Source organism: Lissotriton helveticus, chromosome 6, assembly GCF_964261635.1.
Source record: "Lissotriton helveticus chromosome 6, aLisHel1.1, whole genome shotgun sequence".
In the NCBI taxonomy this organism is placed as follows: Eukaryota; Metazoa; Chordata; class Amphibia; order Caudata; family Salamandridae; genus Lissotriton; species Lissotriton helveticus.
The window spans coordinates 1,541,362,746-1,541,434,834 of NC_136067.1; positions in this window are offsets into that span (position 1 = coordinate 1,541,362,746).

Genomic DNA, 72,089 nt, shown 5'->3' on the forward strand with positions numbered 1-72,089 from the left:
ATTTCATATCCGTATTCAAAGTGCAGGCCCTTTATCGAGCCTTTTTGTTGTAGCTACTACCCCAGCCGAAGGCAGTGGGAAATGTGCACACTTGCTGCCTTTCTTGGCTGGGGTTATCAATTATTCTTCAAGTAATTCAAATTCAAAGTGCAGGCCCTTTAATGAGCCTTCTTGGTAACTACTCACCATGAATAGCAGTGGGTAATTTGCACACTTGCGTCCTTTCTTGCGTCCTTTCTACAGCACAGTGTGTGTACTTTGTGCACTTGCATTGCTTGCTTAGATGTGGTACCCATTTCTCAGGCTCCCACCATGGAATCCGACGCACAGTCTGTGTAATGGACTGGAAATCCAAACATCCACTTCCCTGACAAGGCAGTAGGTACTTTACACATCTGCAGCCTTTCTTATTTTTCACCTTTTTTATCTTCCACTCAATCAACACATCATCTACAAATACACACATCTACTTGCTACCTTTGTGCTGGGGTTATCAATTATTGTAATATTTCATATTGTAATTCAAAGTGCAGTCCCTTTACACACACCTACCCCAGCCATGCTCTCCCTCCCAGCATCTGCCGGTAGACACTGCAGCAGGGGAGAGCAGGGGCGTAACACAGGCCCCTCACCGAGTACTGCCTGGATTGCCTGGTGCGTGTCACTCAAGCCTGAAATTGGTACACCGAGTGCTGCCTGGGTTGCGGGGTGCATCATTCACTCCTAAAGTTAGTGCATGGTGTGCCGCCTGAGTTGACGAATGCGTGCAGTGTGTCAGTCACTCCTAGAGTTAGTGCACCGTCTGCCACCTGGGTTGCTGGGTGCGTGTCAGCCACTCCTAGAGTAAGAGCTCTTTGTACAGTCTTGGTTGCCGGATCTGTGTCAGTCACTCAAGAGTTAGTGCGGTTGCCAAGTAATTTTGGAATTCTAATGACAGACCCCGGAAAGGGGCCAATCTTGTTATTTTTCAACCCTACCACCCAGTGTCGGGAGTGTGTACTTTATGCACTTGCTTACTTACTTAAATGTGGTAGCTGTTTCTCAAGATTCTGACTGCGGAATCCAACTTCCACTCTGTGTAATGGACTGGAAATCCAATCATCCACTTCCCTGACAAGGCAGTGGCTAGTGTGCACATCTGCTGCCTTTGTTATTTTTCACCGTATTCATCTTCCACTCAATCACCACACCATCCACACATACACATACACACACCTACTTTCTGCCTTTTTTGACAGGGGTTATCAATTATTGTTCAATTTCATATTCCTATTCAAAGTGCAGACCCTTTATCAAGCCTTTTTGTTGCAGCTACTACCCGGGCCGAAGGCAGTGGGTAATTTTCACACTTGCTACCTTTCTTGGCTGGGGTTATCAAATATTCTTGAATTTCATATTCTGATTCAAACTCATGGCCCTTTATCGAGCCTTTTTGTTTTAACTACTTCCCCGGCTAAAGGCAATGGGTAATTTGCACACTTGCATCCTCTCTTATTTTTTACATTATTCATCTTCCACTCAATCAACACATCATCTACACATACACACACCTACATTCTGCCTTTCTTGGCTATGGTTATCAACTATTCTTCTATTTCATAATCGTATTCAAAGTGCAGACCCTTTATCGAGCCTTTTTGTTGTAGCAAGTACCCCGGCCGAAGGCAGTAAGAAATTTGCACACTTGCTGCCTTTCTTGGCTGGGGTTATCAATTATTCTTCTTGTAATACAAATTCAAAGTGCAGGCTCTTTATTGAGCCTTCTTGGTAACTATTACTCATGAATGGCAGTGGGTAATTTACGCACTTCCTGCCGTTCATGTATAATAAAGAGCTTAACAAAACTCTACCAATATTAAAAAAGAGCCAGTATGGTCTATGGTTATCAAATCATCTGTTTGTTATTCTAATTCAAATTACAGGCCCTATATTGAGCCTTCTTGGTAACTACTACCTGTGAATGGCAGTGGGTAATTTGCACACTTGCAGCCTTTCTTATTTTTTACATTATTCATCTTCCACTCAATCAACACATGATCTACACGTACACACACCTACTTGCTGCCATCTTGGCTATGGTTAGCAACTATTCTTCTATTTCATATCTGTATTCAAAGTGCAGGCCCTTTATCGAGTCTTTTTGTTGTAGCTACTACCCTGTCCGAAGGCAGTGGGAAATGTGCACACTTGCTGCCTTTCTGGTCTAGGGTTACCAATTATTCTTCAAGTAATTCAAATTCAAAATGCAGGCCCTTTATTCAGCCTTCTTGGTAACTACTTCCCGTGAATGGCAGTGGGTAATTTCCACATTTGCATCCTTTCTTGCGACGCACAGTCTGTGTAATGAGCTGGGTATCCAAAGATCTACTTCCCTGATAAGGCAGTGGTTACTTTGCGCGTCTCCAGCCTTTCTAACTTTTTACCTTATTCATCTTCCATTCAAAGAACACATCATCTACACATAGACACACCTACTTGCTGCCTTTCTTGGCTATGGTTATGAACTATTCTATTTCATATTCATATTTAAAGAGCAGGCCCTTTATCAAGCCTTTTTGTTGTAACAACTACCCCAGCTGAAGGCAGTCAAAAATTGCACACTTGCTGCCTTTCTTGGCTGGGGTTATCAATTATTCTTGAATTTCATATTCTGATTCAAAGTCGAGGCCCTTTATCGAGCCTTTTTGTTGTACCTACTACCTCAGTCGAAGGCAGTGGGAAATTTGCACACTTGCTGCCTTTCTTGGCTGGGGTTATCAATTCTTCTTGTAATACAAATTCAAAGTGCAGGCCCTTTATTGAGCCTTCTTGGTAACTATTACTCGTGAATGGCAGTGGGTAATTTGCGCACTTCCTGCCGTTCATGTATAGTAAAAAGCTTGATAAAAGTCTAGCAATATTAAAAAAGAGCCAGTATGGTCTATGGTTATCAAATCTTCTGTTTGTTATTCTAATTCAAAGTACAGGCCTTTTATTGAGCCTTCTTGGTAACTACTACCCGTGAATGGCAGTAGGTAATTTGCACACTTGCAGCCTTTCTTATTTTTTCTTATTTTTTACATTATTCCACTCAATCAACACATCATCTACACGTACACATACCTACTTGCTGCCTTTCTTGGCTATGGTTATCAACTATTCTTCTATTTCATATCCGTATTCAAAGTGCAGGCCCTTTATCGAGCCTTTTTGCTGTAGCTACTACCCCGGCCAAAGGCAGTAGGAAATTTGCACACTTGCTGCCTTTCTTGGCTGGGGTTATCAATTATTCTTCAAGTAATTCAAATTCAAAATGCAGGCTCTTTATTCAGCCTTCTTGGTAACTACTTCCCGTGAATGGCAGTGGGTAATTTCCACACTCGCATCCTTACTTGTGACACACAGTCTGTGTAATGAGCTGGGTATCCAAAGATCTACTTCCCTGATAAGGCAGTGGGTACTTTGCGCATCTGCAGCCTTCCTTACTTTTTACCTTATTCATCTTCCATTCAATGAAAATATCATCCACACATACACACACTTACTTGCTGGCTTTTTTGGCTGGGGTTATCAATTATTGTTCAATTTCATATTCCTATTCAAAGTGCAGACCCTTTATCGAGCCTTTTTGTTGCAGCTACTACCCGGGCCAAAGGCAGTGGGTAATTTTCACACTTCCTACCTTTCTTGGCTGGGGTTATCAAATATTCTTGAATTTCATATTCTGATTCAAACTCATGGCCCTTTATCGAGCCTTTTTGTTTTAACTACTTCCCCGGCTAAAGGCAATGGGTAATTTGCACACTTGCATCCTCTCTTATTTTTTACATTATTCATCTTCCACTCAATCAACACATCATCTACACATACACACAACTACATTCTGCCTTTCTTGGCTTTGGTTATCAACTATTCTTCTATTTCATATTCGTATTCAAAGTGCAGACCCTTTATCGAGCCTTTTTGTTGTAGCAAGTACCCCGGCCGAAGGCAGTAAGAAATTTGCACACTTGCTGCCTTTCTTGGCTGGGGTTATCAATTATTCTTCTTGTAATACAAATTCAAAGTGCAGGCCCTTTATTGAGCCTTCTTGGTAACTATTACTCATGAATGGCAGTGGGTAATTTACGCACTTCCTGCCGTTCATGTATAATAAAGAGCTTAACAAAACTCTACCAATATTAAAAAAGAGCCAGTATGGTCTATGGTTATCAAATCATCTGTTTGTTAATCTAATTCAAATTACAGGCACTATATTGAGCCTTCTTGGTAACTACCACCTGTGAATGGCAGTGGGTAATTTGCACACTTGCAGCCTTTCTTATTTTTTACATTATTCATCTTCCACTCAATCAACACATGATCTACACGTACACACACCTACTTGCTGCCATCTTGGCTATGGTTAGCAACTATTCTTCTATTTCATATCTGTATTCAAAGTGCAGGCCCTTTATCAAGCCTTTTTGTTGTAGCTACTACCCTGTCCGAAGGCAGTGGGAAATGTGCACACTTGCTGCCTTTCTGGTCTAGGGTTATCAATTATTCTTCAAGTAATTCAAATTCAAAATGCAGGCCCTTTATTCAGCCTTCTTGGTAACTACTTCCCGTGAATGGCAGTGGGTAATTTCCACATTTGCATCCTTTCTTGCGACACACAGTCTGTGTAATGAGCTGGGTATCCAAAGATCTACTTCCCTGATAAGGCAGTGGTTACTTTGCGCGTCTGCAGCCTTTCTAACTTTTTACCTTATTCATCTTCCATTCAATGAACATATCATCTACACATAGACACACCTACTTGCTGCCTTTCTTGGCTATGGTTATGAACTATTCTATTTCATATTCATATTTAAAGAGCAGGCCCTTTATCAAGCCTTTTTGTTGTAACAACTACCTCAGCTGAAGGCAGTCAAAAATTGCACACTTGCTGCCTTTCTTGGCTGGGGTTATCAATTATTCTTGAATTTCATATTCTGATTCAAAGTCGAGGCCCTTTATCGAGCCTTTTTGTTGTACCTACTACCTCATCCGAAGGCAGTGGGAAATTTGCACACTTGCTGCCTTTCTTGGCTGGGGTTATCAATTCTTCTTGTAATACAAATTCAAAGTGCAGGCCCTTTATTGAGCCTTCTTGGTAACTATTACTCGTGAATGGCAGTGGGTAATTTGTGCACTTCCTGCCGTTCACATATATTAAAAAGCTTGATAAAAGTCTACCAATATTAAAAAAGAGCCAGTATGGTCTATGGTTATCAAATCTTCTGTTTGTTATTCTAATTCAAAGTACAGGCCTTTTATTGAGCCTTCTTGGTAACTACTACCCGAGAATGGCAGTGGGTAATTTGCACACTTGCAGCCTTTCTTATTTTTTCTTATTTTTTACATTATTCATCTTCCACTCAATCAACATATCATCTACACGTACACATACCTACTTGCTGCCTTTCTTGACTATGGTTATCAACTATTCTTCTATTTCATATCCGTATTCAAAGTGCAGGCCCTTTATCGAGCCTTTTTGCTGTAGCTACTACCCCGGCCGAAGGCAGTAGGAAATTTGCACACTTGCTGCCTTTCTTGGCTGGGGTTATCAATTATTCTTCAAGTAATTCAAATTCAAAATGCAGGCTCTTTATTCAGCCTTCTTGGTAACTACTTCCCGTGAATGGCAGTGGGTAATTTCCACACTCGCATCCTTACTTGTGACACACAGTCTGTGTAATGAGCTGGGTATCCAAAGATCTACTTCCCTGATAAGGCAGTGGATACTTTGCGCATCTACAGCCTTCCTTACATTTTACCTTATTCATCTTCCATTCAATGAACACATACACACACTTACTTGCTGGCTTTTTTGCTGGGGTTATCAATTATTCTTCAATTTCATATTCTGATTCAAAGTCAAGGCCCTTTATCAAACCTTTTTCATGTAGATACTACCCTGGCAGTATGCAGTGGGAAATTTGCACACTTGCTGCCTTTCTTCGCAGGGGTTATCAACTATTGTTCAATTTCATATTCTGATTCAAAGTCAAGGCCCTTTATTGAGCTTTTTTGTTGTAACTACTTCCCCGGCTAAAGGCAGTGGGTAATTTGCACACTTGCAGCCTTTCTTATTTTTTACATTATTCATCTTCCGCTCAATCAACACCTCAGACACATACACACAATGACTTGCTGCCTTTCTTGGCTATGGTTATCAATTATTCTTGAATTTTATATTCTGATTCAAAATCAAGGCCCTTTATCGAGCCTTTTTGTTGTAGCTACTACCCCGTCCGTAGGCAGTGGGATATTTGCACACTTGCTGCCTTTTTTGGCTGGGGTTATCAATTATTCTTCAAGTAATTCAAATTCAAAATGCAGGCCCTTTATTCAGCCTTCTTGGTAACTACTTCCGGTGAATGGCAGTGGGTAATTTCCACACTTGCATCCTTTCTTGCGACACACAGTCTGTGAAATGAGCTGGGTATCCAAAGATCTACTTCCCTGATAAGGCAGTGGTTACTTTGCGCGTCTGCAGCCTTTCTTACTTTTTACCTTATTCATCTTCCACTCAATCAACACATCATCTACACGTACGCACACTTACTTCCTGCCTTTCTTGGCTATGGTTATCAACTATTCTTCAATTTCATATCTATATTCAAAGTGCAAGCCCTTTATCGAGCCTTTTTGTTGTAGCTACTACCCCGGCCGAAGGCAGTGGGAAATGTGCACACTTGCTACCTTTCTTAACTGGGGTTATCGATTATTCTTCAATTTGATATTCTGATTCAAACTCATGGCCCTTTATCGAGCCATTTTGTTGTAACTACTTACCAGGCTAAAGGCAGTGGGTAATTTGCACGCTTGCAGCCTTTCTGATTTTTGATATTATTCATCTTCCACTCAATCAACACATCATCTACACGTACACACACCTACTTGCTGCCTTTCTTGGCTACGGTTATCAACTATTTTTCTATTTCATATCCGTATTCAAAGTGCAGGCCCTTTATCGAGCCTTTTTTATTGTAACAACTACCCCGGCCGAAGGCAGTAAGAAATTTGTACACTTGCTGCCATTCTTGGCTGGGGTTATCAATTATTCTTGAATTTTATAATAGAGTTGTGACGAATTTAATTAAGAAAGTAACGATTTTTTTTTAAAAAAACAGCATTTTATGAGAAAAAGAAAACTATAGACAATCTAGTTGAGAAGGCTTTCAAATTGAATTTTTGGGGGGGGTTTAGTAATCAATAGAATTCCATCACTAGATTAAAGGGAAGAGTTGTATATTTACCTCTAGATTAAAAAAAAAATATTGAAACAATTGGTGTAGAAAATGTAGAAGATGAACCTTTAGTTATTCTTGTTAATGGCGTTCCTATTAGGAGTAAGAAAATCTGGCAAGAATTAGTGAATGTTAGGAAAGTGAAAAAGGCAACGTTGTATCTGGTAAAAAATAATCAATATGGTAAAAATGTGTATGTGAGACAAGAAGAAATAACTGTAGAAAAAGATAGTGACTCGCCAGCTGGACAAATTGAAAAGTGGATGTGGTCAGAACTGAAGAAATCTACGAACATTACAGTGTTCATCCACTTCATTCTAAAGAAGTGAAGGGGTATACTATAGAGTTATTCCAAATGAAATAAGCAAAGGGAAGTCCCATTAGTGTATGGGAAAAAAAGCTTTAAAGCTCGTTGTTTCCCTCAGCTGTTTCCCATAGGAAAAGGAGGAGGATATGATGACCGACCTGTGCAGTTTCCCACATCTGAATACCGGACATCAAGATTATATGCAGAACATCCAAGATTTCGACAATGTATTCCATATTTGTTTCATATTTTGTTTGAGAGTGATTTGTCTGGTCTTTCTTATGCAGTAAACCATATATTGAAAACAGGTGTACATCTGCAAAATGTTTTGGCAAAGGAATTTATGGATAAAGTACAGCATAAAGATAATGTTTTGGAATCTCAGCTGATTAATCTCATGGCATGTCAGCGTGGTACTAATGAGTACTGGTACCGTCGTCATGGAAAACTGAAATGTATGCTAAGGAACTTAGGAACTCCTACATGGTTCATTACGCTAAGCTGTGCTGAATATACTTGGGATGATTTACTTAAATTTCTTCGAGAGGCAAATCCAAATATAGTAAATATGAATGTTCAGATCGCTTATCATCTGCAAGTCTTCACTCCAAATCTAGAAGAATCATTTGGGTGATTCTAGGTCTTCATGCAACATGAAATCAAGTACTTAAATCTGAACAAGAAATTGAATATTTAACTGAAAAAGAGCCAGAAAGTATATGTATTATAGTTTATTGGTTCATAACACTTCCTATTCCAACTGTTGAAAGATCCCTCCCTTTTTACTCATTCAACGTTGACTTCCTAAGAAGAACCATCTCTTCTGAGAATCCTGTCAAATAAAAGGAAGATCACCATAATAACAGCAATGGATTCATCTTCCAGCTATTCTTCAGAAGGAGATTTCATTCCTGAAGAGCCTCCAAAGAAGAAGAAAAAAGCTCTAATTTGGAAGTTATTTACTTTCCCTGAAGGGCAAAAAAAGGTTAATGCTCTGTTACTAACCTGTAAAATTTGCCAAACAACTCTTTAAAGGAGTGATCCATCCAAAATATACTCCTTTGGCACACCAAGTATGATGCGACATGTCAAGAACTTGCACCCCAACAACTTTGCTTGAGCTGCAACACAAAAATTGCAGGGCAACCCACTTGCTGCTGCACCAAGCACATCAACTGCTGCAACAGCATCTTCGGCAAGCAGTCCATGCTCACATATTAATCTTGATTTTAGTAAACTTAAATTTCTATGTATTTATTGCGATGAACTTTTCTGTTACGTGAAACAGTCTATCAACTTCATAAAAAACAAGAAACAAGAACATCGCTGTCCTCAACATTAGTCATTAGACAATTATCAAACATTTTTGTTGTAACTACCCCGGCCGAAGGCAGTGGGAAATTTGCACACTTGCTGCCTTTCTTGGCTGGGGTTATCAATTATTGTTCAATTTCATATTCTGATACAAAGTCAAGACCCTTTATCGAGCCTTTTTGTTGTAGCTACTACCCTGGCCAAAGGCAGTACGAAATTTGCACACCTGCTACTTTTATTGGCTCGGGTTATCAATTATTCTTCTTGTAATACAAATTCAAAGTGCACACCCTTTATTCAGCCTTCTTGGTAACTACTTCCCGTAAATTGCAGTGGGTAATTTCCACACTTGCATCCTTTCTTGCAACGCACAGTCTGTGTAATGAGCTGGGTATCCAAAGATCTAATTCCCTGATGAGGCAATGGTTACTTTGCGCATCTTCAGCCTTTCTAACTTTTTACCTTATCCATCTTCCATTCAATGAACACATCGTCCACATATACACACACTTACTTGCTGCCTTTCTTGGCTTCGGTTATCAATTACTCTACAATTTCATATTCTGATTCAAACTAAAGGCCCTTTATCGAGCCTTTTTCATGGAGATACTGCCCCGGCAGAAGGCAGTGGGAAATTTGCGCACTTGCTGCCTTTCTTCGCAGGGGTTATCAATTATTGTTCAATCTCATATTCTGATTCAAAGTCATGACCTTTTATCGAGCCTTTTTGTTGTAGCTGCTACCCCGGCCAAAGGAAGTGGGAAATTTGCGCACTTGCTGCCTTTCTTGGCTGGGGTTATCAATTATTGTTCAATTTCATATTCTGATTCAAGCTCATAGCCCTTTATCGAGCCTTTCTGTTGAAACTACTTTCCCAGCTAAAGGCAGTGGGTAATTTACACACTTGTAGCCTTTCATATTTTTTACATTATTCATCTTCCACTCAATCAACACATCATCTACACATACACACACCTACTTGCTGCTTTTTTTAACTGGGGTTATCAATTATTTTTGAATTTCACATTCTGATTCAAAGTAAAGGCCCTTTATTGAGCCTTTTTGTTATAGCTACTACCTCAGCCAAACACAACACGACATGGCAGGACTATGAAAAGCATATAAATCTACAGCGCTACATGCCAAAAAGAAATTCTTACTGTGTACGTGACATTTTCCATCAGTAAGATATAAAATATGTCAATAGAAAAGAAACATGTTCTCAGTGAAGTCAAATTACTTTTTGTGATATATTGAAATTATTTTCACAACTTCTTTACTGTTGTTTGTTGTTACAGTGTTTTTTGCTCCTCGTGTTCAATATTTTAAGCTACACTGCAACTATTTTCACAATTCATTACTGTACTATCGATGTTTGTACTGCTCACATAAAACATTTTGGGATACCTTGAAACTATTTTTAAAACTTGTTTACTATAATATCAGTCTTTCAACTGCTTTCATAAAACATTTTTGGATACATTGCAACTATTCTAAAAAATTCTTTACTGTAATATCAGTGTTTGAGGTGGTAACAGAAAATAAATGTGATAAATTGTGCTGTGTAGCTCAAAACATTGTTATTATATAATATTAATAAATATTAAATGTATTCTTGTAACATTTCATAATTTAATACAGCTTCTAAAATTTCATCATGTATTTCATTTTCCTGATTATCAATTTCAAAAGTCATATAATCATACTCTATGTCATCTAATGCTTCCACAAAATCAACATCCAAGATTTCGTCTAGGAAATCACAACTGATATCTGCAGCATTTCTTCTTCTTCATTCTAGCTACTTACAAAAAAGTATGTTCAGCTCTTCTATGACACTGCTATTAATTTTGAAACCGTCTTTCAACTTGTTTTGTTGATTTTCCATACTGTATTTCTTATGTTGTAGGTCCTTGTACAAAAACATAAACACTTCATTTTATCGTTACTGTAATATCAGCAGATGTGGGGATTCATATAAAATATATTAAATATTTATCTTGGAAATGAAGCAACAATATTTTGTGCTTGAGTGTATATTATTTTGAAAACATTTGAATAAATACAGTGTCACTATGCATTGTGTCAAGTCCTTTATTTAGCATATACAGGAATATGTTACCTTTGATTGTAATGACATACAAACCAAAACAAGATAGAACATTGCACGTAAAGCACATTATATAATGGCACAAAGCATCTTATTGGAATGTTGTATATTAGGATAACATAACACAAGTCATATATAAAAGGAATTCAGAAACTTGTTACTTTTTCGATTATATGGATTAGTAATGTCTTTCCGAGAACATTTGAATATTTAATAGGGTAAAGTAAGAGGTGAAGAACACAGGTAAGAAGTTACATCGCAGGATGCAAGAATGGATGAAAAGGGTGGTCCAAGATCTCCATGTACCATGCCCAGTGGAGACATTTTAAAAACGGGTGCACTCAAGGAATTCTATAATGTGCAATAAGTGCTGACGATAACACCACACAGAATGGGCAAGAACAGATAAAATAATGGATTGTATGTGCTTGGACTATGATGAGAATACACTGTAGGAGGACCACGGTCAAGTGCAAAGATTAAATACTTAAGACATAGCAAACGAGGTGGCAGCAAAGGCCAGGAGGGTCCAAGAGTGGTAGAGGCTGGGGTTCTTAACCCGTGTCCTACCTACTGTGTTACAAACTTAAAATAGTGACAACAGGAGTGCCTTACTTTGACTCCCCCATTACGTTCTCAAGTAGGGTGGAGGGATGGAAAGGAAAGGAGTAAACTACATGTCTACAGATGTTCTGCTATGTTCAGAACACTGGATCAAGCACTGAATAAACAAAGTCAGATACAAAAGAAGATACACCAAACAAGGCTACACAAAAGATACACAAAGGAAAGCTACACAAATAAGACGGCGAATCTTCAACACAAACTGGTAAGTCAGCAAAAGAACAAAAAGGCTAAGAACACTGCAACGGACGCTATGCTGTGGAACTCATTGTCAGATCCACGAAACTGTGCGGGCAGCTGGTAGGAGCCTACACAGGAAGATGGCATGATGAGGCCCCTAGAGAAGCTTGGGGGAGTAGCGGTCCCCGGGGCTACGAGGTGGGGCCGTGAGCCCCCCGCATACTTCAAAATAAAACCCCGGGGGTGGTGTTCCCCGAGGCTCGGAGGGCCTTACAAGCCCCCCAGTATGGAAAATAATAGCCCCCGGGATTTGGCCCCCCGGAGGCTAATTAAGAATAAAAAGGACCTCTCGTTTTTTTTCCTTTTCCACCGCGTATGCGTATGATACACGTACCCCGCGATTTCTTATTTAAAAAATAAATAAATACATTGGGGCCTAAACATCCATTTAGGACCCCCAGAGCAGGCCTAGAGGGTCAGGATGTTTCTACCCTGCTCCCTTTCCTTATTTTTCAACTTTGTTTTACTGTTTTTTTGTGACTCGGTTCTACCGAGGCACAAGATGGCTGCCAACACTTCCTGGTTTGGAGTGTTGACAAACAGCTGACATCCAATCAACATGCAGCTTGTGCTCATAATTTTACGGTTTTCGGTACACTTACTGTACGCATGGGGGGGCTCAAACCATACTTAAAAAAAAAAAAGCCCCGAGGAGGTAGCAGTCCCCGGGGCTGCGGGGAGAGCAACCATAAGCCCCCCCGCATACTTCAAAATAAAACCCCAGAGAGTGCCGTTCCCGGGACTCAGGAGACCTTACAAGCCCCCCATTATGGAAAAAAAATTGCCCCCGGGATTTGGCCCCCCCGGGAGCTAATTAAGAATAAAACGGACTTCTAGTTTCTTTTTTCCTTTCCATAGCGTATGCGTACAATACACGTACCCCGCAATTTCTTATTTTGAAAAATATATATATTTTGGGCCTAAAGATCCATGTGGGACCCCCTGAGCAGGCCTAGAGGGTCAGGAAGTTTCTACCCTGCCCCATTTCCTTATTTTTCAACTTTGTTTTACTGTTTTCTTGTGACTCGGTTCTACCGAGGCACAAGATGGCTGCTAACACTTCCTGGTTTCGAGTGTTGACAGACAGTTGACATCCGATCAGCATGTAGCTTGTGCTCGTAATTGAAAGGATTTCCGTACGCGAACAGTACTTCGTCTATAGATATCACTATGATTTTACTTTTCATTTTCTCAGGAACTACTGAACGAATTTACACCATTTAACAACAAGCATAATCTGCGAACCGAACTCTACCTCTCTGCCAAATTTGGTGTAATTCTGTTCAGCCGTTCGGGCTGTAGCCCTGGATAAGGGTCCCTATGGAAAATTGCATGGGGAAAACACGTTTTGGGACCCCCTTATTTCTCAGCCCCCACTTGACGAATCACCCCCAAACTTTCAGGGAAGGAGCGGAGCCGAGCAGGCCATTTTCTTGGAGAACTTCACGAAGATTCATCCACCGGCGCCAAAGTCATTCCAAATAGAATGTTGTGGATTTCCTATGGAAAGTAGGTCCTAACCATAACTACCTACTGGCGACCGCCAGTAGGTTATATATATATATATATATATATATATATATATATATATATATATAAAGTAACTCGCCACCAAAGACAGGGCTCCTGCCTTAGTAGAAATGACGAAAAGCAGACCCACATTTCATGCTTCAGATTGCTTTATTTCTCAGCCAGCCAGCCGCCATAAATATATATACATATATGTGTGTATATATATATATATATATATATATATTCACTGAAAAAAACATAGGTTTCAGGCCTGATATAGTTAGGAATTAGCATTTAAAAAACCTTAGAAATTCACTGAAAAATTGCTATATATATAATACGTATTTAAATAACGAAGCAAACCACATTCACTGGATGATGTCATCGGTGATGTCATCAGTGATGTCATTTGAGATGTCATCAGTGATGTCACTGACCATGTCATGAATGATGTAATATGTGACATCATCAGCAGTGGATTGCGGGCGCGCGAGAAATAGTTAGTACAACTAACTATATCGGAGGAATTTCAATGGTTTTATACGAGTGAAATGTCCAGCTAACTATAACACCCCTAAAACCTACGTTTTTTTTAGTAAATTTCTAAGGTTTTTTAAATGCTAATTCCTAATTATATCAGGCCTGAAACCTATGGTTTTTTCAGTGAATTTCAAAGGTTTTTTAAATGCTAATTCCTAACTATATCAGGCCTGAAACCTATGGTTTTTTCAGTGAATTTCAAGGTTTTTTAAATGCTATTTCCTAACTATATCAGGCCTGAAACCTTTGGTTTTTCCAGTGAATTTCAAAGGTTTTGTAAATGAAAATTTTTAAATGTATTAATTGTTATATTTTTTTATACTGATTTACTACATTTTTTAAACTACTTATTTTTAGATATTTTATTTTTTAAATTACATTGTAATTACAATGTACATTACATTACAAAATATACTTTCTCAGAATGAATTACTTTAGTTTAAATACTTTGCAAATAGGCAATAGACTTTTAAGTACAGTAGTTACAGTTGTTGCAATGGGCAACACAATTTCAAACACAATGCAACATTGACCTCAATGTGTTTTTTCTAGTTAAATGTAATTAGTTACTTTATGGATTACTTTTCTAACCACAGGACTGGATCCTAGATTCAGTCCTTGGACATCTCCTGTAAACGTTTGAGTAAAAGTGTTTTAGTTACAGTAGTGATTTTTAAGGAATATTATTGTATTTTAAAAGTTGACACTTTCTCGGTGGTGGATTCCGGTTCCAGCACTGGTGCATCTCCTGTAAACAGTTGAAAGAATGCGTTTAAGTCATAAAGGCGATTTTTAAGGAATATTTTTAGTTTGTGAAAATAGACAGAAACTTTTCTGGTGAAAACCAGACAATGGATTCCTATGGAAGGAAAAACAAGTTACTGTAAGTACGGTTAGAATTACTTTTCAGGATCAGTACTGGGCTGAAAGATGCAGCACTGAGGTCTCTCCTGATAACAGGTGAGTAAATCAGAATTCGTAGTTCTGCTGATTTTAGAGGGATTTTTTAAAGTTCCAAAACTCCACACGTAGAAGAATTTCCTAGTGAAACCAGTCAATGTTAGCCTATTGAAGGAAATTCAAGTTACTGGTAAGTATGGTTAGAATTACTTTTCAAGATCAGTACTGGGCTCAAAGATGCAGCACCGAGGTCTCTCCTGATAACAGGTGAGTAAATCGGAATTCGTAGTTCGCCTGATTTTAGAGGAATATTTTGCTCACTAGTGAAGGAAGGGGGCGGGGCCTGAGGTGACATGTGTGCAAACACGCCCTGTGGGGCGTTTTAAGTTGGGGAATTCATTCCTCTTCAATCCTGAGGTCCCCTGTGGGCCAACTAGCCCACCAGGTACCTCCAGTATGCGCCAGGGAGCTGCGTTGCAGAGAAGTGTTCAGAGGCAACACCCCCTTTTTACAACACTCTGTAACGCAGCTCCGTGGTGCTACTGGAGGTACCTGATGGGCTAGTTAGCACTTAGGGGACCTCTGGATTGAAGAGGAATCAATTCCCCAACTTAAAACGTGCCACAGGGCATGTTTGCACACATATCACCTCAAGCCCCGCCCCTACCTTCGCCACTGTGCAAAAACGCCCTGTAGCACGTTCTTAGTTGGGGGATTAAGTCCCCTTGCATAATGGGGGTCCCTGGCGGCCAACTAGACCACCAGGAACCTCCAGTGTGTGCCAGGGGACTGCTTTGCAGAGTGGTGTAAAAAGGGGCGTGGCCTCATTACACCTCTCTGTAACGCAGACCCCTGGCATGTTTGCAGAGGGGGAACTAATTCCCCTTGAATACTGGGGGTCCCTGGGGGCCACCTAGCCCACCAGGAACCTCCAGTATGCGCCAGGGGGCTGCATCGCAGAGAGGTGTAAAAAGGGGCATGGGCTCTTTACACGTCTCTGCAAGGCAGCCACCTGGCGCGTTTGCAGAGGGGGAACTAATTCCCCTTGAATACTGGGGGTCCCTGGGGGCCAACTAGCCCACCAGGAACCTCCAGTTTGCACCAGGGGCTGCGTTGCAGAGAGGTGTAAAAAGGATGTGGCCTCTTTACACGTCTCTTCAAGGCAGCCTTCTGGGGCATACTGGAAGTTTCGGGTGGGCTACTTGGCCCCCAGGGACCCCCAGTATTCAAGGGGAATTATTTCTCCCTCTGCAAATGCGCCAGGGGGGCGTGTTTGCTCATAGAAAACACAGTGCTCTGTTTTACTTTGCTTTCCTTTCTATAATGTAGAGGGTCCTGGGTAATATAACGGTTTCTGTACAGTCACTACCTTTGAACCCTACCCCCAAACGGCTTTCTGCCTGTTACCATAGTAACAGTTCATGGAACACTTAAATGAGCACAGAGGTTAGAAGTTCACCACACTATGTTGCTAATGGACACAGTTACTATGCTGGAGTTTTAAAACTGTTCCATAGGAACCGTTAGTCATAGCTAAAGGCTCTGGTAAAGAGTTAGCCTCAGTATTATACTTCAAATTATAAATATCATTTCTATTTTTAAATGTTTTCTAACTTTATCAATATCACACTAAATAATAGTGAAATGTTGTCAGAAAAAGAAGACGTATATACTTTTTTAAAATTCACTTTTATTAAAATATTAATAAATAACTGGAAACGTAACTTAAAGATAACAATGTAATAAATAACTAGAAACATAACTTTAAAAAAACAAATAAACAAAATGTGATATGGACTCCAATAGAAGTAGGGTAGGTAATCTGCAAAACAAAAATGAAAATAAGTGTTCAAAATTAGATCGATGTTGAATTGTGCAGGCGGAGGCAGCCGTTCCGGTGGCGAATGTCCCCGTGGCATCTCCAGCAAGCTGACTATGTCCATCATATGAGGGGGGCGATAGCCCACTATTGGCAGGAGAACCTGGGCGAGGACACAGAGGTGTCATTAGCCTGGGAAGCTATGAAGCCCACGCTTCATGGGGTGGACATAGCGTGTTGCGCTGCGGCTCGCCGCCGTCGCAGGGAGGCCATAGTTGCGGCGGTGGCGCGTGTAGGGGTCCTCGAGCGGCGGTGCCAAGGGGAGGAAGGTGGCGAGGCTGTGCGGTTACTCCTGCAGGCGCAACAGGCCTATGCATATGTATTGCTTGATGAAGCTCGGCAAGCATGGCTCGCCACACGCAGTAGGATTTATCAATGGGGGGACAAGTCGTGCACTATGCTCCATAGACTGTGTCAGAATACCATGCAGCTGATTACGCTGCCTGGACTCATGGATGATGCTGGAGTTACTGTGACGGATCCAGTAGAACTGGCGGCTAGCTTCGCGCAATACTACGCGGACCTTTATGCGCCGCGGGATTGCCTCCCAGCCGAAGCAGTGGACAAGTTTATTGCTGACCTGCCCCCGAGGGCTGTCTCGGACGAGACGCGGGCGATCTTGGACCTCCCTATTACGGGGAGGAGTTGGGAGACGCTCTGGCGCAGCTCAACACGGGAAAGGCGCCCGGGCCGAGTGGCTTCCCATGCAAATTCTACAAGAAATTCCAGCTCCAATTGGGGACTCACTACAAGGCGGTCCTGGAGGCTGCACCTGAGTCGGGTCGGTTGCCTGCTGACTGGCGACATGCTGAGGTGGTGGTGTTCCAGAAACCGGGTAGGCCGCCTGCTAAGCACGACTCGTATCGCCCCATATCGCTGCTTAACATAGAGGCTAAACTACTGGCAAAAGCTCTGGCGAACAGGCTTCTCCCTTATGTGGCGGATCTTGTTCATCCGGACCAGGCAGGCTTTATGCCGCACAGGGCGACACGACACAACATTCGACGGGCACAGACGGCCATAGATGCGATGGGGGCCACGGGTGAGCGGGCAGCCCTGCTCCTAGCCGATATAGAAAGGGCATTCGACTCTGTACGTTGGGCCTACTTATTTGCGCTCCTGCCTCGCCTTAATCTGGGCCCGGTTTTTATCTCATACGTTCGGCTGCTCTACACTGACATCACAGCGGCAGTGTGGGTCTCGGGTGCGGTTTCGGCGCGGTTCCCAATCGGTCGGGGGACCCGTCAGGGCTGCCCGCTGTCCCCATACCTATTTGCGCTAGCTATGGAACCCCTAGCTTCCTGGGTGCGCATTGATGCGCAGTTGCAGGGTTTCAGATGGGACGGGGGACGCACTGATAGGATTGCGCTGTATGCGAACGACGTCCTATTCTTCCTTACAGACCTGGATAGGTCGGGCCCGCGAGTGTTAGAAATTATCCGCATCTTCGGAGAGGTCTCGGGTCTGTACCTTAACCCGCGTAAGTCCACCCTGTGGGTACTGAGCGATGGAGCGCGTGCGGGCCACTGGGCGTCGGCCCCGAAGGTGGCGGTTGGAGGCCTGTTATACCTGGGTGTGTTCTTGTCTGAATCTGCGTCGATCTCTTGGGAGCGAAATGTGGTACCAGTCTGGGATAAAGTTCAGTCGGACCTTAAAACGTGGGCCCGGATGCCCCTTACTATCTTTGGTAGGTCTGCGATATTCAAGATGGTTGCACTTCCACGCCTTTTATATCAGCTGCAGAATCACCCACATCCGATTGCACCCCGGTGGTTTCGGCAGGTTAACTCGGCATTGGGACGCTTCCTATGGGCTGGGGGCGCCGCCAGAGTGGCACTGCGTACGTGTTTTCTGTCCACTTACTGTGGTGGGCTTGCGACATTGGACGTGCTGTCCTACTACCAGGCCTCCCACTTGTTAGTCCTAAACGAATAGTGGTACGGAGATAGAGGGGACCCAGCATACACCTTGGAGCGCTCGCTGATGGGGGACCACACTTTGCATACGATTCTATACTCGGCCAGACTGCGGCGGCGGCTGCCCCGTGCCACACAGGTGGTATTTACGATATGGCGACAAGCGCTGCGCCACATGGGCTGGTGGGGCAGACTGACGGCTGAGAACCCTCTGTGGCATAATGGGCAACTCCCCGCATTAGCCTCGCTGTCAGGGTTTGGCGGATGGGATTCAATTGGGATCTCATCACTAGGACATGTCGTATCCGGCACGATGCTCAAGTTGTTTCAATAGCTCAGGGTTGAGTTTCATATGCCCAACACCCAATTTTTTAAGTACCTTCAGCTCCGCCACGCGCTAGCGTGGTGGGCCTAGAGTCGCTGCCAGAGTTCAGTCCTCTGGAGGCGAAGGTCTTTATGGGAGACCTTGGCAATAAGAAAGTGTCCCGCATATACCACACCCTGGTCACTCACTGCTCCTCCTCCCTCCTTAAATTGAAGGAAGCCGGGGAGCGGGATATTGGCCCACTAGATGAGGATGATTGGAGGGAAGCTCTGGAGTCCCCACGGGGTACAGCTATCGCGGTGCGCCTGCGACTGATTCAGTTCAAATATCTACATAGGGCCTACTATACGCGAGAGCGATTGTGGAAGGCGAGCTTGATTGGGTCCCCGGAGTGTCTGCGATGCGGTGCTGAAATGGGTACGCTGCTGCATACTGTGTGGTCCTGTACTGGTCTGTCCCGGTTCTGGCGGGGTGTATGGAGCTGTCTATTGGAGGTACTGGGATGGGATCTTCCCCGAACCCATCGTCTGGCCCTTCTCCACATACTAGAGGGTGTTGGGGGAAACGTTTACAAGCGTCATCTGTTGTTGCTGGGCCTTGTCGTTGCCAAGTGAGACTTGGCGCGGGCGTGGAAGAGTGAACGGGCCCCCCCGTTGAGTGTTTGGAAGGCAGGGATTGATTATTGTATGGGGTTGGAGCGCCCGGTGTTCGAAGCGAGAGGGTGCCCCCGTAAACATTTCAAGATCTGGAAGAGGTGGGCGGAATATAGGGGTTTGACATTGGATCCCCCAGTGGAACCGGATGAAGAAGTGGTTTTGATGGACGGGCAGCAGGCCTGAGGAGACGCTAGCTCTCTTACTGGATACAAACGATTACTGATGACCGGCGATGATTACGTGCACGGGGTTAGGGAGGGATAAGGGGTGGGTAGTGGGTTCGTTGAGGGGCGCTGGGTAGTGGAGGGGACGGGTGGGGTTGTTTCTGATTGGGCCTGCATCATGCTCCTATATGCTTCAAATTGTGGCAGGACTCTCCTGACTGTGGAGGACTGCATTTATGCTTTACCTGATCGATAAAATCAATACAATTTTGTTGTGAAAAAAAATTAGATCGATGTGACTAAATGAGGTCAAACATTACAAGTTAAGGTAACACTTGGCGATATTTTTTAATTAGCACATCTGTAGTGTGCCTGATACATTCCACCTCTCTTATAGGCCCGCGTTCAAGAGGTGTCTGTACAGAAGTGCCTACTGCGTCGGATTTACACTATGGACCAACAGGTCATTAAAATGATTCAGAGATGAGACAGAATTAGGAGAGAAATCAAGTCATTTTGCAGGAAAATATTCTTTAGGGCTTATTTACAAGACTCTTGCGCCACTTTTGTGCTACTTTTCCCATGTTGAAAGTGACGCAAAAGTGGAACAAGGGGCTGGTAAATAAGCTCTTTTATTTATAATGCATTTAATCGGAGGCATTGTATATGTAGGCCGCTCTGCTTACCTTGTGTAAACACTGTGACTAACAGAGAAACTATGTGAGTGAGAGAAAGAGAGAAAAAGCGACATTAAAAGTGTGAGAGAGAGAAAGTTATAGATGGAGCAGTTAATACTAGAAAAAATGCTCGTAGCTCATCTTTTGCCTCCGTTGTGTGTCCAAGCACATGCTGGTTCATAGTGCACTCTCCAGTTTAGTGATCTGAAAGATAGTATATAGACTTAGTAATAGCATAGTACATACAATTGCACACGTATATTTTTGTTTTATTTATTTGTACATTCAGGATAATGTATTTCATCAAGTTCCACTGTAAGGTGGTGTCTGTGCGCTGTTTTTCTTCCAAGGTAGTATGTCCCATGCACTCCCACTGCATAGCGGTGAGTTCTCAATATTGTATACCTAGACTGTTGCACCACATTGACTCGCAGAGTCCAGAGGTGAGTGTTTTTCTTGGGAAGTCAGAGGCAGATTTGCAAGCTCCTTGCGCCACTTTTGCCATGTTAAAAGTGACACAAAAGTGTTGCAAGGGGCTTATAGATCTGCCCCTCAGACTTTTGTAACCTATCTATTCTCTCTGCCCGGAGGTAATTGTGCATTCCTACGCAGTGAAGCTGCTGCACACTACCCACTCGCTCCTTTTCACAGATCACTTGTCGTTGTTTCGGAAACAATCTTCTTTGCTCACCTTGTGCCATTGGCCTGATTCAAAGAGGGTGAAATACGTGCCAAAGCAGGCTTCTCAGACGTTGTTACGATGGCCACGCATCATCGCAGAATCCATGAACGTAGAGCTTTGTAGGTGTTTTGGGGGGCATGACGCCAATTTGTGAAACACAACCTGTAAGATAAAAAGGAAGTTAACATTGTGTGTCATTTGTTTATCAAAAGAGAGGGCAAGTGAGTGAGTGACTGAAAAGAATATTCTGAGCTCAATTTTCTGTCACCGGTGTGTTTTTCACCACATGCCGGGACATAATGCACCCTGAAGCTCTACATATAAAAGATAGTAAAAGAAAGATGTTATGATTGGTGTTTTTTACTATCTTAATGTGGAGTTGAATAACATCGCCCTTTCACACACCTTCCCTCTCGCATTTAAAAACAACTGTTTGTATAGTTTAAATTCCGCACGTTTGACCGATTATAAAAACGTTCCTACTATTGGAAAAAAAATGTTAATGGAATAAGATTCGGTATATAGGACTGCAATCGTCTAAATTGCTGCGCCGGTTTTTTGTATCCAGTCTGCTGCAGCCTATCGCCTCCGATGCGCACCGAGACCTAACTGCTCACCTTTTCATGGACAGGACACCTTCTACATCATGCAGTCCCGCTCTGCCACCAAGAAGTCTGACATATGGTGCTGAGTCTTGATATCGGTATGGCTAACGACATACTCGTGCTCCCATCATCATTCCAGGTTCCTCACCCGCTCAGTCCTTCCGGTACCACTAACTCAGTGACCAAAGAGGCCACGCACTTAGTGGTGGGCCCTTGTACTCGGTGGTTTGGGCCTACATGAGGCGTCCGAACCACTAGGACGGGCCATCTCAGCGCTTGCGATGGGAGCAACTCTAAAATGGCGTACAGCACTTGCAACCCATCTTTTTTATTGGTAGGGTCACTTGTGTAGTGACGTATGTGCTGGATGGGTGTGGTGTGGGTGTATACCAGCCATGAGGGAGTGTCTGTGTGCCGTTCTGACAACTAGACCTGGTCCACTGTGCCCAAACCCTCTAGGAAGCCATATTGTAGGTCAGATGTTATACTATTGTCGCAAGCCCAGACCTGAATACGATCTAAAAGGATTCGTCCAGCGACTTTACCGAGGGAATCCAGGAGCGATATGGGCCAATAGGAGGTGGGACTGTGGCGATCGCCTTTTTTAAAAATCGGCACCAACATTGATGTGGATCAGGATTCAACTAGACCAACCTTACTGGCTGCTTCCAGAGCTCTCGTTAAAATAGGGGACCATAAGTCTATTTTGTATTTAAAGAGGTCCACAGGAACCCCATCGGAACCTGGTGCTTTTCCTGGTTTTGATATTTTTAGGGCGTTTATCACTTCCTTGTGTGTAAAATTTTGCTGAATGAGATAGTTTGTTTGTTGCACGACCTCCGCTTGGCCCGGAATGATATTATCTTCTTGTCTAAAAATATTTGAAAAGTGTTGGACCCAGGCATGGGCGTCTACAGCTACCTCTAGTTTTGGAAGATCGCTTGCATCACAAAGGAAAGGAGATTTGACTATTCTCCAGAAAGTGGCACTGTCTTTCAAGGAACAGCTCTCGTGCAATTGCTTCCATAAACTATCTTTAATCTGAGCTTTGCGGTTTTTTAGCGCTGTATTATAGGCTTTCCTTAGTCTGACTATTTCATTCCTGTCCCTTGTTTCCTTGCTCAGTGCAATTTTTAATTTTGTATAAGATTTTGTGCACTCAGTGTTAAACCATCCCCTCCTAGTAGTCCCTTTCAATTTCCTTTTACAGAGTAGTTAATCTTTAATCATTTTAGTAATGGTCTCATAACTGTACAATATTCGCTCAGGGGTGGCAGTAGGATCAAGACAGGTATACAAGGAAGGCAAAGCTTGCTTTATTACATTGCCCATTACTAACTCTTGGTCTACTTTACCCCATTTTAAGGAAAAACCATTGAGTCTATCCAAATTCAGGGATTGTTGGTCCAAGAGGCTCTATTAGTCTGTCTCGATCATAGAGCAAGGACTGCTTAGTGACATACCATTAGGAAAATGGTCGCTGACTGCATTAACAATTGTCTCAAAGTTACACATTATTGGTGCAATGCACTGAGAAACAAGTACAAAACCAATTGTGCTGTAAAGTCCTCTCCCGTTAAAAGTAAAGGAAAAGGGGACCGAGGGATTACTAGTTCATTTGCAAACCCCAAATCTGGGGTAGCCATTATTTCATTCATACGATTGCCCGCAGTTGTGTGTGCAAAATGCATTTAATTAATCCCACCCTCGTCCTGAATACCACAATTATTAGTGCTGCTTCCCTTGCACAATGACATGTTAAAATCACCGCCTCAGATCAGTGCTACCGATTTATTAATGTACTTCAAGCGTAAATCTTGCAATAAAAAGGAAACCTTATTTAAAACATCAATTAAATCAATTAGGTTCAGATTATTATAAAAATTTACCAAAATATAGATGGACGCCTTATTAAGAAACAACATAAGTACCTGATAGTTGATTTCTAATCTCAGAACTTCGATTTTATTGACCAACAGGACATTAGATATATACATTATTAAGCCCCCTTTTGGTCTTCCGAAGGAGGATTGAATGGCCTCAGAAAAATAGGTCTTGTAACCCACCAGGTGAACAGGGGAACAAAGCCATGTTTCCTGCAACCCTATGATGTTATGTTTCGTTGCTAGTGCCAGCCAATTAATATTTGAAATTTTAGTAAGCAGACGAGCAACGCTTCAAAAAACAATATCCAGCTTTGAGCCCTTTATTTTGGGATGAACGCTCGATTTCTGCGGGGAAAATTCTCTCTGAGATGTTAAAACTGGAATGGACCTTTCGAATGCGCCCTTTCCAGGAAAAAACACAGTGTCTGGATGTAATGTTACACTGTTTATGGCTTGAATACAAGGAACGAAATAAATAAACTAGCTTGTGTGACCCCGGGAAATGTTAAGGCCCTGTTGAAGTGGTATAGCTATAAATACCGGTCGGAAACGGCCGAAATCGGTATTTTCGGCCGTTTCCGACCGGTATTTGGATAGTGAGATGTAGGGGCATGTAAAATTACAGAATCTGTAATTTTACCGATTCTGTAATTTTACCGATTCGGTAAAATACCGAATTGGTTAAATTACCGATTCTGTAATTTTAGATGTAGGTAGCACTGTTTTCAGTGCTACAAGGGTTTAAGAATTCGTTATTTACCACCAACTAGAAGTTGGTGGTAAATAATGAAAACTCTTCAAAAAGCATTTTTTTGCTCTAAAAATGTGCCATGTTGCAGACATACATGCCCTAAGGGCATGTATGTCTGCAACATGTACACCCATGCACAATTGAGGGGTGCAACAGGGTGTCAAAGTGACACCCTGCCACCCTTCAATGTTTCCCCCAATTACCGAATCGGTATTTACCGATTCGGTAATTGACATTCATTCCTATGGGCCTACAGGCCCATAGGAATGAATGGCAATTACCGAATCGGTAAATACCGATTCGGTAATTACCGAATTTTACCGATTCTGTAATGTAATCGGTAAAATTACCTAAATCCCGATTGCCAGTTCTTAAATACCGGATCGGTATGATTCGGTATTTAAGAATCGGTAATCTGGGATTACCTACATCGGGCCCTTAATCCTTTTCAAGCAATTTCATGGGAAAACTACAGTAAATTGCAAGGTCAACGAAACTCGTGGATAAAGTTCTTCGTCCTGATTAAGACCATGTTCGTAGTGCAAGTATTTGTTGAGATTCCCTTTGCCGCAATTTTCTTTCAAGGTTTCCTCCTCTCATGTGTTGTTCCACAGTTTCAATGCCGTAGAATTTTAACTGTTTCCAGTCACTGTTATGTGCTTGTTCCATGTGTTTTGCCACAGCGTTACTTCTGTCTTTGGCTATGGTGGCTCTTACATGCTCTAGAATTCTTTTTTTGAGCTCACAAATTGTGCTTCCAACGTACTTTAGGTGGCATGGGCACTCTATACCATAAACCACAAACTGTGTTTTGCAAGTTATTAGCTTCAGTATTTTCTATATCTTCTTGTTTGCCCAGATAATCTCCTTGGTGTTACGTGCAATTTGGCAAACCTTGCAGTTATGACATTTTATGAAGCCTGTAGTATGTAGCCATTGAGATGTTTTATTTTTCTGTTTCCAAAAATGACTATAGACTAGAGTGTCTTTGAGGTTTTGGGCCCTCCTAAAGGTAATATTCGGATGATCTCCAATGAATGTTGCCCCTGTTGGGTCAAAGCGTAGTATTTTCCAATTCTTCTTCAATATATCTTTTATTTGCTTAGATTCTTGAGATAATGTTGTGATCAGTCTAATTGTATTTGTTTCTGTCACTAGAGGTTTTTCTTTGATTATCTCATGTCTTGATTTTGATTCTGCCTTGTTACGGCACCTAATTATGGTTTCCTCTTTGTAACCTCTGCATCTAAATCTTTGTGTTGTTTGGTCACGATATTTGTGCCACTCTTCTTTTTCTGAGCGTATCCGCTTGATATGCATACTGTAGGATTCTTTTTTAGTTTGGCATAATATTCAAGATTGTCCAATTAGGAAGGTGCCTATTTAGCATAGTCTTTTTTGTCCCAGATGATAATATTGCCACCCTTATCTGCGATTTTAATTTCAATTTGGTCATCCTGTGTCAAATCCTGTATTGCGTTTTTCCCTCTTTGGTTAGCTTGTCTTTGTATCTAAATGGTCTGATTTTGTAAATGTCTTGCGTCACAGCTTCCTGGAATATGTCGATTTTATTTCCCGGAGGTAGTTGTGGATAAAATCTTGATTTGGGTTTCATTCTACTCAGGCTGGAACCAATTCTTTCACACACTGTGGTTAGACCTACTTCGTGGTCAGGATTCGTATTATCCAGATATATGAGGGTGAGTAGAGGTTCTGCAGCTTTTACTGTGAGAGTCTCTGTGGGTAATTGTAATGTTTTTTTGTGTTCCCGCAATTTTTAATTTTCTGCAAATATTTTTTCCAGCTTAATCTTTGTGACATATTAGTATATGTCTATTCGTATTTGGGCTAAATCCATCATTTTCAAAGGGCAGAAATTCAAACCATGCTTCAATACTTTAATTTCAGTTTCTGTCATCATTCTTTTTTACAAATTTAAAATTTGTAACTCATCCATTACAAACTACTTTGTCTCATACTGCATGTCAGGGTTCCCACTTGTTCTTCTGCTTTTTTTCCCCCTCCTTGCTTGTTTCCCTTTTGTCTGCGTTGGCCTTGTAATGGGCCTTTTCCTCTTCCTCTGTAACCTTGCGGTTGGTTGCTCATTGTTTGTTCCCCTTGCCTTTGCTGAAGCACCAACCGCATATCCCCCAAAAAACATATTATTGATTTGTCACCACTACTTTGTTCATGTTCCCCCTCACTTGCATCCGTTGACGTTAGCGAGGATTGGCTTGTGGAGGCCAAAGCAGCCTCATCCGTTTTTCCTATTGGGTTCAACATATACATTTTTTTGCATAAGTGAATATGTTTCCACTGGAGTAATCATTTTTATCCCTTAGGAATTTCAATTGTTTGCGTCTCTGCACGCTTTCCTCATGTTTGTCTATTTGTTGTTCCAACGCCTCCTTGAATTTTGACATATCAGGATTTAAATCCAATTTTGAGATTTCTGTTTCCAGTGTTTTAACTTGTCCTTTGATTTTTTCCAATGCTATTTCTAGGTGTTTGGTTAGAATTGTCATTAGTCCCAAAGATAAATTCAGGATGTATTCGCCGCATTCCTGAAGCTGCTCGTTACTCGCATCTTGATGACTTGGCATCAAATGTATTCGCAGGCCTCTAGGTACTCGTCACACGTCCTGATATTATTTTAAAGATATCACTTCCCACCATTTATATATCTCTTTTTTGACAGTTTTTCCCTTGTTCTTAATTTGCTTTTTACATCAGATTTATGGTGGGGGGTCTTATTGCCAGCATCGCCGTTACTTTAATTTATTTGTTCAAAAAAAGAAGAGTCCATCATCTCTATACGTTTCGCTTCCCTTTTTCCCAAAGCTGTGGCCATTTTTACTCCATCAACATGCGAATACAATTAGGCTGTCGGCAGGCGAAACCGGCATACAAAAATTGACAATGTTTATGCATCTTACCTTTGACGTTTTCTTTTCACAGTGTTGTAGCCGTCCGGCTGGCAACAATGTTTGCACGTCTTCCGAGATAAAAATTATTCTTTACCGGTGATCACCAATGCAGCCTTTTTACATTCCGTTGCGAGGCTCACTTTTTGCTGCGTGTAGGGGCGCATCTTTGGTGCGGTGCTGAGCTCCTCGGCTGAGCCAAGCCGTTAATTAAATCCCACAAGAATCCTCTCCCTTGGAGAGAACAAAACCGGCGTGTTTGAGCTGCGCGATCAGTAACTCTATGACATATGTTGTGCTTCAGATGTGATTCTGGGCTGCGATTCCTTTCACATTGTAGGTAGTTGTCTTGGTTTACACCAGTAAAATGCAGATGTTAGATTCCTACTGCAAATGTGGCTTATTGCCTGTTTTTGGATTGCACCCCAGATTTGGCTGCTCGTTGAAAATATCTGGAACTGGTACTTTTGTGTTATTTTTGCACGGGGACGTCTACTCTGCATATTATTACCGTTAGTTGTTGCTCTCATTTGTGGCAAGCTTTTTTTGTGGAAGCTATTGCTGGGAACCTGGGGATATCGGCTATTTTCACTAGGTTGACAATGAAGTGATAATTTAAAACCACAGAAAAACTATAGGGTTAAAGAAGAAAATAATTAGAAATTAGCATTTAAAAAAACCTTTGAAATTCACTGAAAAAAACATAGGTTTCAGGGACGTTATAGTTAGGAATTAGCATTTAAAAAACCTTTGAAATTCATTGAAAAAACCATAGGTTTCAGGGAAGTTATAGTTAGAAATTAGCATTTTAAAAAAACATAGAAATTCACTGAAAAAAACATAGGTTTAATTGACGTTATAGTTAGTTGGATATTTCACTCATACAAAACCATTGAAATTCTGCCGTTATAGTTAGTTGAGCTAACTATAACTCGTGCCCCCGCAATGCAATGCTGATGAGATCACATATTATATCATTCATGACATGGTGAGTTACATCACTGATGACATCACTGATGGCATTTCAAATTACATCACTGATGACATCATCCACATGAAAATCTGATGCACCTCCTCATTCCTTATTGAAACCTTTGATACACCCATTCTAAAATACAGACTACATTTTTGAAAGAATAGAGACACCAATACCAGTTACTACGTACGCATTCACAGATTCCTAGGTCTACACACAGATCATCTCATTCATCCTTTCAGTTAGTCATAGATTTAGTGACTCATCAATACAGCACTATAATAGGCACTCATACACCTATACAAACACACACACCACCACTCATCCAGGGTTACTGAAACACCTAGTCAGGTCATGCAAAGAATCAATCACACTTCTATTTACTCACCTATACAGTTATACACACACACAACCTCATGTATTCATACAGATACTAATATATACTTACTCTCTTATACAATCACTGATACAAGTACATACTGATCAAATACAACCACTCTCACTGGCTCTCATATATAGTCATTTATATACTCCAACTCTCACATGTACTGGGTTTTTCATATGTAGTTACTTGGACATGTAGCACTCAGATATGCATTCACTCACCAACACACCCATACACACTCACCCACTCATACAGGTGTTTCCACATGTACTCTTGAACCCATACACCCAGTGAACGAAGCACTCACATATCTATGCACATAGTCACACACCTCTCATCCACCCACATATACACTCAAGGACCCATACAAATACTCATGCAACCAAACAATAATCCATATAGACACTCATGTAGCTACTCACCAACCACTACAGCAGCTTACACAGCAATAGATAGACTGATACAGACATTCACAAGGTTTAGTCACTAACCCATGCATTTAATAAGATACAATTAATCACTTACTTGTACTCACTTGTACTTGTACTTGTACTCACGCACCTACTAAATCCTCCATCCAGACACTTATACACCCACTCATTCTTCAATACAACTTGGCATATATATATAAAACATATTTAAACTTTAAAGAAAAACACAGTCACAGGATGATGTCATCAGTGATGTCATTTGAGATGTCATCAGTGATGTCATCAGTGATATCACTGACCATGTCATGAATGATGTAATATGTGACGTCATCAGCAGTGCATTGCGGGATCGTAGCTCAACTAACCATAACGGCGGAATTTCGGTATGAGTGAAATGTTGAACTAAGTATAACGTCAATGAAACCTATATATATTTGTTAAATTTTTAGATAGTTTAAAATGATAAAATATATTTAAATGAATAGTTTATTAATTGTTTTAAAGTATATATATATTAGTTATTATATATGTGTGTTTTTTATTCAGTTTCATTGTTATATCTGTTAAAATGTAAATGAAATCTAATTTATTTTTTTAATTAATTTTATGATTTAATATATTTGGTATATAATATTTTATTTTTTATATATATATATATATATATATATATATATATATATATATATATATATATAAAACAATATTTTTGACATCAATATTTTTTTTCTAATATTTGTGTACCTACCATTACAAATATAGGATGCCGATATTTTTGACATCGATATTTAAAACTCGATATTGTGGTATGGTATATGTTATGTGTCGATAGTCGACACTCACGTCCAGTCACAGATCTGCGTTGAATCCATCATCGTTCTTTAGCTCTCTTTACCACCCCAGTTCAGACCCAGCCATATGCAAATCAGTATTGACCCTGTTCCTCATGGGAACACTCCAGCCGAGTTGCCAAGCCACGTCTTCCCTGGACTAGAAACAAGCATCCTGGGATCAGTTTCGGGGTAACATCCCTCATCAGCCAGGCTAGCTTGAATCCAGTGGCAAAGTGAGCAAGGGACCACATCTGGGCATACCATGCCAACTTAGGGCACACAAAGCAAACATAAGGAGATGTTGGACGGAGAGCTATCTTCTATTTTAAATCACAAGTTTGTTGTTCATTACAGAATGTTTATTATCTTATATTTCATAATAACTATGATTAATAAAGTCTTTCTAAAACTTAGATACTTCATTCATGGCATCCCTGGTGTAAATGTTTTTATCCACATGCTAGAGAAAAATGGGGGGCGTGTTAAAGCCATAGGGGATTTGCACATAAGAGTTAAGACAATACATTCATTTATGGCAATAGTTAATGCATACATTCATAACAAGTAACCCAGAATACACAGTAAGAAGAAATACTTTTCAGTGTGGAAGACCAAATATATAGTCAAGCCAAAATGAAATAGAAGAAATGAGCCTCATAAGTAAAGGACAGAAAGACTGATGTAATTTATACACACTGGATAGAAGTATTGCCAAGATAGTTCAAGACCTACTCGCCTTCAGAAGACTCCTCAAGAGCAGTAGCGGCACCCCCCCCCCCCCTCAGCTCCTTGAGACCCTCACGGGTAAGTAGCGCGCTTTACAAGTACTCTGATTGATTGATTGATTGATTGATTGATTGATTGATGATTTCTTCAATGGGAGGTAAACAATAAACACTAAACGTGTTAAGAAAATGTCAAACGAAGGGGATTAAGAGCACTCATTTGTGATAATTTGCTAATTATGCCCACATCTAGAGTTGACTAGTCAGAAAAGTTGCAAATAATTTCAAATTCAGTGTGTTATTTATACAGGTCTGCACCATTAATATCGGCGGCTTTCCTGCCTCGAAACCGACGAGGCAGGAAAGCCGCCGAAGGAAGTAACGGAGCCGAGTAATTGGATTCTTACGCCTTTGCTTCGAAAAAGCAATGACGAACAGAAGAACTAAAGAATTAAAGATTCAAATCGTACGAAGATGCAAGACTCCGGTGGCCAGATGGAGAAACCCGAATCCATGCACCTCAACCACACTAGATCACTATAATCCTACACTCACAGTCCCAGCCCTGAGAAACACCTTCTTTGAAATCCTCATTGTCCCCAGCACGAAGGTTGAAACGCGTCGGCACCCACACAATTCACCTTTCACTTTCACAGGACTCAGAGTATCAATAGCAAATAGGAATACTAATAAGGACTCAACAAGTTTAGCCGAAAAATCAGATGGTCTAAACTCTGAATATTATTACAATGACTCTCTGAGCCTAGCCTTTTTAAGGACCACTTAGTGACAAATTACCAAGGAGTACTATTCTGTCGTATCCTGGTGGAGACAAAAAGTAGGATTATGACCAAACAAGCTAAATGTGGATTTCACTGTATATATGATATGTGTTGGTTTTGAATATTGTTTATAATTCTCTTACAAACGATCAAAAAATCTTGTTTCACATGAAGATTGTATGTACAAATAGAATATAAAAAGAAACCAAACTGTGCTTTGTTGTTAAATTGAAGGATATTTCATTTATGAAAAAGCAAAAAATAAATAGAATACTTGAAGAGAAAAGGTCGTTTTGTGGTGTTCATTGATGGTTAAGTAAAAAGTAATTGCGTTGTTATGTGCCTACCTTAAATGTTAAAAAATTGCAAATTATACTGTTCATCTATTGAACCTGCCACGGAAAATAGCTAGACCCATGGTAATGAGTAATCCAAGAATTTATGGTCCTAGAGGTATTGTGTTTTGTTAACTTTCCAAAAGTGGCTTTTTCAAAATTATGACTTGAAATCCAACTTTATAATTAAAGAGGATTTTAAATTGCAATTTCTCAGATACCAAACAGGACTTCACTACCTGCTCCCAATCAAATGTTAACACATATTAAATGTAATAGGGTAACCCAATATTATCCAATGGGAGAGGTAGGCCTCACGTTAGTGAAAAATGATTTTAGTAGTTTTTCACCACCAGGACATGTTAAACTTAATAACACATGCTTAACTTTTTAATTATAATGCAGGGGTCTGCTTAGGGCCACCTTAAGCATGACTTATATGTATTAAAAATTGAGTTTTCGGTTTGGCAAGGGGGTTATTTTGCCAAGCTGAATTGGCAGTTTTAATCTGCTAGTAGGCTGCAAAAGCGGGCCCGAGACATGTTTTAAGGGAATACTTAAGTGGGCGGCACAAATGCTGCTGCAGAGACCTCCGGTAGCATTTAATTTACAGGCCCTGGGTCTATGGTATACCACTTTAGTGAAGATGTATAAGTAAATGAATATGCCAATCAGGTTTAAGCCAATTGTACCATGCTTTAGGGAGTGAGCACAAGCACTTTAGTACTAGTTAGCAGTGGTAAAGTGCACAGAGTCCAAAGGCCAACCAAAAATCAATTTAGCAAAAATAGAAGGGTGAAAGCAAAAACGTTTGAGGGAAGACCACTCTAGGGATGACAGGTCTAATACTGGCCACAGGAGCACAAGAACCTTCTTATGTAGTTTAGAAGTTATGAGTTAGGGAGCAGTGCAGTTAATGACCCAATGAACAATTTTCAGAGCTTTAAAGAGGACCCCCATTGCAATGTGAAACCAATGAAGGTGTTCAAAGACAGGTGAGATATGTTCCCACCATGGAGTGCTTGCAATGAGCCTTGCTTCTGAATTATACTGCAGTTGAAACTGCATAGTGAGATTGTTAGGAAGTCTCTGATAGCAAGAATTACCATTATCAAACTGGGTCTGTACCAAGGTCATGACGACTTGGATGTAATGATTCATACCAATCTAAGATAGAATTTTCATCAGGAGTTTTGAGTTGTTAAAAGCAGGCATCGGCTACCGTGATAATTTTAGGCGCTAAAGAAAAATCCAATTCCAAATACATGCCTAGATTAAGGAATACTTTTGAGGAGAATGCAGGGCTATTTATTACTTCCAGTCAAACAATGGAATTCCACTTGTTAGTGTCCTTGTTTGATGATAAGGGGCTCTTTTGCAGGATCCAGCTTTAGAGAATTTGCAGCCATTCAATGGTGTACCATCGGTAGAGCACTAGGAATGAGCTAAAGAAAGATTGGTCTGGTGGAAAGTTGAAATATCAAATCTATATCTTCTGCCTACAAATAAAAAGTACTCCCATTGAATGGAGGATTTGTGCCAATTGTGTCATATAGATTTTAAATAGCAGAGTTGAGAGGACTGATCCCACTTACTGAAAGTGTTTTAGGAGCTGCGGGAAAACCTGGGTAGCATGAGAGTAATAGTTGGGGATTTCAATGTGGTTATGAACAGGACTATTCCCTTTTCAAGTGGCAGTGTATTAGTGTACGTGTCTGGATATATAAGTATCAAGAGAAACAATAGGTTCTATGACAGTAATAAAGATATAACTTCAGGGAAATTTCAATTCGATGTCTGCAGTTGGTGAAATCTACCATTAAACCTGTTGGGGAAAGCATCACTTTTCATAATTTACCAATGCCGATGTTTCTGTATGCGCTGCAGAAAATCCCCTTCTGTGTGTTGGGCAATTTCATTCAAAACGTGGATGCAACACTGTGTGTTTTTATGGGATAGAGAAAGTCTGCGAAATGCTATTGAAATGTTGTGCAAGTCATACAGTGTATGAAGGTGGATTAGATGCAGTGATTAGAGCATGGAAAGTAGCCACCTCTAATTCCGGCTGAAGAAACAAGATAACCAAAAGTCACCCCTGTCTGAAAGGGCAACTCTTTTGCAAGATGCCAGTGGATTGGAAGCAATGGGACGCAATAGGAATAACAAAATTGGCAGATGTTTGGGGATGTTTGTTATGATGCTATGATGTAACTTGAACAAATGAGGGTGACGTATAAGAGGTGTGTGGCACAGTGTTTCAGATACCTACAGCTGCAGCACACAATTGAGGCGTCTATACCAGTTAATGATGCCCTACTTAATGAATCACCATTAGAACATAGCATTGTCTTCAAGACAGACATCAGGCGTGGTGTCACAGACTTATAAAACCTCAATCGTTAATGATCCCTCTCAACTGAATAAAATGAGCTTGCGAATAATAGAGAATATTGCTAGACGCGAGGAAGGTGAATGGGTGGAATCATTAAAATACCCAAGAGGGCTGGCACTTAAAACACAATTGAGGCTGGTGCAATTGAAAATATTGCACAGAGTATATCTATACAAGGGCACATTTGAATTTGTCTGGAGTGGTAATACAGGTAAAAAATCTCATGTGATTTAATCAAGAGGGAAGCTTCATGCATCTCTTATAGCTGTGCCCAAAGATACAGACAGGTGCCTTGGAAGAACTATTGAAAATATGTTAGGCATTGCTAAAGACTTTGGATGACGTGCCAATAAATATCATTCTACCAGCTGTATGGGGGGACTTTGCAGTGTCGAGGAATGGTAAATCAATAGCAGGTGTAGTTTGAAATTAGAAAAGAGAGATATTTCACATCAGTGAGAAAACATGGAGGTAACAAATCTGGACTGTTAGAGTGCGAATGTGAGTTGGTGCATCACAGCGGAGCAGGTGATATATATGATTAAAGAGTGTCCTAAGCAGTTCAAGAAAGTATGGGTCCCCATGAACGACACTTCAATTTGGGGAAAGGTTGACTAGAGAGTGTGTCGGGCTATTTGCAATTCAGAATGCATGGAATGGGTATTGCCATACGTAGTGATAATAGATTTGAGAATTGTCATATGACTAGAAGGGGTGCTTTGAGGTGTTCTGAGGTGAGAGCATGAGTCAATGCCCAAATATTTGCAAAATTAATAATTAATAATTATTAACAATACTGTGTTATGCGTTCATTTGTTTATTGAAGAATAGAAATGACAAAATGAAAATAAGTAAAACATTTTTAAAAATAAATTTAAATCCGGCACAACATCTCAGAGAACCCCTTAAAATAAATTAGATTTTTTGCATCTTTTTTAGGCAAGAGTCTGAATGACCGCACTCACTGTCTCCAGCTTAAACCTCATATTGTTTGATTGTATATGTCCCAGGTCTTTTTTTATTTATTTACTATTTTTGTCTTTTATCACTTCCACTCATTCACTACCTTAGTTAATCCAAAGCCTTCAACTAGTCATTATGAATAAAAGAAATGAAATTCTATAGAAGTCATAAATCTAAATGTGTATTACACTTAAACAGTAATCTTTCAATTTTCATCTTTAACAATGGGAAAATCATGTTCCATACAAATTACATGACCTTTCAATTTTAATCTTTCACAATGGGAAAATCATGTTCTAAGCAAATGTCATGACCTTTGCTGTGGTCGGCCACCTCTATCCTACTATTAGATTTTACTCCTCTGACGTACAGCTATCCCCTTCTGGCAAATGCCCACACCCCATAAAGTCCCTATTCGAGGCATTCTATTAGCCAAACCGATTCACTGCGACTCATTCGCTCCCTAGCTTCCACAACACTAATAGCAACCCTCTTCTTTCAGAGATCATCTAATTAACCCTTTCGTCCCACTCCGTCATCCACAGCTCCTCAACATCTTATCTACACCCTAACAACATGTCACCCACCCCTTATCCCTTGCACACCCTGCCCCCTACCTTTCATCTACCTACTCCCTCTTCCTTCCTGTCACCCTTAATGCCACTTGATGGATTGTCCCTATTCCCCTCCTGGCCTCATCTCTCCAAATCTATACCAGTCTCCCAGGTTTCCAACTGTTTGTCTCCCTTGCCCACTATTCACCCCCAAACCCACTGTGTCCCCTACCTTTTGTCTACCCAACCCCTTCACCTTCCTCTCACCCCACATCACACTTCCTGGATTAGCCCCAGCCCCATCCCCCTACCTGACCGGATCTCTCTAAAGTTCTACCAATGTCCCTCCTCCCATCCTTTGACCCCCTTCAGTTCCCTTTCCACACATTCCGAAATCTCTCCCCAACAACTGGGTATTAACCAGCCAGCCTCTCCCCACCTCTTCACCCACACTCTGACATCTCTCCTCAAACTACGCAATATTAACCAGCCAGCCTACCTACCCTCGCACTCTATATACCTCATCTACCCTCCACCTAGTGGCTTAACAAAGGTCCCGCTGCCCCCGTGGTGCGGGGGGCACCAAGCTCCAGTACGGAAGGGGGCCCCTTCATGCACTTTGCAGGGGGGGCTCAAGTTTTGTTACATCACTGCCTCCACCTTTTGAAAGCAACCCACTCCCAATATATCACACCATCCAGGTTGAACAACTCCTCTGCACCCTACATCGCCATAGCCATCCCAGACGGCTACCAGATCACCCGCAGAGACCGCACCAACGGAGTCGGAGGAGGAATCATCATCGTCCACAAGAACAGCATCAGGGTCTCGACTAGCACCGATGACGCGCTCAGCCCCGCCAAACACATGTATTTCCAGATCCACACAGACCCCAACTCCACCCTCAGAGGCACCCTCGTCTACCGACCCCCCGGACCCTGCCCCCAGTTCAGCGACTCCATCGCTGACTTAATCAGCACGCAAGCCCTGACCTCCACCGACTACATCCTCCTCGGAGACCTGAACTTTCACCTTGAGAACAACAACAACAAGTCCACAACCCTGATCGATAGCCTCGCCAACCTCTGACTGAGACAACTCGTCACAACGCCAACCCACTCTGCCAGCCACACGCTCAAACCCGTCTTCTCCTCAAGCCCGCACGTCTCCATCAGCCACACCACCGAACTCCTCTGGACTGACCACCGCTGCATCCACTTCACATTCCAGAAACCCACCACACACCACCGCACCCAACAGACCCCGCGCCGCTGCTGGAGCAAAATCACCGAAGCCCAACTACATGCAAACCTTGCTCTCAGCCCACCCACCGAACCCTCCAACACCGACGTCACTGCCCACAACCTCAGACACTGGATCGAGGACTGCGCCAACACCCTCGCCCCGCTGAAGAAACCCCCCCACAGAGACACCAGCAAGAGGGCCAGCTGGTTCACCCCAGAATTCCTAGATTCCAAGCAAGCCTGCCGGAAACTAGAGAAGAAATGGCACAGTGAACAAACTCCGGACAGCCACACAGCACACAAGTAAAGCCGTCCGCAACCACCACCACCTCATCAGGGCTGCCAAGAAGACCTCCTTCAAAGATGCGCTGGATAATAACGCACACGACAGCAAGGAGTTCTTCAACATCGTGAAGGAACTCTCCAACCCCAGCTCCAACACCAACGACATCCGCCGTCGCAAGCCCTGTGCGACTCCCTAGCCACCTTCTTCCACCGCAAGACAGCAGACATCCACGACAGCTTCAACACCCAGACAGCCCCAACAGACAGCAACACAACAGACCTTCCACACACCATCGACCACATCCCCTTGCTAGCCTGGACCAGTGTGAGCGTCGATGACACCAGCAAGACCATGAGCACAATCCACTCCGGCTCACCGTCAGACCCATTCCCGTGCCACGTGTTCAACAAAGCAAGCAGCTCCATCGCACCCCACCTACGCAACGTCATCAATCTCTCCCTTGAGACCGCGACCTTCCCAGAGAGCTGAAAACACGCCGAGATCAACGCCCTACTCAAAAAACCCAAGGCAGACCCAAGAGACCTCAAGAACTTCCGACCCATCTCTCTGCTCCCCTTCCCGGCCAAGGTCATCGAGAAAATCGTTAACAGATAGCTAACCCGATGCCTTGAAGAGAACAGAATCCTGGACCCTTCCCAGTCAAGGTTCTGCCGCAAACACAGCTCTGAGACCGCCCTCATCGCCGCCACCGACGAGATTAGAACCCTGCTAGACAACGGGGAGACTGCAGCACTCATCCTCCTAGACCTCTCCACTGACTTCGACATCATCTTCCACCGCACAATACGCGCATGCCTCCACGCCACAGGGATCCGAGACAAGGCTCTGGAATGGACCACCTCCTTCCTCTCCGGCAGAACCCAGAGCGTCCGCCTCCCCCATCCCGTTCCGAAGCCTCCAAGATCATCTGCGGCGTACCTCAAGGATCCTCCCTCAGCCCAACACTGTTCAACATTTACATGGCCCCACTCGCACACGTCAACCGACAGCACGACCTCAACATAATCTCCTACACCAACGACACTCAACTTATCCTCTCCCTCACCAAGGACGCCATCACCGCCAAAGCCAACCTCCATGAAGGAATGAAAGCTGTTGCCGACTGGATGAAGATCAGCCGTCTGAAGCTGAACTCGGACAAGACGAGGTCCTCATCCTCGGCTCCAACCCGTCAGTCTAGGACGACTCCTGGTGGCCAACGGCCCTGGGGCCAGCCCTGACCCCCACCGACCACGCATGCAACCTGGGAATCATCCTTGACTCAACGCTCTCAATGACCAAGCAAGTCAACGCCGTCTCCTCTTCCTGCTACAACACCCTCCGCATGCTCCGCAAGATCTACAGATGGATCCCGACAGATACAAGAAAGACAGTCACCCAGGCCCTCCTCAGCAGCAGACTCGACTACGGAAATGCCCTCTACGCTTGAGCCCCGACCAAGCTCATCAATCGACTACAACGCATCCAAAACGCCTCAGCACGACTGATCCTCGATGTACCACGACACGGCCACATCACCCCTCACCTGAGAAACCTACACTGGCTTCCCGTCAACAAGAGGATATGCTCCAAGCTCCTCATCCACGCACACAAGGCACTCCACAAGACCGGCCCAGCCTACCTCAACAGACGGCTCTCCTTCTACACCCCCAACCGCCAGCTCCGCTCCGCTGACTTCTCACTCGCCACCATCCCGCGCATCCGAAGAACAACCACCGGCCGGAGATCCTTCTCCCACCTCGCCGTCAAGACATAGAACACCCTCCCACTGAGCCTATGACAGACCCAAGATCCAAGACCTTCAGGAGGATTCTAAAGACCTGGCTGTTCGATCAGTAGCGGCCCCCCCAGCACCTTGAGACCCTCGCAGGTATGTAGTGCGCTTAACAAATGATTGATTGACCTTCCCCTTCTTCCCCTCCCATATCAAACTCATCCACTTTAACCTCCTCATTTTCTATACCACTGGTACATCTGAATCACCAGCCTTACCCAAGTCCTGACTTGAAAGTTCAACACAAGCCCCTGCTTTCTCCTGAGACCCAAATGCTCCACATCTCAGAACTCCTGTCCTCTGTATCCCATCTGATTAATAAAATCAATGTCCTAACACAGGCTTTCTCTCTGCTCGGCAATTTGATTACAAACCACAACTATTGCTTACAACAACATCAACACTCTTCTCTGAAGGACTACCCACAGAGTCTCAATATACCCAGAGACAATCACTCCCCTGGACCAAATCAGACATATTCCTCCCTCGATGTGAAAGACCTATACGCATTCATTGTAAGCTATGCAAATCACAAATCAATCAACAAGCATTCACACAACTATGCTCAAGGCTACCTACCAATTTCCACCATCATCACAAACTGTGGATTCCTGACCTAAGAGACATAACCCCCCAAAATCACAGAATCTTATCCAAGTTCTCCTGACGCACACTGGACACTGTGCCTAGACCCACCAGTTCCTCTATCAAATGCATGTTTAGGAACTGCCTCTCAGCAGCTAACCACTCCCCAGGGATTTAAACAAACTCCAACCTGGACATCGTGTTTCTCACAGAATCCTGGCTCAATAATGCCACAAACAATATAATGTACCTTCTTGTGCCTCCACACTACTCCATCCTTCGCTGCTGCTGGGAAAAGACAGTATATATTTAGCTGCCATTCACAAAACTTGCTGAGTTGAAGGTTCCTTCCCTTAAATTGCTATAACTCTTTCTATTGCATGGCCCTGGAAATCTCCCCCCGCACTGCTCCCAGTCTCACAGTGAATGTTATTTATCACCGTCCTGGCAAAATACACACTTTTGTAGTAGACTGCATGGATTACATAACATCCAAATGTATTACCCCCAACAATATCATCTTCCTGGGTGATTTTAATCTTCACTCGGGTACCAATGATAGGAAACCCATGAACACCTTCTCTTCTTTTCTCAGTGACAATGGTTTTCTACAGCACTTCTGTAACTCGTACACTACAAGTGATGCACTCTGGATCTGATCGTATCTAAATATCCTCATCTAATAGCTGGGGATCAGCTAACAGTAGATTGGTCTAACCAAATCAAATCACTTTCCAATACTCTTCACAGTGTCCTTAACCTGCATTAAAATCTCTTGCCAGCCAAAGAAGATGAAAATCTGGTATGAGGACACAAGAAACATTGAAATTTAGGCCAGTCTAAAAAAGGTTCTGCAAATGTCATTTCTGCAGTTTCCAAACTTGACATCAATGCTACCACAGACACATTTGCTAACTACATTGAAACCTTGATAGAGGAATTTGCACTTCTACAAAGCAAGCACAGTACACCCACACCTTCTGAGCCTTGGTTGTAAAATTACCATTATGAGGAAAGGAAGTACCTCAAAAAGCTTGAGAAAGTATGGAGACAATCACCCTCTCCACTAAGTGTTGTTAGGCTGAAAACCACGAAAAAAAGCTAGAAACGCCATAGTTTCAGAGTCAAGTCTATGCATATCTGATCCCCCCTGGACATGGCAAAGAGCAGACCTAAACTTCTATTCAAAGTAATTACCAGCAAGCAACCCTTCATCTAAAACCAGATCCATGTCCGCTGTGGGCCTATGCAATGATTGTGGAGTTCTTTGACAAAAAAAGTAAAGGCCATAGACGTTTCCCTGCTGGCCACCTCTGACAATATATCCATGGGTAATTTAACTTGCAGAGCACAATGGTCCTGATCTCTTTTCACTGAGGATGTCTCACAGTTGCAGGCAGTGTGGTACTTAAAAGATAAAAATGGAAAGGGCGCACATAAAACATTAAGAAGTCTTCTAGGAATCTGTCTTGGTTCTTGGAACATAGTATCGAATAGCAGGTTCAAAGAGAGCATTGTGGCAGGAGGCAGTGACACAGAACAGCAATTGCATGCAGCACTCGTGGTTTTCTTTTTTTGTGTTGTAAAGTTTTCATTAACATTTTGCAGAAATGTCATCATGAGAACAATAATAGCATTTAATAATAAATAGATGAATAAGTTAAGAAGAAACAGGAAATGCGTGCAATATGTGCCACTTGCTGATGAAGAAAAAATATATAAATATGAAAAATATACATAGCCATATATTAAATGCTAGCAGCCCGTCCCGACGTTGTCTGGTGCAGAAATAGAATGTGTGGCACATCACTTACAATCCGCTCCCTGTGACATACGTGATTTATAATGAAAGTGTGAGCAACTGTGCCTCTGAAAGCCTTTTCATGATAGTCATTGTAAAAAAGTAAACCGTGAGGTTAGCAGCATTAGGTAAGTATCACAAAATGTAAGATTATTTCGGAGCGTTATTTATCATTGAGCTTACACGTCGTTATGTACCTGTTTATTGAAGTTGGTGCTTGAGCCCCTGCCTGAGCACCGGAGCAGTATGCAAAGCTTTGTGATCCCCGCTGTTAGGCTGAGTGGCTTGAGCCCCTGCGTGAGCACCGTAGCAATGCCGTAGCAATAGTGTGTCCTCATGTAACGTAACTGGAAAATATGTAGAGCGCTCTGATACCTGATTCGGTTTGGGTCTAGTTCGCGCTATATAAAACTCTAAAAAAAAAATAATAAAAAAATAAAATAAAATAAATGCCGCGGCCTGTAAATCCTTGCCCATTGGTGTTTGGCCACGCCCCTCTGACAACGTCCAGGAGGCACGCCCCGTGAATGCGGCGCCCATTCAGGTTTTGCCATGCACCTCTGACAACGGCCAGGCCCACAACAGAGTAATGTGAAGGTTTTTGTTTACAATGCCGTTTTAGCTTTTACCAGTAATGACGGGGAATGGCGCGCCCCGCGCCCTGTGAATGCCGCGCCTATTGGTGTTTGCTGTTTGTCCACGCCCCTCTCACAATGCCCATGCCCACAAGGGAGTCCTGTGAAGGTTTGTTTGCCGCACCCTATCGCTGACAGCACAACGCCCATGCCCCCAAGGGACTACTTTACCCCTAAGGTTGTTTTACCTTTGTAATGTATATGGTGGCCACTTGTATAGCTTATGTCCATCTGCTGCAACTGTCCTTTCCAATGCTGTATTGGGTGTTGTGACTGGTACTGTGGTTCCTGAGATTACCCGCCTCAAAGATTTGGGCTCTCTCTTTATTATATTAGTATAGATAAATATAAATGAATAAAAAAGTGAAATAGTTAAATAGCTCAGGGAAAGAGGGAGAAGGGGAGAGGGAGGAAGGAGTACTGAGAAGTTGAGAGCAAATATAAATAAAAGCGATATAAAAAACTATAATCACAAATCCAATGTTGAACGGATACACAGGAATCCAGGAAAAGCAAGGCACACTTTGGTCTTATAATTAAATGAATTAAGCAAGTACAACTATATTCAATCAGTAATGTGTCAAATCAGCTTGTTATTCTTGGGAGAATGTATTACTATAACGAAATGTAATCAAAGAATAGCATAAATAGATTAAAGTAGATTAGCGTATATAAATAGTAGAATAAAGTAAAGTAGAATAAAATATAAAAGTATGGAATAGAATGCAATATAATAGAATAGAGTGGAGCCAGGGAAGATCGGGAGGGGAGGGGTAAAATGGAGTATAAGGAAGAATATAGGAACATTAGTGGGGTGAAGAATACAAGGGAAATGACACAGAACCAAGGGGTCTTTACTCCTGATTTGGGCCAGAGAGTGATATCTTATGATATTGTCTCTGCAGGGGTAGGTGTATTTATTATGAAATTATTATTATCAGCATCACTATTCGCATTCAAGAAGGGTGACCAAATCTGAAGAAATACGTCGGTCTAATTGTGAGGATTATAAATTACCCGCTCATGTGATGCTGTGTGTATCATAGTTGCCAGCCATTTCTCTTGTGAAGGAGGGGACGGAGATTTACAGTGTCGCAATATACATATTTTTGCTGTAGCCAGTGCAGTATGGAAAAGGCAGTATTGTGGTTTTGAAAGTTTTGGTGAAAGTCGTAGGCTGTTTAGTAGGATGTTAGCAGGTGTGAGTGGGAGATGTAGAGGCACTGTGGAGTGTAAACCTTTACCCACATAGATCCAGAAAACCGCACCATCGGACACCCACATATAATATGGGTTGTATCATAACTGGTATTAGAGCATCTCCAGCAATTAGCATGGGGAAGTAATCCAGCTTTCTGTAATTTTGCTGGAAACCAATGCCAGTCATGTAGAATTTTGAATAGGCAAAATTTTAGCCTTGCTTCCCGGGTTCCTTTGTCCAATTCTTCTACTAGCTTCTCCCATTCCTCATCAGTGTAGGATGTTGATAGCCGAGTCTGCCATTTGGAGTGAAGATTCTGGGAGAGAGGCTGTGAATAGAAGTATGATGTAAGAACTCTGTAAAGACCAGATGTTACTCCTTTATGTTTACCCCATCTGCATAAATATGAGGCTATTGGTGAATTTTGATGTAACCAAGGGGACGGACCCAGATGTTTTATCAAGCACTACTGAAGTTGGAAGTACTTCAAGGATTACTGTGTCGGAAGGTCAAATTCCTCTCTTAGTTGTGTGAATGTTTTGAAATTATTGTTATGAAAAAGTTGGTCTAGAGTGTGAATGTCTACTGGCTGGCTTAAGGGCCAAGATATTGTTCTTTTATTAATGTGAATATCTATATTATCCAGTAGGGGTGCTTTCTCATTGAATACCTATATTATCCAGTAGGGGTGCTTTCACATGAATACTTGGACTCAAATCTAATACACAATGTGCCCGTTGCCGGGATTAATGCGTTGCTGATAAGATTGGATTTTTGGGATCATGGTGACTAGTTCCTGTACCCTATAGAGCTGAAAGACCTGGGTCAGTGGACAAAAGGTGCCTTTCTACATCTACCCATTGTGGGACGTCAGAAATCCCTGTCAGTGTGTACGATTTGCGAGAGAATTGTAATGCAAGGGCAAAGTGTTCAACCGACGGGAGGCTTATTCCTCCATAAGAGTGATGTGCTTTTAGTTTCGCCATAGCAAGGCAAGGCTTTGCCGAACCCTATATAAAGGCTTTAATTTTAGAATCTATAAGTTGTAGGGTGGACAGGGGAATTTGAAGAAGAAGCATACCTAGGGTGTATAAGAAACACGGAAGGGTGACCATTTTATTAGCTTGGATCCTACCCCACGTGGAAATACCCAGAATTTTCCATTTGTCAAAGTCGCACTGCATTTGGGTGATCAGAGGATTCTGGTTATCTGTAACCATACCCTCAATACCTTTGTTTACCAGAACTCCTAGGTAATTAAGGCATGAGGGTTGCCAATGGAAAGGAAATCCATGTATAGCTGCCTTTGTGGTTCCATCAGAAATAGGTATCGCTTCACTTTTATCCCAGTTATCTATATTTTGGACTAAAGACGGTAGTGAACGAGGAAGATTTGTAAGAGTAAGCAGGATGTAATCTGCATATAAGTAAAGTTTGGATTCACCCGATGGAGGCGTATACCTGTGACTTTGTCTGTTTGGCGGGTTGTGGCAGCCAAGGGTTCCCTAGGTAAGAGCGAAAGGAGAGGGGATAAGGGGCATCCCTGGTGTGTTCCTCTCCGAATGGGGAATGAATCTGATAAGAAACCTCCGCAATTTACTTGAGCGGAGGGATTATTGTATAGCAGTCGTACTTTGACTAGGAACTGATCTCCTAATCTGAATCATTACATTACTTTAAAAAGGTATTCCCATTTGATGCGATCAAACTCCTTTTCCGCGTCATGTAATAGAGCTAGTGCATCATCTGAAAGGCATTTAGCAGACCACGGTGTATGGGCTAAAGTGCGTAGGTGATTCCTAGAGGAACGTCCTGGAACAACCCTACTTGAGTTGGATGTGTCAGGGAAGGTAGCTCTTTACAAAGACAGGAACATAAAATACTGGCCAGTATTTTAATATCATAGATCAATAGCGGGATGGGATGGTAACTGCCACAAATCAAGGGATCTTGTCCGGGCTTAGGCAGGACGGCAATTACTGCTTTATTAGAAAGGGATCTTATAGAGGTTTCATGGTTCGCCTCTTGAAATGCGGCATGTAAAGTATCAATGCTATTGTGTCCTGCCCAACGATAAATTTCAGCTGGGAATCCATCTTTCCCGGGAGCTTTATGATAAGGCAGGTTGGATATTGCATGTGAAATTTCCTCTTTATTTATCTCCCCCTCAAGTAGAGCTCTACCCTCATCAGAAACACGGGGAAGATTCGCCCCCGAAAGAAAGATAGCCATCTTATCCAAATTTACTTGTGCCCCTGGGGTGTAAAGAGATTTGTTAAAAGAGGAAAATTCATTCACTATGTCTTAGGGTCGGGTGAGCATGTTGCCTTGAGATGATCAGATGGCTGGTATGGCCATGGCTGCGTCTCTTTGGCGCAGCTGTGCCGCTACTAATATCACTGCCTTTATCCCTTTTTGTAATGTCTCTCTTTCATTCTCTGGAGAGCAAACTCTGCCTTGGATGTGAAGAGGCTATATAATGCCGTCCGGGCTTGTTCTAACAACTTACGATTCTGTAGAGTTGGTGTTGCTGTAAATAAGCAGGTATAAGATTGAATGCTCTGTTCTAGCTCCTTTTGTCAAGCAGCATTCTGTCTATTGGCTAATGCTGCCTCCAGCATAAGTTGGCCCCTAATGGTAGCTTTAGCTGCAGCCCAAATAATCCTGCCAGAGGTCACAGAACCCTGATTGGTGGAAAGGTAATCCTGAAAGTGTGTTTTTAGTTAGGATTTACCCTCAGGGGTCTTATGTTGGTGAATGTTCCCGCGCCAAGGTTTGCGTCCTGGTCTAGAGAGTCCTAACTCTAGGGATAAGGAGACCGCAGAATGATTAGACAATTCTGCCACTAGAATGCAGGATTCTCGAACTAGTTGAACCATTTTTTGAAACACCCAAAAAAAATCTAGGTGAGATAATGTGCCATGAGTAGGAGAGGAGAATGCATATTCTGCATCAAACAGATGAGAAAGGCACCAATGATCTAATAATCAGTTATCCACCCATACATCATCCATTAGTGCTCTGTCTGCAGCATTGCATTTGCCCAAAGTAGGTACTGTGAGGCACCTATTTCTGTTAATAAGCGATTCAACTGAAGAAGTAATGAGTTTTTTGTTCCTGTCGGGCATAGACTGATCCCACACAAATATGAATCTCCCTTATACGCAGCTTGGCAAATGCATAACGTCCTTCTGGGTCCATCCAAGTGTTGGATACAGTGACATGAAGGGATTTGTGGATGAGGATTGCTACTCCAAATTTGCGAATGGGACCTGCATCTGTAGATTCCCCTTTTTGCACACTGCTATGAATCACCTTTGCCACCCAATCGATGCATAACATTTTCAGATTCTAGTGCACCTAAGTGTGTCTCCTGGAGTAATGCCATGTCCACCCGCTTTGATTGGAGATAAGAGAGTACTTTTTTTCCTTTTGATGTTATGCATGAGACCATGGACATTCCATGTTCATGCACATAGAGGGTGAATATTTGTCATGCTGGAGAGGCCAAGGGGGGGAAGAAAGAGTCGAGTAAGTCTTGTAAGTGAGTTTATAAATCTTCAGACACAGGAGGAGTGATTTTCTGAGACACTGCAAAAGAACACACCATGTATAGAAAAGTACATGTATACAAACGAACACACACAACATGTGCAATCTGCAATTTTCTTCATACTTCCACACTCTTACACCAGTATTGGGTAGATATTGCAAAGTGGATGGGGTGCACTGTGGTGCCTTAGAGTCATACACTCTGGCACAAGATACAATCAAAGATGTTGAACAGGTCAATATGGGCCTGTTCTGAGGTAGAGAAACATTTCCACTGAGAAATTGTCAGAAAATGCACACTTTGTCAGGGGTAACATCCGTGTTTAGCCTACTGTATGCCCACCACACCTCATCTTACTAGCCATATAAAGAACTCAGTTTGAAAAGAAAGCCATACTTTGTCCAGGAGGAGTGCAGCGAGTGGCGTCATCATGTGTGTGCCATTGTACGTGTCATGGGTGTCATAAGCTTCATCCAGGGAAAAGGCTGGAATGCAACTTTGTTTTCTGTTACAGGGTGTGTCTTTAATTGAAAACATTTATGCCAATATGACCTGATGTACAAAGTGACGCAAACTCTCATGTTTGGTAATGCATTAAATGTAATTAACGATGCAGAGAAGGTTTTCCGAATCATCCAATGGGTTAAGTAAACATTAAGGAACTGCTATTTGGAATTGGCATGTTAAGGGACCCCCTTCCAAATACTAATTCTTTAAGGTTTTTGCAAACCGAAATCTGGGCATGAAATATTAATATTCTACCACCAATTCAAAACTGATGGTAAGCCATTCGTAAACAGAAATGAGTTCTCAGGGGACCCCTTCCCCTTTGAGAATGTTAAAAAAAAAACATTTTTAAAAGTAGGCATTGGTTCATGGAACCACTGCCTACTCCTGAAAAGGTTTGTTAAACTTTTGAATTTTTAATTTAAAAGCATCACATTTTCCTTCTAGGAAAATGAGTACCATTAAAAAAAAGATTGCTTTATTTAAAAGCAATGACAGACATGGTGGTTTTCTGGCACGAGCAGACCACCACGTCTCTGATTCTAACCAATCATAATGGGTTGCAATTTGCAACCTGCCTCATATATATTAATGAAGTAGGTCGCATGACTCAGAATCTTATGAACTGACTTCTTAGTACATAGGTCAGGTCACAAACTTCCTTTCCAGTCGCAAAATGTTATTGCGCTATCTGTCATTAATTTATGTGAATGGAAGATTTGTACATCCATTTATCTGTATGCATTTATGTGCGTCATAAGTGTCAGTCAGTAGAAGGATAGAAATTCTCTCTGTTTGCTATTATGGGGTGTATCTTATTTTTTTAAATTAAATACTAGCAGCCTGTCCCGACGTTGTCCGGGTATGAATTGCTGCCGGCCAATAGTATATTGTTTTGTAGGATTTCGTTTTGATAGCATTTCTTATCTGTGACAGGCCTGTGAAATGCTCCGATTCACAGTGCACTGCTGATGCACTTAAGAGTGCGCGTTCAGTAGTGTGTGAACTCGAGTTTCCCTATTTTATTTTTCCTTGCAATATTATATAGCACGAACTCGACAACATGGCATGAGCACAATTTACATTACAGAAGAGCACATTAATTTGTAGTAGGCACGGGGAGACAAATCGATTTGCCTGGAATCACAGGATGTTGAGCTGATGCCGAGATTCGAGCGTAGCTCCCCAGCTATAAAGTTCGCAATTCTAGAATTTGTGGTGGGAGGTGTGTCTAAAAGTGTATGTCGGTGCTGGCCATCAATGAGAGAGACCTGGGCATTTTTCAAATGGGTGGTGAAAAAATATGAGTATGTTGCTGGAGATGTGGGCCGCCGTGCCACCAATGTACGTACCGGGGGAGGGTAAACACCCATTATTCCGCAACTTTCTTTCCGCATACCATCACTCCGCATACTTTCATTACGAAAGTACCATGGCTACGCAATGCCATTATAATGCATGACTGACTAAACACCACTGGGTATGGGCTCCCAAGCAGCAAGGCCAAACCCTGCCTTATATGTATCACAAATAAAGGTACCAGTGCTGCTAATGTCAATCAATGAATTATTTGTCTTACTCACACACGAATAGAACACTATGTGAGAAGTGTTTGATTTTTTTAATCAATCTTTTAGATTTTCATTTTATTTCAAATTTTCATTTTTTCATTTAGTTTTTGCACATTTAAATATTTCAACAGAACATTTCAAAACACATCACATATACAAACATTTAATGGTTACTGTTACACCTCCCCTTCTGTCTCATTCATACACACTATCACTAAAGATCTTTATCATTCATGCTTAACACACATTCATACTCCTAACACTCTAATAGCAAAAAGCTGTATTTTGTACAATTTATATACAATTTTTCAAAAGGAAACCATAGAATCAAATTTGAAAGCATAAATCACTATAATACAAGTATCGTTGAATTTTCTTATGGTTTCAACATGCAAGGTCACATGACAAGGTCTACGCGTTTCGGTTTCAAACTCGCTTTAATGTGGAGTTCTCATCATCAACAAAACTGTGTTATTTGCTTTTCCTGATACACACGCTTGGCACCTACAGTAAAGATGCAATACGAAGAGATTCTAAACATCACAGATCAGCGAGCTGACACATTTGCCTTTGCAGCAGATGAGGCAACTCGCATTTATGCTTTGATTCATGAGGATACAACAGACACAGCGTGGCACCATTGAAATATCAAATACTGGAGCAAGTCAAGGTTACGTTGAACAATAAGAACACCCTCTTAAAAAGAGAGAATTTTTGGATCCGATTCATGTCCACCATGGTGCCCCATTGACTCAATGACCGGATGGAATATCTATGCTATCTGTAAACTATATTCTCTACTTGGTACTTTTTTTATCTTTTACTTTTACCTTTTCAGTTTTATTTTCTCTTTTGATTTCATACCTCCTTCTCTTATTTTCGTGATACTTATCCTTGTTTGTATCCTGCTCCATCATGGCGACTCTTTTCCCTCCTGTCTACTGTTTGTTTATATTTAGGCCGTCAAGTCCTCTTTTCATTTCTATCTCTCTCACACGCCTTTACCTAGTCGATCAGCGGCTTACCCGACTGAACATTTCCTCTGCGGCACTCCGCAGAGCCTGAACAACTTCACACATATGTAAGTACCCGACTTGGGACACCACTAGACGTTTTGATATTTAACTGCACGTGGAACCCACGAATCGTTAAGTTTCCCCGATTTTTATTTATGATTGCACGTGTGAACCGCTTTACTCATCCTGCACTTTCTTAGTGCACATTGACTCGTTCTTTCCTTTAGAGCACAGCACTCTACATACTGTGACTTTTTTCTGTGTTACATACGGTGTATGACTTTCACTTATGTCACTCGCTTCGTATCTTTCCCGCACGTTTTTCGGTTTTGCTACTTTGGTTGAGGTTCTTTTCAGGCTATTTTTCGTTTCCTTGTCACTTCCTTCCTTAAGTTATTTAGATGCACCATGTAAATTGTATTTGCTTGTTAACAGATAGACATGTATTTGAATAGTTTTATTTGGATTTTTTTGTAGAGTAATCCCCTGAAGAAGGGTGTGGCCCGAAATGCATCGGGATGTGTGATCATTTGTTAAAAACTTTTCTCAATGTTGGAGACACGTCATTGAATACATTTGCTCATTGAACGATGATTCAACACCTTTAACATCAGTTAAATAAACTTTGAACTTTGGATGAACTGTTTGGTACTTCCTACCATGAACTTTTGATTTAACCTATTGTGTTATGGAATAAGACTTTTTGGTCTTCAACGTTGTGCTCAGAGGCGCTTTCTCCTTGTTGAGAGAGCACAGAATTAGATACAACAGAGTCCACATCACATCGTAATAAGGAACAAAACGTCAGACAATTACTTTATCTTTCAAAAAGGGCTATCAATCAGAGACTACATGCGAGCACATTGGTGAAATACCATCGAGCGCTTCGAATCACAAGGGGCTTGAGGATCGCCCTCAAGCCTTCGTTATGCAAGAACTCATTGAAATTCAAAGAAAAGTGGTTCGCTATCCTGAACAAGTGTTCTTTAGACCTCATCCTCCTTATAATAGAGGAGTTATCTGCCATTCTAGATGAATTACAGAAAGAGATAGAAACAGTAACTGAAGAATTGACAAAGAGTATGCCACCAGAAGATTGGGCTAAGATTCTGGAAGACATTAATGTCCAACCAACGAAACACACCCAGGAAGTTAACAATAGGAAAATTAGAAAACTACGAAGAGATACGGTTGACTATAAACTTGGGGAGGTGTATACCTGGGCAGAGGTATATGCCCGCCGGAGACAAGGCAAACCATACACACAGAGTACAGATACATCCTCAACAGACAGTGATCAATTTTCGAGACCAAAGACCACCGGAAGACCCCGGCAACAACAACAAACGGGAGTTGAACAACACTCGGAAAGATCAGGAATAGTTCAAAATCCTACTCAACAACAAAGAAGAGAGGAGTCTTTTTTAGAGGAGGGCCAGCGAGAAAAAGAAGACCCAGGAGGAGCAAGGGGAAAAGAAAAAGATCAACCAAATACCCGGAGTGTAACGGCAGAGAGAAAGAAGGACAAACCCAAGAAGAACATGGTTTAGAAAACCTAGTTATCAACATTTCCGATGTTGAGATGGATTGCATCTCCATTGAGGTACTACAGAAAGGTATGTCCTTTGTACCAACCGAAGAAACTGATAGACTTGAATTGGAAGTTAGTTTTTATAAACTAATGAGGAAACTACGTCTCAGGCACTTCTTTGACAATATTGTTACAGATAAGAGTGACAGAAAAAAGGATCAATTATTGGGATTAACTCCACACAGTACTTATGTAGCACCGGTGTCACACAAAACATTAGACATATTTGAAAATCTAGTGAGATTGGAGTTATCTAAGTTGAGTTTTAAGAAAAAATCCTGACGACTAAACCTCACACAGAAGCAAATTAATGCTCTTCGGAAAATAGCAAACAACCCACATATCATATGTCAGAAAGCTGACAAAGGTGGCGCCATAGTAATAATGAACATTTCACATTATGAACAAGAAGTGGAAAAACATTTAGGGGACACACAGGTCTATTTACCTTTGGATCACAATCCAACTGAACAATTTTCGAAAATCTTGGAAAGCATCATCAACAAAGCATATAATGATGGGGTAATTAATGAAAGAACAAGAACATTTCTGATCACAAGCTACCCCAAAAGCCCAAAAATACACATGTTACCGAAAATACACAAGGATCTTATGAACCCTCCTTTTCGACCCATAGTGTCGACAGTTGGAAGCATTCATCAAACTATAGGACAACTATTGGATAGATATTTGCAGCCTTGTGTGATGAGGATGAAAACATTTGTGAAGGACACGACCCATTTTCTAGAAAAATTAGAAACGGTAAAAATACCAAAGGAAGAACAGATACTACTATGCAGCATGGATGTTAAATCCTTATATACATCCATACCTCACCAAGATGGGATAGAAGCCATAGAACATGCACTATTGAATACAGAACTTGACATGAATTTCAAAGTTTTCCTAATGGAATTATTATGTTTTACTCTTTTCCACAGCTACTTCCAATGGAAAGATCAATACTACTTACAACAAACCGGGACTGCCATGGGAAATTCAGCAGCAACCGTATATGCGAATTTGTACATGGAACGTTTTGAAACAGAACCCATTCTAACTCAGGAACCATGGAAATCTCACACCAAAATTATTTTGAGATACATAGATGATGTGTTGATCATATGGACTGGCACAGAAACAGAACTTAAGGAAGCTATCATAGAACTCAACACACGTGATGAACGTATACAATTCACATCAGAGATTAACGAGACTAAGATTACATTTTTAGATGTGGAGATTCACAGACAAGGTTCTCGTTTTGAGACTGATATTTATCGAAAATTAACAGATCGGAATAATCTGTTACATCATAATAGCTTCCATCAGAACTCTCTAAAGATGCATTTGCCGTATTCTCAAATGTTAAGAGTCAAAAGGATCGTATCAACACCTGAAAAATCTGAAATCAGAATCAAAGAGATGGAATTAAGATTCAAAAACATACTGGAAGAAGCAAAGTTGAGATGTGCTCAGAAAAACAGGAAGGATTTGCTAACGCAAACAACCAAAAAGGAAAACACAAGAATGGTTATTGTGTCAAAATATTCAACCAAAAGTAAAGCATTCAAAAACATCATCAGGAAACATTGGACAATATTATCTCAGGAGACTGATTTCAATAACATTTTCAGTGAGATGCCCTTATTCGCCTACCAAAGGGCGAAGAATTTGGGGAATATGATCAAACCAAAAGAATTGAAAGCAAATGAAACTTTTCATGGCACACTGCCATGTTATAACTGCAGTCATTGCAACAGCATCATTAAAGGGAATACCATCACCCACCCCAGTAAAGGATACAAGATCAAACTACATGTGTCAGCCACTTGCGATTCAATGAACGTTATCTACTTGTTGAAATGTCCCTGTGGACAAGGTTATGTGGGAAAGACAGAAAGAAAAATGAAAACGAGATTGAATGAACATAAATCAAATATTCGCAACAAACAGACAAAATCTACAGTTGCAGCTCATTTTTGTGAGGCTTCGCATAACATCAGTCAATTGAGGTTCGCAATTTTGGAAATTGTGGCAAAACGAGAAGGTGTGGATAACAATAAGAACCTGTTACAACGAGATTTTTGGATTTTTAGACTGGAAACTTTGAAACCGACTGGAATGAACAAACGTACAGAATTTAGTTGTTACTTATAAATGACTACTGTAATATACTTTTCCAATGGGTGCCTACATGTTTTGTTTCTCATTGCTCCCTCATTGAACTTTTACATCTAATTTTATTTCGTACACACAGCATGCTGGGTTAATTTTCACGTTCAATCACCCCTCTCTAGGATGGCGGCCAGGGACCTTCAGGGTTTAGTCCGCCTTCACTATCAATGACCGCTACGGCGTTTTAACACCACCCGACACGCTAACCGTGTGAACAACGTTCTCCTCAACCGGCGGGCGTACAAGTTTTGGATTTCTTGGCTCCACGAGTAAGCACACGGGATTTACTTTTACTAATTTTGGTGAGCAGGTTTCACACGTTATGCTAGCATTAGCGCACAATTTTTTACCTTGATGCAACCACGGGAGTCTCATAGAGTTGTAGCTTAACCCTCTCAATCTTTGGCGTTTTTAGCTTTCCTATATGGGCACACATCACTTTCAACTAACTTTTTCCAAATACACGTGGTTTTGCTTTTTACTAATTCACACGATTACTGTGAAATTTCATCACATAGAAATACTGACGGTTATCTGACGACTATAGATGTACCTAGGAAACAGTGATTATTTGGTTTATGAACTGTAATTATTTCACCCCATAGGCACTCTGATGTATCCTAATACGTGATTACATTTTTTTTGATTCATAGAACCCAGTCCCTGATGAAGGCTAACCATTAGCCGAAATGCATTGGATGATTATTTTCTGGGTATAAGGCTGGAAGCCATGAATTTATTTATGAACAACATTGTAAACAATATGATAAAAAATAAAAGATTCTGGAACATGGAATTTTGAATGGATCCAGAGGATTTATTTATTTGTTCTGAACAGTGAAGAATTCTACAACCCTTCTATTGGGATCTAGCTGTGACTGGGGGACGTCACCCAACCAAGGGCCACGCTATCCTTTTGTATATCAGTACTCCATGACGGAGATTACACCCCAGAGCACGCAACAACAGATGAACCTAAGTTAATTCAGTGTGCAAGCGTGATACAAAACTGAGTTCTCATCAGGACCATAGACTGCAAATGAAAAACAAGGGGACCGCTGTTAGTAATGGTTATTTTTTTGAAACTGTTATAGGCTCAACAGCCACCTCTCTACGTCTTACCTCTCTAATTGTCAGACAGATTTGTATTCCTTAAATCACCAACAACCGCAGAGCGGGACCACCTAAATGATAGATAAACATGTTTGTGTTCTTTCTATTCCCAATACATGTGTCCATAATCACACAACATCTGGGGATTGCTCACTTTTATTTTGTGGTTTGGGCACTTCTCTCTGTAAAAAACAACAGGTATATTGTTTAGTTTGGGCGATCCTAGTCGCCAGGCTGATTGGTAAATAATCTGCTCGGGGACTGTGCATCTTACCGATTCTGTTTTTTTCTGTGTCCTCATATGATTTAAGGGGAGGCCGGGGAAATTTATTTCCACACGGAGCTCACGATGCGCCTGAAGAAATGAAAGGGTGCATTTAATTATTGCCATTCGGACATTCCGATTTCTAAAGCACTCAGGGTAAATTCTTGGCTCTGTTATGTCGGTGGATGATGCTCACCTTCAGTTCGTCTCGTGTTCCGACTCAATCCCGGTCTGGTCTTACGATCTCAGGCATTCTGCATTGTTCCGCTTGTATTTCCTGTTTGGAAGTCGTGTCACATGACTTCCGAGTTTTTGTGGGCGCCATCTTAAAGTGGTCAAAGTCTCTGGATTAATGTTAAGAGTTAGCGTTTGGTTGTGATGGTGTGTTTATTGGATGTTATTTCCCATGTGTTGAATTCATAGTTGATGGTTGGATTTTATGGAATTGAAAACGAATATAGATATGGATACCTTTGACATGGACATGATGTTCTTTTTATTCCATTTGGGGGGGGGGGCATCTTGGATAGGGGAATTCGCCCACCAAATGGTGGGATGTATTCTAAGTGCATTGACTATAATATTTCGGCCGTGCAGAAAGGGCCTGTTATGATCGCATTCTTGATCTTAATTATAATTTGTACATTTCGGAAAGTTCATTTAATCCGTCGATGGCTGTATTGAATTTTACAATCATCATTGCTTCTTTTCTTGAAAGTTTAGCTTCCAAATCTCCTCCTCTTAAGTCCTGTTCAACTTTTGTAATCACTGTCCATCGCAATTCATTGTCTCCGTGATTTTTTATTTGCCAGTGATTTAACAATGGGGCATTCTGAACTTTACGTTTTATTCGTGATATGTGTTGTTGAATTCTCTTGTGAATCTCTTGATTGGTTTTACCAATGTATAGGAGAATACATGGACACTTGATTCCATAGATCATGTACCGTGATTTGCAATTTGTGAACAGATCTTGTTTCCATGTTATTTCATTGTGTTTGAAAATTGATCCTTCTTCAGTGAAATCACAACAGTTACATCCGCCACATTTGTGGTGCCCCGTGACAGGAGGCAGTCCAATCATGGGCCTTATAGTGGGTTGTACTTTTATTGGTAATGCTGCTCTTACCGATCTGTTGGCTAGACTTGATTCTTTTTTAAAAGCGAAAAGTGGAGGTTTTTTCAATTCTTCGCATAGATTTTTAACCAAATGCCAGTTGTTGTTCACCACCTTTTTTAACATGTTGGAATTGGGGCAATATGTAGTAACTAATACTATTCGGTCCAATTTCTTTTTGACCTTTTTCTCCAGTAGGCACTCTCGTGGTGTCCACCACGCTCGTTTTTTGGAACGTCGAAGTAGTTTTTTGGGGTATCCACGTTCGATTAGGTTGGTAGTCAATTTGTCCGCATGTTTAGAATATTCTTCTTTGTCCTGGCAATTTCTACGGATCCTTAAATATTGCCCATACGGCAAGTTTTCCTTCAGGCTTCGGGGGTGATTGCTGGTAAAGTGCAATGATTTATTGCGATCAATTTCCTTTTTGTATAGAGTAGTCATCAGACCACCTTCATCCGAAGGGTATATCGCGACATCTAAGAAAGGAATTTTGTTTTTTGAGTACAACAGGCTGAACTTAATTTCCTGTGTTCTCCTGTTAAGCCAATAGTTAAAATGCTTTAGCTCTTCTTCGGAGCCAGACCACACAAAGAAAACATCGTCAATATAACGATTCCAATTTCTAATCCATGATCCAAAAGGGTTATCTTGGTAAATGAATTTTTCTTCGTAGCTCGACATATAAAGGACGGCCAATTCTGGAGCAAACGGACAGCCCATTGCCACCCCGGCTACTTGAAAATAGAAGTCTTCGTCGAAGTAAAAATAATTATGTTTTAATGCAAATTGTGCCAGTTGTACAATGAATTCTGTTGGTACCTTTTGTGGTTGTTCTCTTGTTTCCAATATGGATTTTAAAACCTGTATGCCCTCATCTTGTGGTATTTGGGTATACAGGGACGTGATGTCCATTGTCACCATCCAATCATTCATTCTGTCAAATTTAACTTCATGTAATTTATTAATGAAGTCAGTTGTATCCCTAATGTAAAATTTTACATCCGGAATGAATGGTTTTAAAAAGAAATCCACAAATTTGGAGATCGGTTCCATGAGGGATTCGCAACCGGACACAATGGGGCGTCCAGTTGGAGTCTTTGCATTCTTATGTACCTTAGGTAGTACGTAAAACAGCGGAATTCTGGGATGTTTTATTTTTAAATATTCAGATTCTCTCTTTCCAAGAAAGCCTTGTTGGAATGCTTCGTCAATGATGGCATGTAGTTGATGTTTTAATTCCAATGTGGGATCTTTGTTAATCTTTCGATAGCAATTGGTGTCACTTAGTTGTTTTTTGACCTCGTTGATGTATAATGAACGGTCCCATATCACAATTGATCCACCCTTATCTGCTTGTTTTATAATGACAGATGTGTCTTTCTTCAGTTTTGTCAATGGCAATGATTCTGATTTAGTGATATTGTGTTTGATCCACTTGGTCTTCTTTTCCATATCAGCAATGGCTGATAGGATGGTTCTTTCGAACGTGACTAATTCCTTTGGTATTTTGTGGTTTGGAGGACAAAATGTAGATTTATTATGGAGTCCAGTGGTCTCCATATTTAATTGCATGGGATTTTCTGAAAAAAATGTTTTTAACCTGATTTTGCGAAAGAACTCTATAGTTTCGGTCCTTAATTTGACAAAATCTGTTCTTTTTGTAGGGACAAATGTGAGTCCTTTTTGGAGGATACTTACTTCGTCCTTTGTCAAAAAAAAATTGGAAATATTGAAGATTAATGAAGGCGTCAGTTCTTGTAATTTTGGCGTCTGGTCGACATTTCCCATGGTTGATTGTATCTTGGTTTTCCTCTGGGTTTTGTCTGGCCTCTCCCTAAAAAAGTGTGAGGCCCTGTTGATTCTGTTGAAAAGAGCCTCTTCTGTTGGTAGTTCTTCTAGGGTCTATATTATCTCCTTCACTGCTACTGCCTGAAGATGAAGTGTCCAGGATGGCATTACATTTTATATGCTTTTACCACGCATACATTTACAACGAAATTTGTTGTAAATGCATGATAGGTAAAAGCATATATTTTTTTAATGTTTGGATAAGTTAAGTATGGTTATAGGGGTATGTGTTTTGGGGTACTAAGGTATATGTTTTGGGGTGTTTGGGTATTTTAAGGGTTCAGATATAGTTTTGGGTTATGGGGTACAGGGGTAGTTTTAGGGTTTAGGGATAGGTATGGGTTTTGGGGTACAGGGGTATTTTCAGGGTTCAGGGCTAGGTTTGGGTTTTGGGGTATAGGGGTATTTTTAGGGTTCAGGGGTAGGTTTGGGTTTTGGGGTACAGGGGTATTTTAAGGGTTCAGGGCTAAGTTTGGGTTTTCGGGTACAGTGGGTATTTTTCGGGTTCAGGGCTAGGTTTGGGGTTTAGGGGTACAGGGGTATTTTAGGGTTCAGGGGTAGGTTTGGGTTTTGGGGTACAGGGTTATTTTTAGGGTTCAGGGCTCGGTTTGTGTTTTGGGGTACAGGGGTGTTTTTAGGGTTCAGGGGTAGGTTTGGGTTTTGGGGTACAGGGGTGTTTTAAGTGTTCAGGGCTAGGTTTAGGTTTTGGGGTACATGGGTATTTTAGGGTTCATTGGTAGGTTTGGGTTTTGGGGTACAGTGGTACTTTTAGGGTTCAGGGCTAGGTTTGGGTTTTGGGGTACAGGGGTATTTTTAGGGTTCAGGGGTAGGTTTGGATTTTGAGATACAGGGGTATTTATAGGGTTCAGGGCTAGGTTTGGGTTTTGGGGTACAGGGGTATTTTTAGGGTTTAGGGATAGGTTTGGGTTTTGGGGCACAGGGTATATTTATAGGGTTAAGATGGGTTAGTGTTTAAGGGTGTTGGGGTATTTTAAGGAGTAAGGGTGGGTTATGATTTATGGGGTGCAGGGGTATTTAGAGGGAGCAGCACACAATATGAGACATGGCAAGAAGGGCGGAACGTACAACGCCCCCAGTGTTTGTCACGCCCCCAGCACACGCCCACAGCAAAACGCAGACACGCCCACAAGGGACTACTTTGCTGGCACGGTTCTTTTACCTTTTAAATGTATATGGTGGGTGTCTGCATAGCCTATGTCCTTCTGCTGCAACTGCCCTTTCCAACGCTGTATTGGGTTTTGTGATTGGTGCTGTGGTTCCTGAGAGTACCCGCCTCAAAGGTTTGGGCTCTCTCTTTATTATATTAGTATAGATATTTTTATTGGTATTTTGCACATCACAAAAATATAAAACGTTGTGACTTATAACGAATAGGAAGCTACACGGGCGAGCCAGTAGGGATACGTTATTTATACTTGTGTCTGCCCCACGTTTCTGCAACGACAATAAACATTTAATATTGAACATATAGGTGTTTGCGTGTGGACGCAAGCTACGACGTGAAAACAAAACATAGATGTGTTTGGTAGCTGTTTAGTGTTAAATTACACTCTCTTCGCTGGGTCACTAGCAGCTGGTCAGGCGTGTACAGTTTTTTTATGGAGGTTTGTGTGAGCTGAGGAGTTTGTCTAATGTTGACCACATTCCTTGGTCAGGGTTTCTCCATGGTGTCTGTCTTAATGCAGTGATGTCTGCCCCTCTTAGGAATGTGACCCAATTTGGCCACCCCTTGAATGTAGCTTTCGTGGTGTCTTTCCACTTGGCTAGTACTGTTTTGACTGCTGTCGTCAGGAGGAAGTCCAGTAGGTACCTGTCCTGCTGTGTGGCAAGATCTGTTGTAATATGAGTGGTGGTTACTGTGGCAAATGAGTGTTCTAGAGTGCATCCTAGAGCTTCGCTGATGAAGCTGAACACCTTCCCCCAGAATTTGCTAACCTTACTACATTGGAAGATGAGGTGTGCGAGGTCTCCCACTGCTGCGCCGCAGTTCCAGCAGCTGTCGTTGCCTCTCAGGCCTAATGATGCTAGGCGAGCCGGTGTCCAGAATGCTTGGTGTGAAATCCAGAATTTAGTTTGTGCTAGCACTGGAAATATCATGTTTTTTAATGGTGCCGCCCAGAACGTTTGTAGTTCTTGTTCTGTGAGATTGGAGCCCAGTTGCGTTACGCAATAGCTGCTGTGCTTTGCGTTTAGTTTGGAGGATCCTGGGCGGAGGAGCTTATACAAGTGCGAGACCTGATGACCTGTCTTGTTTATGTTTTCCATGTACTGGAAGATTGAAGGCTTGTGTTTGGTTAGTTTAGACTTCGTTAGGGCTGTCTTGATAGCTAAAAAGTTGTATAGCTCCAAGTCGGGTAAGTCGTGACGAGTCCTCTGGCTGTTAAAAGTTTGGGGCGATCCTTCCTCCTCCAGCTGAGCGGGATATGAGAGACCTACTTTTATCCATGTGTACATATCGAGGGTCTTCCCTCTGTATTTAATCTGGGGTGATCCCAAAGTGATTCCCAAAGCGAGTTTTTGATGCTGAATTCAAGCTTCCGGTCTACTTTGAGCAGCGTCTGCCTTATGATCTTGAAGATCGGTTTGCCCCTATGTGCTTGCTTGTTGACTATGAGGAGAGTTAAAGGGTCTGCATTATTTAGGATGGCTTTCTCTATAGAGAGCCAGGTTGGTGTGTAAGGCTGTTTAGTCAGTACCCAGTGCATTTCTTGTCTGGCTATGAAGGCTGTCTGGAAGGTTCTCCGGTCCGCCACATTAAGACCCCCTAGCTTTTTACCTAGTCTGAGTTTTTGTAGGCTGACTCTGGGTTTTTTGTCACGCCATATACATTTGTTTAGCATTCGGTCAATTTTTTTGTGGAATTCGTCTGTGAGAGCCAGGGGGAGCATTCCAGCTAGGTAGTTTAGTATGGGAGTGACCATCATCTTAACAGTGTCTACTCTGCCCCACCAAGTGATGAACTTGGGCGACCAGGTATCTAGCAGACCTTTTATCTTTTCTAGAGTGATTTTCTCATTCTGTTCTAGAGTCGATCTTAGTGTTCTGCAAAGGTGGATACCTAGGTATTTGACAGAACTAGGTTGCCAGGCCAGCCCGGAGGAGCCCAATACTTCTCTAGTTGTGTGTATGTTGAGGGGCAAACATTACGATTTGTCTCTGTTGAGTTTGTTGCCTGAGTGTTTGGCATAAAGTTCGATGGTGTGCATGAGTGTTGTTATGGAGTGAGCAGGCTTTTCCGTTATTATAAGTAAGTCGTCTGCATAGGCAGCAAGTTTGACTATGGTGTTGTTAATGTTTACTCCTGCTATACTGCTATTGTCTATGATATTTCTGATCAGGGGTTCGAGGGCAAGAAGAAACAGCAGAGGGGATAGAGGACCCCCTTGTCTCGTCCCCCTTTCAAGATTAAATGGGGCTGAAGTCGCTCCGTTGATTGCTATCTGGGCTTTGGGGGATTTGTATAATGCCGTGACTTTCCGCGTGAAGCTCTCGCTGAGGCTGTGCGCCTGCATACTTTTCTCTAAGAAATGCCATGGTACCCTGTAGACGGCTTTTTCTGTGTCTAGTGTGCTGGCTACTGTTGGGTTAAGTGTTTCGGAGGAGTGTTCTATGACCTGGAAGAGGAGTCTCGTATTGTCATGGGACATGCATGTTTTTAGATAGGCTACCTGTGAATTTCCGATTAGCTGTGGGAGCACTTTGTTTAATCTTGTGGCTAGGATTTTGGCGTATAGCTTGCAGTCTAAGTTTATGAGTGATATGGGGCGGTAGTTTTTGGGCCATCGTGGGTCTTTGTCTTCCTTAGGTATGACAATTATATTGGCCTGTGACATGGATTCTGTCATTGCCCCCTCTTTCCCACAGTGGTTAAAGACTTTACTCAAAACCGGAACTAGTTGGTCTTGGAAGGTTTTGTAAAGGGTGCGGTGTATCCGTCTGGTCCCGGGGCTTTGCCGTCTTTTAGTGCCTTGATGGCTGTACTGATCTTGCTAGTTTTTATGTCCTGACCTAAAGCCCTGGCTTCCTCTTCTGTTATCTTAGGTAGATTAAGGCTATCTAGATAGGCTGAGCAGCCCTCCTGGTCTAGGTTGTCATCTTTTTTGTAGAGTTCTTTGTAGAATTCCATGAATGTGTTTATGATTTCTTTGTTCCTGGTGTGTGGCTTGTTGTTAGTATCTGTGATTGTAGAGATACATTGTTGTCTTTGTTTGTATTTGAGGTATGACGCAAGTGTTTTACCCGCTTTGTTAGCCTCTCATAGGTTGATTTGTTTGTATTTCCTGATCCAAAGACCCGCCCTTTCGCTCAGAATTCTGTTGAATTCGTATTTTTTCCCTGTGAGTTCTATGAGTACTGTTGCGTTCGAGGTATCACTAATGTGTTTCTTTTCAAGTTCTTTGATGTCTTGTTCTAGTTGGTTTAGCTGCGCTTTTGTTTCTCTAACTCTCCTGGCCTTGATTGCTATCAGCGTCCCCCTGATGGTTGCCTTAAGGGTGTCCCATAGGCACTTTGGGTCTGGGTCAGGTATGTCATTTTCTGCGATGTAGTCCTTTATGGCTTTCTCTGTTCTGTCTTTGTCCTCCTTTTTTGCCATGGTTATGTTGTTAAATCTCCATCTGCGTGTGATGTGCTCGTTGTGTTTGCCCGTGAGTTGTAGGCTGATGCACGAGTGATCTGAGATTGTTCTAGCCACGATGTCTGTGTGTTCTATAAGGTGTGTGTGTGAGGCTGAGATGAGGATGTAGTTTATTCTACTGTATGAGTTGCGAGGGTTGGAGTAAAAGGTGTAATCTCTGGTATTGGGGTGTTGAAGGCGCCATGGATCCTCTAGGTTGAACTTGATTCATATGTTTTTTAGGATATTGAGGAACGCCGGGGGTCGGGTTTGTGAACCTGATTGTCTGTCTAGGGTGTGGTCCAGGGCTAGGTTGAAATCGCCTGCCAGCACATTCATGTAATACGGCTGGTAAGCTTCTTTTTGCCTCGTTACCCCTTCCCAGTAACTAGTGTTGTCTGTGTTAGGAACGTAGGTGTTGGTTATCAGTATGGTTTCATCACGTCTTTTCAGTTGGATGATCAGTAGTCTCCCCTGGTCATCACACTGTTCTTTCTCAATAGTTATCTTGGATCTGCTGTTTATCAGGGTGAAGACGCCCCTTTTTTCCCCTACCGCCGGGGAGCAGGCTACCTGGCCTATCCATCTTGCTTTGAGCTTGCTTGCGTATTCTCAGGCTAGTTTTGTTTCTTGTAGGAGGATGATGTCCCCTTTGGTCTTGGCTAGGTAGTCTAATACTTTCTTCCTCTTAATCGGGTGACTTAGGCCCTTGACATTGAGGGAGACTTTCTTTAGGTCAGCCTGTTGTTATTTGGCGTCATGGTTTGTGGGGCTCTGGTTTATATTGATGTGTGTAGTAGTGGTTTGTTGAGTTGGTTGTTTTGGTGCGTGTGATCTAACTGAGCATTTGTTAATGACTAACACAAAGACGTGGACAAAACAAAACAAGACGACGATACGGACGGGACGGACACTATGTACACCAAAACCACCCTCCCTTCTCCCCCTCCTACCCCTCCCCCTCCCTGCAACTTTGTTGTACAGTAGACGTGCAACAGAAAGGTCCCTCCCGCCCGACTACTTTCCACAGGATAGTTAGAGTTTGCCTTTTAATGCGCATAACATTGGCCGTGCGACTTTCGGGGATGGGTCTGTCTATTGGAGTTGTCTCTCCATTGCTAGTTGTCACTACCGTGACCCCCCGTATGAAAGTTAAAGGATATAGTCATTCCTATGGTCCGTATCACTTGTCTGTTCACTTCTTGTGCATCGTTGTGTAGGATTGAGCTCTGCCATGTCTATGGCGGGCCTTCCATGAGGTAGATTCTGCTGTGCAAAGGATTTTTGATGCATTCATGAGGTAGATTTGTGATGCATTCATGAAATAAATTTCAAATAAAGTCAAGTAGTCATATTGTTTGCCCATTTATTCCGTGAGAGTTTTTTGGGGATCTTTGTTCTTGTGCTTTGGTTTAGTTCCGCTAAACAGACGAGTGGCCTCCTGTGTGTCTGATTAGTCTGTAGAGTGGTCTGGTGAAGCACGTCTCTTGCTAGTGGGTGTTGATGTCTCCATTACCTGAGTGGTTGGGCCTCCTAGGTAGCAAGCTAGTTCCATGGGTTCTTCGAAGGTTAGTGTGACTCCTTTGTTGGTTATTCTGAATCTTGTCGGACCAGCGAATGAGAAGGTGATGTTCTCTTTCTTCAACCTGTCTCTTTGGGCTAAGAAGCCTTTTCTGATATCGACTGTGGTTTTTGAGTAGTCCTGTGTGAGGATGATTTTGTTTCCGTTCCACTGCAGGTTGTGATTCTTCCTTGCCACTCCGAAGATAGCTTCAGTTTGATGTGATCATAGTGGTTTACATATTATTGGTCTCGGTCCTGTTCTGTTAGATTGTCTTCTGGCCGGGACTCTGTATGCTTTGTCTAGTTCGAATGGGTTCTCGAACCTGAGGTTAGTCAGCGTGAGAATGAGGTTTTGCAGGAGTGACACGCACGAGCCCGTCTTGTCTTCTTCGCCCTTTGGTACTCCCGGAATTCTTATATTTCCTATTCTGCTTCTGTCTTCGAACTCTGCTGCTTGTTTGCGGAGGTCTGTGGTAGCTTTAGCTATGTTGTTGATTGCTTTTCTAGTGAGCTTTGATCTTCTTCGATATCACTGACTCTCTGTTCTACTTCGGAGAGCCTGTTATTCGCTGTGTGAATGTCTGCTCTTACAGCTGCCCGTTCGAGCTGGATCGCGTCCGTGTCTTTTTTTATAGTCTTTGCTAGGTCATGGAGCTCCACAAGTTTTTTGAGGATGCTGTCTAGAGTGCTGCTGATGTCTGATTTTTGTTTTATTGGTGATTCAGAGACTCCCTCTGGTTTCGTCTTTTTCGGCAGTTGTTTCCCCTCGTTACCGACCATTATGGCTATGCCCCTTTTTGCTAGTAGGCTGTCGAATCTCTAAGGGCCATGTGTATGAAGCAAATTCGCAAACGCCAGTTTGCGAATGCGAATTTGCAAAATGGTAGGAATAAAGGAAAATATGGTGCAAAATAAGAAATCGCAAAATTTGCGATTCCTTATTTTGCAATTGCATTTAAGGAATCGCAAATTTTTCGATTCCTTAAATGCAATGTATGAAGCAAAAAAAAATTGCAAATTGTCCGTAAGGAATCGCAAATTACCACCAACTTCAAGTTGGTGGTAATTTGCGCATTCCTTGAAAAATGCCAATTTTCGCATTTTTCAAAGTGCCATGTGACGCACATACATGCCCTTAGGGCACCACATGTGCACCCATGCTTATTTCAGGGATGCAACAGGGTGTCCTTCGGACACCCCTGCACCCTTGAAATTATTCTCAATTTGCGATTTTCAAATTGCGATTCGCAAAATTGAGAATACCTTCCCATTCATTCCTATGGGCCTCCTGGCCCATAGAAATAAATGGGAAAGTATTCCTTAATTGCGATTCGCAATTGGCAAATCGCAATTAAGGAATACTAAGAATTCGCCGGGAGGCTCTAGGGGGCGCACAGCGGGATTGCTGCTTAGGTGAGCGGCTCCGCCGGGTGGTTGGATTTACAACGAAAATCATGGCATAAACAGATCACCGGCAGGAACTAAATATACATTTGCTGATGGGAAGAAGTGCTGCATGAAAGGAGCACCGATCGACGCCGGTAAAGCCATGCTGGCCGCTCAAATAGCTACATGGACGTAACGCCTGTGGCAGAACGACATGGCGGCGGTAGCCTCGGCCAGATCGGAGAGGAGCGCAGTGACCTGTTACGGCTGGTGAACAACGCACGAAGTGCGACTCTTGGACCTGCCATACTGGACGGAAGGTACGAGTAGTTGCTTGCCCCAGAGTGTGTTTGCTCTTGATTGTGCAGCGGTCACGGCAACGGTATGCTGGCGAGCTCCGTGAACCAAAATGGCAGTACCCACATCGCCGAACGGCCCCTGACGGACTAAACCAGCACCCTCTCTGCATGCCATCCGATGTACAGACTGCACCAACTGCGCCCGCGGCGCACACACCTACATACCTGCACGCGCCGCATGTTGGAGGACAGCTGTCTTCTCACTCAGGTTCTGCACCACCACGCTTTGAGCCCGGGGATGGAAGGTCAAAATGGCGGCACCCATGAAAAATCAGCACGGACGCGTGGTGGGGTTGGTACCTGGTCTCTTAACGTGCCGGCTCCCCGCCACGGGTGAGGTACGCTTCTGCCACTGATTTGCATAGATGGTTGCGCACTGAGAACTCTGACCCTCCAACTCTCCTCTGCGGTCAGTCGCCCAGGTGACATCCCACCGGCAGATCGTGCAGGTGGAAAGAGCGCCGAGGTGGCGAATCCATCCAGGGATCCTTACAGTGTCCACTGTACCTCCGGGCTGACTGTGATGATCGTTGCCTGGGCAGACACCCCTCAATAGATCACCGACACATCTCTCTACTGGTATTCACGAGACAGCGTGTATTTACAGAGTTGCCACACTGAGGGACTGTGATTCACGGCTACGAACTCGGGCCTCTTAATCTCGACACTCCAGGTCCACGTGCGTTCTATACACCGCACTTTTGGCGCTTAATCAGCATTTCAACTCACTTCTGAACGACGGCGGCAATTTTGACTGTTTCTTTTATTCTGGGAGTAAAATACCTACTCTGCCAATCACCATGGGCAAACAAGACAGGCAACAGCCTAAAATTAACTTTGAAGCACGTAGACCACCAAAGGGTCATAATGAATCTACTGAAGACGACCAAACAGCCAACTCTGCGACGGGTGGCAACTTGGAGAGCTTTCTTACAGCCATACAATCAAACCTGCAAGAAATCAATGGCAAACTCGACACCCTAACAGGGCGAATGGACACCATGGCTGCCAAACTTGACCGACAAGGTGAGAGGCTAGATACGGCAGAAACCCAAATATCCAACGTGGAGGATGAGTTTACCACGACAACAGCCAAATGCGCAGGGATGGAGAAGGTTCTGGATGTGATCAAAGCAAAGGCAGAGGAGTTGGAGGGACGATCACGTTGCAATAACATACGCATAACTGGACTGCCGGAGTCCACCAACACTGGCCGCATGGAGGTTTATGTTGAACAACTGTGTAAGGATATATTTGGTGAGAATGCAGTTTCCCCCATCTTTATCATTGAAAGAGCGCATCGATCTTTGGCCCCAAGGCCGCCGCCGGGTGCTGCACCGCGGCCGATTGTGGCAAGGGTTCTAAACTATAGGGATCGCGATCAGATTCTGAGGCTGGCACGTGAGAAAGGTGACATCCAACATCAGGGAACCAAGCTAGACTTCTACCCGGATTACACAGTCGCAGTGCAGCAGGCTAGAAGGGAATTCAACGATGTCAAGGCTAAGCTTCGGGATTTACGCATACCTTATGCTATGATGTACCCAGCGCGTCTGAAAATAACATGGGAGGACAATCCGTTGATCCCGACTACCCCCAAAGCTGCTCTGGATTTCGTCAAGAAAAATGCGAACAAGGGTAAGAGAGGGGAACGGAGAGACAGACAATCGGACTCGGACTGAAGGTAAGAGCTCTTGGCGCATAATGCACCAATAATGTGTACCTAGAGGGCTCCATGAATCTGATCTGTCACCGACTTAACCGGTGACCTGCTCGCTGGCAAGACATCGTGCAATGATGGAGACATAGGGGAGACCTTGAATTGCTGTACTGTTGTATTGCTGAGTCACTGCCTGGGCTGCGATAGACATCGCCTATCTTATAAGCTAGGTATCGAGCACTGCCCACGTGGGTGCCACAGCTGGGTGGGTAGGGGTCAAACCAAGCTCTGTCAAAAGTCACTTGTACATGCACCGCTCCTTCCTGCTTTGAGACTGCAATCTTGAACTTCAATGTGTGAAGGTCCCCATTTCGATCGCACTTCTTGCTACTAATCACAACTGTACCAAATGTGATCTATAAATTAACTATCCAACTGCCCCCGCCCTTTCATTTGGGGCGGTGTAGTGCACCCTCGGCGGACCTCTAAATGGGTGGTCCCCGAACAGTTATGTTACTTGTTGGTATTCGAAGGGAAACATGGCTTTGGCAAAATTGGGGTGCTGGAGTGGGTGGGATAGGGGTGAGTTGGGGTTTACGTTTTATGGTATTGCCAGGACACTTAAGATGCATTGCTGACCTCCATTGTGTGACACATATACATGGGTCTAAGTCTGCCAGGGCTATGTCAAACCTTAACAGATCATATGTGACTATGTGGAAATGTGACCAACTGTATATGATGACTAGAGACAGGTACATTGTGTAAAGACAGTCTACGCTTATTCACGTGGAATGTGAGGGGATTTACTAATCCCCAAAAAATTTGACAAATATTCGCTACCTTAGACAGGCATAATGTGGATATAGCGATGTTGCAAGAAACTCATATTGCTCCACACACATGTAGAAACATCGGGGCGAGATGGGCGGAATCTAGGCACTCTGCTGAATATTCATCTTACTCAAGAGGTGTTATGATATTGATAAAGAAGGGCGTCAATTACAAAATTGACCGCACACGCACAGACACGCAAGGTAGATATGTAATTGTGTCTGGTATGCTGCGAGGACAGTCTGTCACCTTGGTAAATGTGTTTTTCCAAGAGATATGGTCCCATTTGCTTGACTTCACAGACACGAATATCATCTGGGGTGGGGATTTCAACATAGCACTGAATAATGCTATGGATCGTTCTTCGGAGTCCTCAGAACCTCATAAGAGAGCGAGGGGTAAAGTGTGTGACATCATGGGGGAGTTGTCTCTCAAAGACATATGGAGGGTAAAACATCCGGCTGTATCTGGTGCAACACACGTTAACATGGCACATGCCAGTTGGTCTAGGATAGATTTTTGGTTGGGGTCAGACAATGTGGTATTATGGACCACGACGATAACCACGCTACCCAGAACTCTGTCTGATCACAATCCTATTCTATTAGCACTACACCTACCTCATTACACACCCCCTCCTTTCAGTTGGAGATTTAATGCGAAGGCTCTCTTAGATCCACTGTATGCGGAGGCCATCACGTCAGCCATTATGGAATTCTTCCAAATAAATATTAATACAGTTGAAGACCCTGGTACACTTTGGGAGGCGTTCAAGGTCACGTTGAGAGGAGTGTGCATGAGTACCACTATAGGGATCCTGAGAGATATTAGAGCTCAGATCACTAGGCTAGAAAACAGACTGAAGGAGTTGGAAATGGAATATGAACGCACAGGCGATATTGCATTGCTGGGTGAGCTCAGGCAAGTTTACACCGAACATCAATCCTATGCGGCGGATGCACTAAAATATGTAACCAAAAGACCGATGGCCAGGCAATTTGGAGAAGGGGGGAGGCCGGGTAGAGTGCTGGCACGAAAAATATGTGAAGGGAAAGGCCCTCAAGCCATTCTGCAAGTGCGTGATGAGACAGGTACACTCCACACTCAACCCGAGGGAATACTGCGCAGTTTTGTACATAACTATGAAACCCTATATACCTCCCAACAGACAGCCCCCGACAAGACACTATTCACTATTTACATGACATAGCCATCGCGTGGTTATTCGATCGCCAAAGGGAGTACTTAGCACAACCCATAACGGTAGAGGAAGTAACTACAATCATCCATTCCCTTCCTAATGGAAAAGCGCCTGGGCCCGATGGGTTCACTTGCGAGTTCTACAAAACATATGCAGACCACCTAGCCCCTCATCTCGTAGCCATGTATGGTGTTGCATTTGATCAGGCAACACTACCCCCCTCGTTGCGTGAGGCCGTACTGATCACTCTCCTGAAACCTGGTAAAGATCCGGAATTGTACGAGTCATACCGGCCTTTATCTTTACTTAACGTAGACTCGAAAATACTGGCCAAACTCCTAGCGATGAGACTGCAACCATTGATGACAAATTTAATTTTACCCGACCAGGCTGGGTTCATACCAACGAGAGCTACGTCACACAACACAAGAACCCTTTTTGCGCTTGCTCACTATCTGGATCCCCACACTAAGGCGGCGGCGGTGATGTTGGATGCAGCCAAAGCCTTCGATTCCATTGAGTGGTCATATCTGCAAACAATACTACACCGCATGCGATTTCCTATCCGGTTCATAACATGGGTAACTTTATTATACACTAATCCAGTGGCGAGGGTTCGGGTGAATGGCTACATATCAGAACCTTTTCGGATAGCACGTGGCACGAGGCAGGGTTGCCCTCTGTCCCCGTTGCTATTTGCCCTTGCCCTTGAACCTCTGGCCTGCATAATTCGACAGACCCACAATCACTCAGCACTCCACTTCCCTGGGCGACCATTGCATATATCCCTATATGCAGATGATATGCTTTTATATGTCCGTGATCCGGACCAAACCTTAAGTCCGCTGCTGGGAGAATATGTCAAATTTGGTCGACATTCTGGACTACAAATCAATTGGGACAAATCTTTAATCCTTCCCCTTACAGACACCACAACACCACATGTCCCTGATTTTCCACTCGGCTGGCAGACAGAACCCACTGGATATCTGGGGATATGGTACAGCCGCGACCCTGAAGAAGTTATACGTACCAACTATGGCAGGGTGCTTTCTGAGCTTGAGGAGAAGGTCAATCGATGGATCCACCTACCACTATCATTAGCAAACCGTATTGCAATAGTGAAGATGAATGTCCTCCCTAAATTACAGTATTTATTTAATAACATACCGATACCACTACCGAAGGCGGTATTCAAGAACATAACCTCCTTGATATTGAAATTAATTTGGGCAGGCAAACAAGCACGCATAGAACTACGCACATTGATGTTACCCTATGAAAAGGGAGGATTTTGTGTCCCAGATTTCTTCCTTTACTATCTGTGCGCACAAGCGCAATATGCGGCGCACTGGTACCACCCCACAGCCTATCTCACACATACAGCGGTAGAAGAAGGAGATGCATTTCTGATACCATTAACTGCAATCATCACACACAAGCGACCCCCATTGCACTCAGCGGATATCAACACTATAGACACCACCACGCATGCATGGTGTACACTGGGTCGATTAGCACACAAGTTGCCACTATATATGCACCTGCACTCCCACTTCAACATCATCCGGAGATCTCAGTGACTACTGAAAAGGTCGGTGTGGACCTTCTAAGAAGGGTCGGGGTGGACACGTTCGGGGATCTCTATACTGACGGGACGTTTCGTCCACTAGATGAATTATCCTACATTAGCAATCCTACACTGCTGTTTCGCTTTACCTACTATAGGCTGCAGAGGGCGGTCCAGGATCTTTACCCAGATTACCCAGCCGAACCGCCCAGTTTGAACACGCTACAACTAATCCTAACTTTGTTGGAGGGTGAATTTTTACCTGCATAGCTATCCAAGGACACACCTATCACCTGCACGACATGACCCCTGTGTAGGCCCTGCTGTCTAGAAGTTACAGGCCTCAGTTACGTTGCCCTGAGCACTGCCATTTTCTCTTAGCTTAAGCAGAAGCAGAGAGCAGGTCTGACCCGAGCTTCACCCAGCTGCTCTTGTCTGCAAGGACCCGCACCCCTACCAGGCCCCACCTCATTGTATATTTCTCACAAGCTGTAGAAGTCAAGTTCATCAATAAATCTTGCAACATACCCCACGTCCCCCACCTAAGCCATGAATAGAATAAGTAGTTACAAAAAGAGTGGTCGGTTACATAACATATTCTAGCGTAAATTTCATCATTCGATTGTAAAGGTACACACACGAACCAAGTAACATTGAAACTGAATTTAATTCAGCTGTGGGCAGTGATATCCAGTATTTTCACAGGTATTATATTTCATTTCATACAATACAATGCAATTTCTAAAGTCTTCATTCAAAACAGTGCTCGGTGATTGTCAGAAAAAGGGGGGGGGGTTTCAGTAGGAAAGGGTGTGGTTGGAATAGATTGAGGGACAAAGAAAGGGAATTGTGTCCTGTAAACAATTCTATCTCAATCTGAGAACATTTCTAGTCAATAATAGATCAAATGGTTCCCTATATACACTA